This window comes from Corvus kubaryi, unplaced genomic scaffold (genome assembly GCF_017639235.1).
Source record: "Corvus kubaryi isolate FWS band 111438036 unplaced genomic scaffold, C.kubaryi_AGA036_p1.0 37308, whole genome shotgun sequence".
Classification (NCBI taxonomy): Eukaryota; Metazoa; Chordata; class Aves; order Passeriformes; family Corvidae; genus Corvus; species Corvus kubaryi.
Window position 1 is genome coordinate 13,092,778 of NW_024581096.1, and position 60,241 is coordinate 13,153,018.

Here is a 60,241-nt window from a genome sequence, read left to right on the forward strand (position 1 = left end):
GAGTCCTCGAGTACTGTCACATAGAACTTTGGAGTAAGGCTTTTCTTTTCTAATCTCTAGCAATTAAATATCTTGACCCAGTAGCCACTTTCTTTCCCAGAAAAGCACTTTGGGTAGAACCTAGCAGATTCCTTTTACTGTTGTGCTTGATTAGGATAAGAATGAACAGGAGGTACAGTAATATTCAGTTCCTATGCAAAATTAATAATATTGACAAACTAATTAGTTCAATGAATTGGCAAGGATGTTTGGCATCGGAAGTAGTTGTGCTTCATATGCAGCTGCAATAATGTTTTAGATGAGAGAGTACTTTCCTCTTCTCATTTTATGAACAATAATATCTTTGCAGTCTTACTGCCTATGATCACAGCTACTGTGGGATATGGGAACCCTCTGCCTTTGTGAGGACTGCAGGAGGACATCCCAAGCAGGGATGTTTTGAATAGGCTTGGCTTACAGTAAACAAATACTTCCGAAATGATACTTTTTACTTAATCCAGAAGTGTTTTATAAGCCTTCATTAGTTTAGGAATAATGCACACTGTAGCACAGACAAAATACATAAATGGGATTGAAGTATTTAAGCATTTAAGTTTTGCTTTGTTCAGAGTTTTGGGGGACATCTGATGCTCAGAGGGAAGGATTTGCCGGAAGGCGGGGCAGAGCCATGGGGAACGGACGCTCATTCAATGCCTTTGGTCGGGAGGTCACTGCACTGGCCGCAGTGTGCTGCCCAGCGCTCTACAGGAGTGATCTGACGGACTGCTGGCTTCTGGAAAAGTCACATGAATGGCCCTGTGTGGGTGAGGCTGCACCACTGTCGCATGTGCAATAACCACATAGGAGCTACGGCGGGATTCTACATGTCATATATACATATGTACGTCTGTATGTGTATGTATATTCTATAGGCTGCCCCGAGCGCGGCTCCCCATGGGCCGGCGAGCGGGACTACAGCTCTCAGCGGCCCCCGCGCACATCCCGCGCCTGCGCACGCGGATCCCCGCGGCGGATGCGGCTCCCAGTTCATCGGGCGGGAGCCGTGCCACGGCCGGACTACATCTCCTAGCGGCCTCCGCGCACATCCCGCGCCTGCGCAGGCGGAGCCGGCCCGGCCGCACTTCGCCGTTGTCGCCGTCGGTGGGTGGGTGGGGGAAGGGAGCGAGCGGGAGGAGGAGGGAGGGGGGGGAGAGTTGAGAGTTCACCCGCCGCCGTCGCTGCCAGGCCAGACTCATGATTCCCATATGCCCGGTAGTTTCGTTCACCTATGGTGAGTAGCGGTGCTCGGCGTGTCCGTGCTTGGGGAGAGGGCGGCGGGCGGGGGTCGCTCCTGAGGCGCCGAGTCTGACCCGGCGCTCCCGCGCTCTCTCTCCCTTGTCCCTCTGTGTGTCCCGTTCTTTCCCCACCGCCTCCTCCCGCCGGGCCTCCTGTCATGGCCCCGGCCGCCGCCGCCCCTCGGTCGCCGCCGCCGCAGTGCCCAGCCGGCTGGGGGAAGATGCCAAAATGGCCACCGGCAACTACTTTGGATTCACCCACAGCGGGGCTGCTGCCCAGTACAGGTAAGCACCGCCGCGACCCCCCCGTGCCCCCCCAGGGCCCCTCTCCCCGGCCGGGACCCCGGACAACTCCCGCCCCTTGCTCCCTGCCGTGGATTGTACCCGGACCCTCCTGCCGCGCCCGCGGGCGTGCGTTCTTATCTCCGTGTATGCCTGGGGGTGGGAGGTGGGGCTGGGCACCGCGGAGAAGGAGGGGGATGATCAGCCACAGCATGGGGTCCCCGGGCCCTTAGATTAAAATGGCCACTTGCAGTCAGTCAGCAGCACCGGCGAGTCACCGTGTGCCGCCCCCAGGCCCGTCTCCTGCCTCAGCTTCGGGGAACACAGGCCTCGCTCCCCAAGGCTTTGCTGTCACTGTGGGAGCACAGAATCCCTTCTAACATGGGTTGGAAACCAACCTAAGGCAGGCTGGTTGGATCAGGGAGAGATGGAGCACCGGAAAATACAGGGGACTTAATCCAATTGAAGTAATGTTATGATTAATGTGTCTGAGAAAAAGTCGAGAAGCTACTTTCAGGGACAGGTACCGTTTTAAAAAAGTGTTCTACTCCGATTTTTAAGACCAGGAGCAGTGTTCTAGTGGAACTTGAGGACCCATGATTGTGTGAACAGTATACATACCTGTGTCCTATCTGTCTGGATAGATCTATCACTACTGATCTTGTATAGACACAGTGCCACCACTCTTTGTATATTTGTCTTTTTTTTCATTTAAATTGTGGCCAGACTGTTAAAAAGTAATTGGTAGCATATATTACATTGCATTTTGTGACATCATGTTACTTAATTTGCTAAATACAGTCAGGAACATCTTTGCAATTGGCTCATGTTGGAGTGACACCTTAAAGTGCACATTTGAATCTTACATTGCTCATTCCATAAATCTCTCATAAAGACCTTCTTCAGTGCCTAAGTTGTGGTGAATAAGAAAAAAGCTAAAAGAATAAAGCAAGTATATCAGAGATTATTAACAAACAAATGTGGATGTGTGCTACTAGCTAATAAAAATTGCATACCTATTTTAGGAATGTACACTTCTGTGAAGGTGTTGGAATAACTCCGAGTCTGTTTTTCCTGTTGTTTTTTTCCTGAAAATGGATGTGAAGTACATTGAATTTAATTTATTCTGGTGTTTAATAGAGGATTAAATTTAGCTAATCTTCTAGTTCCTTTGAATGCTCACAGTGTGTGTATGTGTTTACATTTTACGTGACAGTTATAGTGAATATATAGGACATATATATATAACTTCTTTTTAGGTATAAAAATTAAGTGAATAGTAAACCAAGATATATGTCTGCAGTTTTGAAGGGCAGATGAATTTTTAAATTCATGTTTTATTGTGGAGCTGAGGTGATCCTTAGACTAAAGATCCTGAACAACTCATTTGAAGTTATATAGTTGGAATAACATTCAAGTTCAATAGTTGATCCTAAGTGGGTTTTTGAGAAAATGAAAAACAGATCAAAAGAACCTTCTTCCTTCACTGTCATAAATTCAAGATACTATTTAATTGCCTATCAGTTAAAGACTCTACATCCTATAAACCTTTTGTGTATTTACCACATCTGGAAGTGAAGAGACACGGCAGTCAGTGTTCAAGTACTCCTTTCATAAGAAGGAATTTAATATTTTGAGCTGAAAACACAAGAGTCACTTAAAATGTCTGAAGGGCAGCTTACTTTCACAAAGCAGATTTGGTAGGCTCGTACTAGTGTTTTTACAGAGTGCTACAAAACATTTATTCCCCTCCTGTATATTTGAGAAGGAGATGGTGGTGGCAGGGAAAGATGGTAAGATTTAATATTACAACAAGTCCTTTTAAGTTTTTTCCCAGTGTTTGAAGTGACAGTTCATAGAATAAAAAAAATCATTGTGTTCTTGGAAACCAGGGCAATAGATAAACAGATGTTTTTCTACATACTTAATACATAGGTGAGCCGCACAAATCTTAAAAAATGAAAGGTGTTTCTGGATGCTGAACTAATCTATGGATTTTTTTTAAAGTGGCTCAAAGTAACAAGTTGTTTTAGGAGAGCAAATCACACTTGCAGTTGAAGTCTTTAGTTCTTTATACATACCCCATTTAGAAGTCCTGCCACTGTAGTTTTTGTAGCAATAAACAGAAATTTTCATAATAAACACAATATCAGTCACATTTTTAAAGGTTCTCTCTTGCTAAAATGATTGTGAAAAATTCTGGTATGTTAGAAGAATATTAGTCTGCAACTTTAGATGATCTCAGTGCTCCCTAATGATAATAATCAGAATTTTATTGATTTCAGCATTTAGTTCAGCTAGGTGCAAAAAAATTGTGAAATTCTTTTTAGCGTACACACCTTCCTTGTAATATCTTAATGTATGAGTATCTCAAAATATATTAAGTCTTCATCTGGAAACGTGCTGAAAAAATAAAAAGCCTAAACTCTGCATCAGAAAGTAGAGAGTCTTAAGTAGATTCTGTTCAATTGCAAGGAATGGAATAGATTCTTCCAGTTGGAAGGGACCTACAGCCATTGTCCAGTCACCTGCCTGACCACTTCAGGGCTGGCCAAGTTCAAGCACATTGTTAAGGGCACTGTCCAAATGCCTTTGAGCACTGACAGACTGGGGCAGCGACCGCTTCTCTAGGAAGTCTGTTCCAGTGCTTGACCACCCTCTCTGTATAGAAATGCCTCCTAACAGCCAGTTGAAAGCTCTGCTGGTGCAGCTCTGAACCATTCCCTCATGTCCTGTCCCTGGATAGCAGGGAGGAGAGCTCAGCAGCTCCCAGTGCCCTTCCCCTGCTCAGGAAGCTGCAGAGAGCAGTGGGGTCACCCCTCAGCCTCCCTTTCTCCAAACCAGCCCAGCCCAAAGTCCTCAGCTGCTCCTCACAGGAAGTTCCTTCCAGCCTTCCCACCAGCTTCGTTTCTTCCTCAGGGCACATTCAAAGACCTTGCCATCCTTCTCCACCTGCAGGGCCCAGCAGAGCCCACGCTGAGGCCACCCCAAGGCTGAGCCCAGCGGGACCATCCCCTCTCTGTGCCGGCTGTGCTGTTCTTGGTGCTCCGGGATGGGGTTTGCCCTTGGGGCTGCCCAGGCACTGCTGACCCACACTGAGTCCAGCACCAGTCAGCTCCACATCTCCCTCTGTAGCTGTCCAGCCATTCCTCTCTCACTTCATACGTGTGCCTGGCATTACCCCATTCCAGGTGCAGAATCCAGCATTTGAACTTGTTAAATTTCACTGCATTAATGACTGTCCAGTGCTCCAGTCTGTCTAGATCCCTCTCCAAGGCATCTTGCCTCTCAAGAAGATCCACAGCACCTCTCAGTTTGAATCATCAGCCAAGTTGCTAATGATGCACTCAAGCTCTTTGTTGCCAGACAGATGTAGCACCGTTGAGTACAGCCCATTGAGTGCTGCCATCGAGCAGGTTCTTCACCCAGAGCACTGTGAACCTGCTTGTCCCACAGCTGGTCAACTTGTCAGAAAGATGCTGCGAGGGACAGTGTTAGCAGCTTTAGTCAAACCAGACCTGCATCCACTGCCTTCCCTTCATCCAGGAGGCAAGTGACCTTATGATAGAAGGATATGTTGGTTAATCAAGATTTTCCCTTTGTGAACTCGTGTTGACCGTGACAGATGATTGCATTGTTTTTTAAGAATTCTTTCACCTTCCAGTAGGGCTTAGTATCTCCATAATTTTTCCGGGAGCTGAGGTTACACTACTAAGTCTCTAGTTCCCTCTTTCTTCCCTCATGCCTTTGTGAATGGGAATAACACTGGCAAGCTTCCAGTTAGCAGTGACCTGCCCAGACTCCCAAGGCCTTTGGTAGATGTTTGAGAGGTACTGCTGTAATAGCTGCTGGCCCATTCAGTACTCTGGGGTGAATCCCATCAGGGCTCATGAAGATGTGGGAGCATTCTGTTTATAAGCTGGTCCCTTAGAATTTCGGTGTCCGCAGTTGTGGAGCTCCCACTCAGAAGACTCAAAGGAGAAAATCTGCTGTACTAAGTAATAGCTGAAAGGCACTTTTAAGGAAAGTTTCTGTATTTAATTCTAAACTTGTTGTAGACGGGTGTAAACCCTTCCGGAATTGCAAAAATGACAGTATTCTAATTTGCATTATTAGTAGTGAATCATAGGATCACAGAATATCCTGAATTAGAAAGGACCCACAGGGAAACATCAAAGTCCGGCTCCTGGCCCTGCACCCAACATCCCCAAGAATCTCATGATGTGCCTGAGAACATTTTCCAAACACTTCTGGAACTCTGTCAGGCTTGGTGCTGTGGTCACTTCCCTGGAGAACCTCTTCTAGTACCTGACCACCCTCTGGGTGAAAAACCTTTTGCTGATACCTAACCTAAACCTTCCCTGACACAACTTCAGGCCGTTCCCTTGGGTCCTGTCACTGTCACCACAGAGAAGAGATCAATGCCTGCCCCTTTGCTTCCCCTTGTGGGAGTGTTAAAGGCCACAATGAGGTTTCCCTCAGCCTCCCCCAGTCTGAACAGACCAAGTGACCTCAGCCACTCCTCACACAGCTTCCCCTTCTGACCCTTCACCATCTTTGTGGCCCTTCTTTGGACACTCTCTAACAAGTTAATGTCTTCCTTATACTGTGGCACCCAAAACTGCTGCCAGCACTCGAGGAGAGGCTGCCCCAGTGCAGAGTAGAGCTGGACAGTCACCTCCCTTGCCCAGCTGGCAATGCTGTCCTTAATGCTCCCCAGGACAGGGTTGGCTCCCCTGGCTGCCAGGGCACTGCTGACTCAATGTTCAACTTCTTATCATCTAGGGCTCCCAGGTCCCTTTCTGTGGCACAGCTTTCCAGCCTCCTGTTCCCCAGTCTGTCCACACCTCCAGGGCTGCCCTGTCCCAGGTGCAGAACTTAAATCAAAAACTGGAAGGATAGTGGAGCTATTATTGGCATAGAAGTCACTATGTCTTCCTGGAGTTACAGTTTATCTGTGGCCATGGTGGATCATTTAAATACTTTCTCATCCTTCATGTGAAGAAGAAATTAAAATTTGCCTAAGTCTTAACATTAAATACTGATATTTGAGGCAGTTATAAAGGCCAGATTGATAGATGCTCAGGTGGTAGACCTTGGATTTGGAAAATTCAGGAGTGTGGTGTTGTTGCTATTTAACCCCAGCCAGCAACTAAGTACTACACAGCCTCTTGCTTACCTCCCAGCCACCCTGATGGGGAGGAGAATCGAAAAAGTAAAACTCCTGGATTGAGATAGAACAGTTCATAGTTAAAAGAAAATAAATATAATAATATGAATTATAGCAGTAATACTAATAAAAGTAATAGTAGTAATGAAGGGAATAGGGGGAATAAAACCCAAGAGAAGAAAGCAATGCACAACACAACTGCTGATCCCCTGCTGACTTAATGTCCAGTGTGTTCTCCAGAAACAGTCAGTAGCTCCTCGCCAACTACCCCTAGTTTATACACTGGGCATATTTTATGGCATGGAATATCCCTTTGGCCAGTTTGGTCAGCTCTCCTGACCATGCTCCCACCCAGCTTCTTGTGCACCTGCTCACTGGCAGAACACAAGAAACTGAAAAGTTCTTGACTTGAAAGTGAGCCCTACTGAGGAGCAGCTAAACCGTCTGTGTGTTACCAGCATAATTCCCATACTAAATCCAAAACACAGCACTGAACCAGCTACTAAGGAGAAAATTAACTCTACCCCGGCCAAAACCAGGACAGGCACATAGAACTTGATAATATTTACTGTTGTAACAGTGTAATCAGTAAAGTTCCTTCAATTGACTAGATAAGGAGTAGGTTACTGTCTTTATTAGTTCATAAATACTAATTTTTATAAAACATACTTGAAATCTTGTTTTGTATTTAATCAAAGACAGCAAAAGAGCTAAGTGCCCCTTAAGCCTGTAAATAATGTATTAGAAACATTCTCGTTCCTTTCAGTGTTGTTGCTGCATAAAATTTCCTGCTATCCTACTCATTTAAAATTCTTCGTGTGCACTACCCAGTAATAATATCGTGATTTACTGAGAGAAGCATTAGATTATGCAAATACTGATGCAGGAAATTTCTCTGGATATTACAGGACCTTTACAATTTGTGCTTTCTGCTCGTGGTGGTTTTAGAGCCTAAGGTTATAAACCTGCATGCAATGCAAACCTCATTTGTTACTTACTTAAGTGATTGTACTAATCTGTCTGTTTAGGAGCCTGAAATAAATGTGGAATGTGGTGATACTAGTCGTCTTTTTGTGTGTGTGTGCATACTCTGTACCTCACCTGAGCCACTGTGTGTCTATTCAGTTTGAAATTAACACCCTAATATTGGCTTGTCTTTCACGTGTAAGGTAATGTTAGCATTCTTGGTTCAGTGCTGGAGAGAGGCATAGTTAAGTTTTTAATCTCAAATTGGCTGATTAAAATGCTGATGGAGAGATAGGGGCACTGAATAATGTTTGGACAGAGAAGCGTGCAAATGTGATAGTTTTGTTCAATTAACCTTGTATTATGGTTTTGGTTTCTGTTAAAAAGGTGGAGAATCTTTTAAGTATTGTGAGTTTTGTCTTGGTGATATTCATACTGTGTCTTGCTCTAATGAGACAGGACACGGATCAGAGATGCTTGGGTAGTTAGGAATGATTTGTTAACTTTAAATTGCCTTCAAGCAGCATGACTGAGTGTGGTGAGCTGTCACAGATAAAGGCAATTTTAGCAGTTCATGTTCAGAGCAGACCACAGTGCCTGTGAGTTCAGGTTAAGATGCAATCTTCTAGACAGCCATCTGGATGAACTCTTTCAGTTACAGCTGGTTTGGAATTCGAATGTAGTGCACCATGTTACAGCATATTCAGGTGGTGTAGAACAGCAAAAGAAAGTGAGTTGCTGTGCATGGATGAGTTGGCTGTTGAGGATTGATTGGGGATGGAGTGTTCTTTTCACATTTGCTGGTATTTCTAATTACTTTTGTCTTCAATATCTGCCCCAGTTAACTGTTCTTCATCTAGATACTGGTTTGAAAAGTACTGAGTCTTTCAGAGATGTTTGGGCTGTAATTCACACAGGCATAGCAGACTAAGTTTAAGGTATCACTAAACATAGTTCAGTCTTGTGTTGGTGAAAACAGGATGGTAAGGACAACGGTGGGTAGGACTTTCTTCTGAAGACGCTATGCACTACTAAACTTAAACTGATGTTAAGGATAACATTTATTCACCTAATAGTACATGCACCTTATCCTAAAATGCTTGGGCAGTGAAAGTAATCATAGTTTTACCACAGGATGAAGCTAAAAACTCAGAATGCTTGCTCTGAGTACTTCAGGCCCATGCTCTGTTGAGTTCCATCACAATCTTGATGCATACACATTCTCAGCAGAAGAGACTTCACTGAATATGACAGCTGTGGGAAGCTGATGGGCTACAATGGGGAGACAGAGAAGGTGATAATTGAGGAGGAAAGGTGCCTCGAGTCAGAGAAGTCTTTGTCATTTTAAGGAGGGAAGCCTGCCAACTAGTTGAAATTTGCAGCAGGTGCTTGTCTTTAGGAACTGAGCATTTGGAGAAGATTTTCTGTTAATGGTATAATTATGTCCTTTGTAGTTGTATCCTCAGAATGGATTGATGGTTACAGGCTTAAATCTAGGGTGTTAAATTATGTGTAAAATTTTGTCTGCTGCTAAAATACAACAATGATAGCTTAAAGTATAGTTACATTATTGGTACTAGAAAAGCAAAGTAGTAGCTTAAGGCAGGAAATACAGAATGTTTTAACAATTTAGTGCAGTTTTCCATACTAGCGAAGTTTCTTTCATTTTATGGAGAACTTGCCAATTTTAGCATTTTTTCTGTTTAGCATCTTCATTAATGGTCCAGATGTTAGGGCAGGGTGTACTCTCAGCAAGTTTGCTCATGATAGAAAATGATGAGAAGTGACTTATGTGCCAGAGGGTTACAGTGACATCCAGAGGGACTTCAAAGGTCTGGAGAAAAGGGCTGCCAAGAATCTCAGGAAGTTCAACAAGGGGGAGTGCAAAGTTCAGTATGAAAGAACAACCCCATGCACCAGTATATGCTGTGGGCCACCCAGCTGGAAAGCAAGAGGACCTGGGGGTCCTGGTGGACACCAGACTTGAACATGAGCCAGCAGTGGGTCCTTGCAGCCAAGAAGGGGAATGGCATCCTGGGATGCATTAGGCAAAGTATTACCAGGTGGGTGAGGGAGGTGATCATTCCCCTCTTACACAGTGCCAGTGAGGCCACACCTGGAATCCTGTGTCTGTTTCTGGGCTTCAGTACAGGAGAGATATGGACATACTGGAGAGAGCCCGAGAAGAGGCCCACCAAAGCTGCTGAAGAGTCTGCAGCATTTCTCTAATGAGAAAAGGCTGGGAGAGCTGAGACTGTTCAGCCTGGAGGAGGGTGAGTGGGATCTTCTTAATGAGTATAAATACATGAAGGAAGGGTGCAGAGAGGACAGAGTCAGGGTTTTTTGCAGTGGTGCCCAGTGCCAGGGCCAAAGGCAGTGGGCACAAACCGAAGCACAGGAGGTTCGCTCTGAAAGTGAAGAAGTGCTTTTTTCTTATGAGAATGACTGAGTCCTGGCACACGTGGCCTGGGTAAGTTGTGGAGTCTCCATCCTCAGAGATACTCAGAAGTTGTCTGGATATAGTCCTGGTTGTAGGTGACGCTGCCTAAGTGGGATTGAACCTCGGATGACCTCCAGAGGTCCCTTCCAATCTCAGCCATTCTTTGATTCTGTGATTTTGACAGGGATAATGTTAGTAGTTGCTCCTTTTTTAAGCAGATGTAACCTCTCAAGCTCAGTTCTTTTTGTTTTGCATGTTACCATTCAAGGCTGTTGAATAGACTTGAAAAAAATCAACTTTTTGAAGAAAGTAGTATAGGCAATGGGCTGTCTGTTGTGTGCAGCTGAGCAAAGAGAGGTCGATACAGAGCATATATTGCATCACTGATGCAGGCGCCTGCAGTATGTACAGTGAACAAAACATGGCAGAATTTGATTGGATTTAAATCGGGTTGTGTGACTAAATGTATAGATTATCAAAGAAGAAAGGGTGTTTTGAAAACATGAGGCTGCTCATCTTTGAGGTGATTTATTGGTAAGCGTATGGTTTAGCTATCTAGTGGCAATCACTGAATTGTAATGGCATGATGCAAAGAAATTTTTAGAACAAGGAAGAGGAAGGGAAAACTCTAAATGGCTACAAAACCCTGTCTTTTTAAGGCTTTATGTAGTTAAACCATAGAATGCATTACTGCTGAAATTTAGCAGAATTCAAGAGGGGATAACACATTTGCATGCCTTCAGGCCTCTCTGGATTCATAGTGAACTGCATTATGAGCAGTGTTTTGTTTTCAAAATTGTAAGAATAGGAAAAAATAATTTTCCTTAAAGTTCTAAGAAGATACATTCAAATACTGAAAATTTTATGCCTGTAGTGAGTGACAGGCTCTAGAAATACAGAGGCAAAGTCACTCCTAAAGTACAATGTATTGTAGACTGGTATTTCATTTCAGCATTTTATGCTGTTTATTGTCAAGTGTGTTTAGGAGAATAAAACTCACCTATTTTTTTTTTTTTCTGTTAATTCTAATTTTGTTTTTGCTTTTCTCTGTCCATGTTTCATTAGCACATCTGAAAGTTCATCTGACCAGTTATTCAAGAGTGCCTCTTCCTAGGTTAGGATCTGAAGCAGTAGCAGATTGCACTGCTGCCAACAGTTTTTATAGAATTAAATCACACTTGTTTCAATCATCATGTTCCTGAAATACAAAACTGTATTTTTTCCTATTCTGCTATTAATAGAATAATCTGTGAAACTTCGAGAAACCTGGCAGTTAGATGTCACCAAATATGGTTTCCTTAATGCTAAAATGTTCCAGTGTTCTTAAAAGGTACAAATCAAAAAATAGATCCTAATTAGTGGAATGTTTCATTTAAGATACCCGTATTTTAAGAGCTATTTTAAGACTTGCTTAAATGTTGTGCTAAGATAGCATGGAAATCACTTCTTTAAATGAAAAAAAAACCCTGCAAGAAATATGTTTAAGAAGTTGTAATTTCTGAGGAATATTGTCTTTTGGGTAGAGACATGTTTGGTTTTAAGCCAGATCCTAACTCTCTATCAAAACAACACTGTTCAGAAAACTGAAGCTGAAAAAGTGAAGGTGCTCTTTGCCTCTTGAAGGAAAATTTTCAGTGTTCACCAGCCTAAACAGAGCTGGAATAGTAGCAGCATTTTGTGTGCATGTGTTGGGTTGTTAGTACCGTAGTATGCTGAAGATGAGCAGGTTATATGCACATGAGTAACAGTTAATTTATTCTTTTTTTTTCAAATAAATGAATTAAGTGTGATGAAAGGCAAGGCTTATAGGGAACCTTTTATGAGCTTCCTGTGTACGTACCTTTTATGTGCTATCTATCTTACTTGGAAGTAGACTGCCTTTTCCTGAAAATGTATTATTCCTCTGACAGTAACTGCTACAGATGGATTATCACGTTTCTTAATGCATGACTGACTCAGCAAATATCTTAATGTGGAAAATGAAGTATCTTAAAATCTTCAGTTACCTGCCAAAATAGATAGCATTACATCAAAATGTTGTGTTTTCTTTATATTGCTAACATAAAAAAATAAATAATGCTTTCTACTTCCCATTTAGTTTTTAACAAAAATGCCTCCACACTTTTTTCTAGAAAAGGGCAGTAGCTGGAAATGAAAAAAGATGTGACATAAGTGTATTGCAGAAGAGAATTCAATATTTGTTTCAGAATTGCTCTTAATACTGTGTCATTCTTTGGTAATCGAGATCTTCTTTCAGTATTGCTGTCTGGAAGTAACTAACAAGCGTTCTCCTGTATTCCATCTAACAAGTTCTTATCTAAGCTTTTTTTGTGGAATAATGTTGCTTGTTTGCAAATCTACCTTATATGGCTATTAAGTTAGACAAGCACTTGGTTTTGGAGCTGAAGAACAATGTTTTGCCAAGTGGACACCTGTATGTCATTAATTGCTGTTGAAATTGAATTAATTGCAATTTCTGCTCTCCACAACCTCTGACTGTTTAAGTGCGCTGCCAGCTTTTTTTTTTTTTTTTTTTTTTTTCCCCCTGCTTTGAAAGTCTGTGTTTCTTTTCTTATGTCAGAAACACTGCTACAATTTCCTTGCTGAAGGTCTTTGGGCAGTTCAGAAAAAATTATTAATTGCTGCTTGAATGTTCTGCTTTTTGACAAGAGAGATAAAAGTTACCAAGAGAATTATGAAATTAATCTACTTATTTTAAAAAGAAATACAGAGTAGTGATTGCTAACACCTTCTCTTTTGAGAGTTTGTTCTCAGAGTGTGGACTTTTTGTTGCTGACATTTTAATACATCTTGGCCAAATGTTCAGGGTATAATTTTACTGGCTAAGTATCTACCTAGAATTACACTGGTTTTTGTACAGCTATGCTGTAGCTTATTTGATTTTGTAGTGTAGAATTGGGGAGGGAGATCTTTGTAACTATTTGGTGCCTCAGTGTTTGCAATGGAGATTTTGCAAACAAGAAAAATATTTTAACATACTACTCTGTTTCAGAATGGCAGTTCTGGGCCTACACAACAGGGTCCATTGTTGATACTATATAAACAGCTGCTGTATTACTCTTATATCCAACTTACAAAGTATCAGGGCAAAACATACACCTGCTTTGAGAAAAGGGACTTGCATTTGATGGAAGGAGTATCGTGCACATGACAGCAGTGTAGACAAGGCCAATTTTTGCTTTGGCCTTTGCTCTGGGATGAATTCTGCAAGATTGCGAGACAGGGTGGCTCCTCACCCCCACCCGTAGAAAATCAGGTTATCGTGGAATTAGGGATTACTGTGGAGAGAGATACATGGTCACAGTTCACTGCAGTCAGTCTTACCTAGGAGGTTTAGTATCACAGTGGCATTTCACGATATGTGGCACTTGTCTGATACTAATGCAACAGAAAGATTGGTATTTGCCATCTTTAGTGTCAGTAGAAATTATTGTAGATGTTATTCAAAGATTTGAGTTAAAGGTGTTTTACAAAAAATACTTATGCACAGTAATACAATATTGCTAATAAAGAGTTAACCTCTCATTTCCTTGAAGTTATTCGGTTAGAATGTGAAAGGTAAGGCAAGTTGAGTATACACTGGGGTGTAAAACTTCTGAATAGAGGGGACCTTGTTTGGGAAGAAAAAGTAAAGAGGATGAGGAAAATAGTATTATAGATGGGGAAGTTTAAAAACAGGTAAGGAGAGACAAAACACTCTGGGTAAGGTCCTGCAAATGACCTTCTATAGTTGTCTGAAATGTATACCTACAGAACCTGGAGTAGAACAATTGGCTGCAGTGTGTGCACTGTAAATGGCTCTGGATGGAATGCAGTGACAGAGACACCTGAACTGGAAGATGAGCGTGGAATATGTGTTGTTCCTAGAAAATAGAAATTAAGTCAGCTTTATGGGGAAGCACTGTTACTATTATGTTCATCTAGAGAAATAGGTCTCATATCAATAAAATAAATTCTTTTTGATTGAAAATTTCTGGTGGAAGATGTGGTATAACAGTAGTACAGCAGAGTAAAATTTGAAGCTACCCATAGCTTCCTAAATGAAAGAATGATTTATTCTGAAAGTGAATTTAAACACTGTAAGAATTGTTATATGGAGTTATGTTGAATTGAATGGTCAGAAACTGGGTCTGCCTTTGTAAGTGTTGGTCTAGAGCTCATTTGCTTTTGAAACTGGAGCTTTTATAAACTAAGGAAAAAATTCTTGACGTGGTACTCAAATGTCGTGTGCTAGTTTTGGCTGGGGTGGCGTTAATTTTCTTCATAGTAGCTGATATTAGGCTGTGTTTTGGATTTGTGCTGAAAACAGTGCTGATAATACAGAGATGTGTTCATTAGTGCTGAGCAGTGCTTCACACAGTCAAGGCCTTTTCTGCTCCTCAGCCCACCCACCAGTGAGGGGCCTGGTGTTGCACAAGAGGTTGGGAAGGGACGAAGCCAGGACAGCTGACCCCAACTGACCAAAGGGACATTCCATACTGTATAGCATCGTGCTCAGCAATAAAACTGGGGGGGAGAGAGAGGAAGGGGGTGGTGTTGAGAGTGATGGTGTCTGTCTTTCCAAGTAACTATTTTGTGTGATGAAACCTGGCTTTCCTGAGATGGCTGAACACCTTCTACTTTTCTGGACATACTGCTCCACCTCACTGTTTTGTGAGGGGCCCAGAACTGGACAAAGGATTCAAGGAATGGCCTCACCAGTGTCGAGTACAGGAGGGAAATCACTGTCCCAGTCCTGCTGGCCACACTATTGCTGATACAGGCCAGGATTCCATTTGCTTTCTTCACCATCTGGGCACACACTGATTTATGTTCACCCGCTGTGGACCAGCACCCCCAGGTCCTTTTCCACGGGGCAGCTTTCCAGCCATTCTTCCCCAATTGTGCAGTGTAGCCTGGGGTTGTTGTGACCCAAGGACAGGACCGAGCACTTGGCCCTGTTGCACCTCATATGATTGGCTTTGGCCCATCAATCCATCCTGTCTGGATCCTTGCTTTGTTATGCTTGTGTGTGTGGCTTTTGCCTTGCATATTAAACTGTCTATGTCAACCCACAGGCTTTCTCACTTATACTCTTCCAAGTTCCCCCCCTGCTTCCAGTGTGGGGGAATGAGCAAGTGGCTGCATTGGGCTGAGTTGCCAGCTGGGGTTAAACCGTGACACGCTGGAACAGGTTGTGCAGAGCAGCCTTGTAGTCTCCATTCTTGCAGATGATCAGAACCTGACTGGACGAAGCCCTGAGAACCTAACTTTGAAATAAGCTGTGTTTTGAGGACTGGGTAAAAACAGATGGCCTCCAAGTCTTTGTTTAAACCTAAGTTATTCTGTGAGTTTTAAGGTCCTCCTAGTTAACAAAGCAAATTGAACCGAGTGTCTTTGGAAGAGAGCTTGGACTCAAAAATGCTAATAAGGGATATTGGAATTTATTTTGGAGAAGAGAAGAATTGATCTACAAAGAAAAGTGGCTGCATCAATGAGTTAGCTTCTTTCTCTGCAGTCCTGCAGTACTCGTTGGTATATTATTAACTCACAGAACACACAGAGTAATTTGTGTAAAGTCACCTTTTCCCCACTGTGTTGAGGGATGTGGTGAAGAACATGCATGTGGTTTGTTACCATAGCTCAGCTGACGTACTCTATTTCATTGGTGCTCTAATAATTTGATGATGTGCCTAGATCTTTTGGAGTCTTATTTATCTAGACAAAGATTAAATACTTGATGCAGTGCAGTATGAAAAATTACTGCTTAAGGTAGAGATTAGTAAAAGAATTGTAGAGAAGGAGCTGGTAGAGGTGATAGTAGAACTAGAAGAACTGCTATAAAGTAGGAGTAACTGCAGTGGAGTTCACGAGGGATTGGTTGTGATTTAGTATTTATATTAGTGTGGCATGTTGTGTGCTATTTGATGTGAGGAAAGCAGTCAGTACACAGGTAACTTCACAAGAATCTGGTCTGAGGAAGCTAGACTGCTGGGAAGGAAAGCAGTTGTCTGGAGCAGAGTGGGTGGAACAGCTGAAACTTCGTATGAAATGATGCATGAGGTTCTTGCCATCTGTAGTTAACGAAAAACTGATAATACTAAGATAGGTGCACAGATGAAGGAAGAGTGGAATAGTGAGTTTGGCAAAATAGTCTGGGAGGAGCTAAGTTCATCTCAGGAAACGTGATGAAGCGCTAATCAGCAAACACAGATAAGAGCTCTTATAAGTTAATTGAAGAAGTTGGCACAAGGATATTTTTATGTAAATTAATTACATGAAAATGTCTGCTCATCCTACTGTTAAAGGTTTTCAGTAAGACCATGGAGAGAAGAATGTCACAAATTTAGGGGAGATGTCACCATTAATTTCTGTTATATAATATAACACAACTTTTAGAAATGAAGAAGCAGTCAGTTCTTTTTTCAGACTTTACTTGCAGTCTTGCAAACTCGATCACTAGCTCTGCATGATGTTGCAGAAGCAAGGGGAACAGGTTTGCTAAAACAAACATGGTCACAGAACTGTATTAGCCTTAGAAATCTTAATTATTTGGGCTGTTAATTCTATGCCATTATAGGAATTTTGCTTCACAGTTGCACAAGAAATGCAATTGTCTATACCATAATCTTGGTAATAGTTCTGCTAGTAATGTTCATGATCTCTTCACAATTTTAAATACTGAAAACTATCAAGTATCTTTTTTCATACATATTCTGAGAACAAAAGCATTTTCTTTGATAAACTGACTGGTATTGTTACTTTGCAGTCGGTTGTGAGCCCTGTATCTGATTTTGTAACAGTAACAAATACAGTTTCATTAAATTGGAAAAGCCAAGCTAGTGCTTCTGCGCAAGTCTTCTGTGCTCCCTTTTCCCCCCCCATTTCCCTGTATATATGTAATTTGTATGGGTTCTGACACTCAGCAGACTTATTTTGTAAGCTGCCGTATTTCTTAACATTTCTGCTATGCTATAGTATGACCCCAACAGAAAATCCTCACATTGTTTTCTGCTAGATTAATAAATTAAGTTAGTGCACTGAATGGCTTGACAAGTACCAGAATTAGCACCAAGGATGTAATAAGATGGCTTAGCCAGGATTGGTATAGGGGTGAAGGGAAGACTAAGAGTGGGAATAGTGTGAAACAAGGCTTACTTTGTAGGCAGTATTAGACTGTTGGTGTGTTCAGCTGCAGTCAGTTGTACAGTCTGCTGTCTGTTTACTCAGTTTGATGTCATTTTAGTAGGTATATATTATGATAGTTACCTCAGATTTTGTGAATGTTTTACACTTCTATGCTCTTAGTTATATGCATAATGAGGCCTAATTTTATAGTCTGTCATTCACATTTACCATCATAAAACAGTCTTCCTGAATTTTGTGATAGAGTCCAATTTCTCCTGTTATGTAAACAGAGAATTTTCCTGTGAACAATAGGGAGGAGGAGTTGTTGCAAGCAGTGATGGGAGGTACATCAAAGTGGTTTAGGTCTTCACATTTTGCTCTTAGGCTAGTAATTGAAAATAACATCAAACATTATTGTAAGTACAACTCAGAACTGAATTAAAATTGGATAGAATGCAAGTAGTCTTTTCAGCAGCCAGGTACATATGATGGGAAGAAGGTGGAGTGCAGGCATATAAATCCATCAGTAGTAAAATTTTCTATGTTTCTGCTGTTAGAATGTTTTGAGGGGGGATTTTGTGTGTTTGTGAGTGTTTTAATTTATTAAAGTAAGTGGGTTCTGCTGTAATTGAGTAACAAAACCAGGTTTTCTAAAAATAAGTAATAAAAAATTACTGAACAAAAGGGAGTGGTGGAAATGTCTTTTGTAAAATTAAAAGTATGTAGATATAGCTATTATTGGACAGCAGTGAAGGAAATGTACAAGAAAATCAGAATTATCACTGAATCCCTACTTGCTGTCATTGTTCCAGATAGTGCTATTTCGCCTGCTTCACTTTATTTGCTTAAAAGTCAGAATAACTATTCTAAGCTTCTAATCATAATCCACAGTTCTACATCATAATAGGACAACATCATGCAGAGTTACACTTCAGTACAGGACAATAATTCTAGTTTCTGTTCAAGTAATTAAACCTTTGAAGCAATCATTTCTTATTTCTGCTGTCAATATCTGCAGATTTTTAGTAAATTGCCTCATATTAGCATCCTACCTGCAAATTTTAGAGAGGCAGATTAGTCTCAGCATGTGCCTGGAAAATTGCCAGGGCAGTTTTCTTGCTCGATATGATTGTCTGCACTTTTGATGCTTTGTATTGTGTCAGTGGACTTCTGCTCAAGCAAGTGAGGCCAGCTCCTCTAATTCTAACCATCTGTTGGAGAAGTCCCAGATCAGATATGTGTATCTTAAGTAAATACAACAGTTCCAAGCTAATTTTCATGAAAGTCTTTAAAATTTCATTGCTTGAATATGATGTAATGAAAAGCTTCATGCTAGTATAGGTAAATAATAAGCTCTCACAGAAAAGTAGCATTTTTCTTAATTCGACAGGTGCGTCAATTTGTTGAAGAACGACTAAAGCATTTTACCGCTTGCCAGTCTGGAGAATGTAACAGCTTGAGAATACTGCGTTATTTTGAATGAAAGAAGGACTTGTGTTCCACTGCTTAGAGAAAACTGAGCACAAATGCCCCCCCCCCCTTATGAAGTAAATCATCATCTGCATGAAATGTCAGGAACTGTAGAGATAGAACATGGATTAGTGGGTACAAATTGAAAGAGGGGACATGTAGGTTAGATGTTGGGAAGACATTCATTACTCTGAGAGTGGCAAGATGATGAAACAGGTTGCCCAGGGAGGCTGTGGGTGTCCCAACCCTGGCAGCCTTGGCCTTGAGCAATCTGGTCTAGTGGGAGCTGGCATGGAGGCTGGGACTAGATGATCTTTAATGTCCCTTCCCATGCCTTAACATTCTGTGATTCTGTTCCATGTGTCCATCCACAGAAATTTAAGAATGATACGGCCTTTTTCATGGAGATGGAAGATGGTTAATAAAAGCCATTAAATAAGAGTGTGCAGACATAGAAGGCTGCTCCAGATCTGTCTGTAGAACAGGCAAAGTATTAATCAAATGTGGGATTTTGAAATGTGTAGGCATCAGCTTTGTAGATTGGATTAATTACTTACTGTCTTCTCCCATACAGCCAGCAGCCAGCTTCGGGTGTAGCCTATTCCCATCCAACCACAGTTGCCAGCTACACTGTCCACCAGGCCCCAGTGGCGGCACACACGGTCACTGCAGCCTATGCCCCAGCTGCAGCCACGGTGGCGGTGGCCAGGCCTGCCCCAGTGGCCGTGGCAGCTGCTGCCACAGCTGCTGCCTATGGCGGGTATCCCACGGCACACACAGCTACGGACTATGGCTACACACAGCGGCAACAAGAAGCTCCACCACCACCACCTCCTGTCACCACGCAGAATTACCAGGTAGGTTCCTGCTGTGTGATTTTTAAATGGTACTTCAAGAGGAGGAAGCCTGTTTGGAAAGAAAAAAAAAAAAGTGATTTTCTGGAACTACTGCTGTAAAGAAAAGCACTGTCTTGTGTTAGCTTAGATGTTGGCTTGGTGTGCAGTAAACTGGGTCATGGAGCTGATGTAGCTGAAAAGACTGTTCCAGTAAAAATTTTCAGTAGAGGTAGAAACAGTTCCTTTGTCAGATTCCTTGGTGCCACTGGAGTCTAGTACCAAGCCTGTGAGGATAGAAGATTGCCCTAGGAGATAAACTACCCTGTAGGTAGTTTTTGGATATCCTCTTCTGAGGTCCCTACCTAACCTTCTGTGGATACAGGCTTTTGCAAAAGGGCTTTTGCTCTCTGTCCCCTTTAATCTTGAAATACTTTGTTTCTTGCAATAATTTTTCAATTTTTTAGTCCTGAACTTATCAAGACATTATCTAGATTCTAATTAGCATTTTGGTTTGTTTAAAAGGACAATATTATTGCTGCATGTTCTCAATTCTTTTGTACATCTTCTGCAATTTGTTATATATTATGAGGTCAGTTGTTAGATACATTTGGAAAAAAAGAGAGTCCCCTAAACTAAGTAAAATAACTCCTGTTTACACAGGTTGGATGAAAAAAGATTTTGTTGTTGTATTTCTTGGAATTAAAAAGAATTTTAATACATTAGTATATTTCAGGTCTAGTAGTTCATGCTTTGCTTCCCCTCAGTCAATCAATTCTTTGTTCTTTACCATAAACTTGGTGAGGATGAGAGAACACATGTACATGCAGAAAGCGGCTTCCAGGTCATCCCCTTCTAAGCTTATTAGAGATCTACTGAGTTTTAAAGGTGTCAAATGAGCTACTTGCTTTGCCTTTATAGACTAGTTATGGTTCCCTAATGAACTAGTTGATACACCAAAAAGTAAAGATAGCTTTAAAAGTACCACTTTTATACTCTAAAAAATATAACCAAGAAAAATGTTGTTAATGATGAGATTTTTAAAGCCAATATAGATTCATGTTTCTACCCGTGAGAACTGGGCCTTTACTGGGCCTTGTAGAAATTCATGTTTTGTAGAGATATCTGGTGGGTTTTTTCTTAATATTTTACAGAAATAGAATGTGATACAGTCATTAAAAACTATTGAGAGTAGATGCTTTTCAAAAATAATTTGGTAGAGAAAGTGATTAATCATGAGGATAGTTTGTATATTAAGTCTGTAAAAGACCACTAGGGCTGTTTCAGTCTTGAAGTACCTGTAAAAGAACATTTAATTCCTGGAATGCATTTATTTGTATATACTGTACATGTAGATGGGGAGTTTTTATTCTGTTAAGAGTACACCAGAAGACAATACTTCCTTAATTCGACTCTGCGGATGACTTCTGTTACCCTAGCTGTATACCTACAGGTGGTTTCTCTGTTCTGAATCCTTAGGATTCCTACTCTTACGTTCGATCTACCGCCCCAGCTGTGGCTTATGACAGCAAACAATATTATCAGCAGCCAACTGCGACCGCAGCGGCCGTGGCTGCTGCTGCCCAGCCGCAGCCGTCAGTGGCTGAGTCCTACTACCAGACAGGTGGGTGGCATGATTCAAGCTGCTCTTGTTATTCACAATCTGTTGACTACTTTAAGCCTTAAAAATAGTTGTTTGACTATTTCACGTTATCTTTTTTTTTGTTGTTTTTGTTAAGTTTTGTCATGTAATCTCTGTCACTATGTAGAAAGGTCTTCTGTGCCTAGAACTTCATCACTTGTGACATTGCCATAAGTAGCTGCCTCTGCAGTTTGGACTGCCGCTAAATACACTCAAAACATACTTCTAGGCAAAGTTCCTACTGATTTGTCTACAAACCTTGCTGAAGTAGGTTGAGATAATCAATGTTGTGTTCAGACGATAACTTGGTTAGAAATGCTCTTTTAATTCTCTAGTTACTTCATGTATATAATTTTTTAATTATTCATATAATGATTGCTACAAAGCATGAATCCTGCCTAGTTTTTTTTTTACTTCACTTAGAAATAAGAGGAACATTTAGCTGTGCTTTGGTTTACAGTATTCTGGTAAAAGTGTTGGATAAGAAGGTTCTTTAAAACTTGTTTACAATCATGTTAAAAACATGGTAGCACAGTTAAAAATAAATAAATAAATTTGAGGCTTACTACTGTGAGCTGTGGTGTGATTAAATCATTGTGTGGTACATGGTATACAGTGCATACCCATGACAGGAAAGCAACCCAATGTACAACACTGAAAAGCAAAACAAATGAAACAAAAATCCCGAAACAAACACCCACTTTTTACACATTTGTTCACCAGCATATTGTTAATTTTCCCTTAATTTGGTTTGCACTTTGCTCAGCTAAAACATGTCAATGTTTGTTCACTTGTATTTTCTATCCTTACTAGCTCCTAAAGCAGGATATAGCCAAGGAGCAACTCAGTACACCCAAGCCCAGCAAACACGGCAAGTGACAGCTATAAAACCTGCAACCCCAAGTCCAGCAACAACAACATTTTCCATATATCCGGTGTCCTCGACTGTGCAGCCAGTGGCAGCTGCAGCCACTGTTGTTCCATCCTATACTCAGAGTGCAACGTACAGCACAACAGCAGTAACTTACTCTGGTAAGAATTCTGCATGTTTTGTTGCTGGGATCTTTGCAGTTGCTGCAGAACAGGCTTTCGAGGCTCAGAATTTTAGCAGTTCATGCTCGATTACATCATAGTCTGCTGAGAAGTATCAACCTGTTCAGTCATTACAATGGCAGAATGTTTTGTTGTATCTTTAAAAGAGGTTTGATGTCTTATGTGTTTGTTCTGTTACATGTGAGAGTATACAGAGTGCTGGCATTGCTACATGAACCATGACTTATTTTAAGGTCAAAAGGAATAAACAGGGGATATAAAACATAAGGAAATGCAGCCACACAGATGTTACTCTAGGAAAACAGGAAGGGTTACAGTTGTGTCTCTGTGCAGTTACAGAGACAGGAGAGAACAGTTCAGTATAAATCTTTTAAGTTTGGGTTGTTCTGACCCAAAATGGAATGAGAATGTGTGCTGAAAAGACTCTTGTTCAACCATTAGGAATCCAAAACATAGTTAAAGACGAAAATATGGTAACTTCATAGCCATAGATGGTAATTAACTGGTATGTTATAGCTACCCTGAACATTTTGTTTTCTTTTGTTTCCTGCTTAAAAAGGGCTTTTAATACTTCTTTGAGAGAGAGCCTAAGTTCCTTGATTTATTCAACTACAAATCAAGGACTGTGTAGCCAGGTGTTAGTGACCAAAGCATCTTCTCTGTACCAAAACAACTTAAATCACCGAAATAGGATGTAATAGCACTAGACAGTCTGTCTTTTATCTTCATTTTTTTACTCTTCCTCTGCATATTGTCAGTCCTTGCCATTAGGAAACTTGAACAGCAAATCTGGTTCTGGAAGATTGCTTGGTTCATGGGGCCTTTGCTAAATCTTCCGTTGAAATTCTTGTTCCATCGTACCCAATCTTTCCAGATGTACCAGGAAATTTCATATGTTCTTTAGGGATGCTTTGATGTATCTAACATAACTGTGTATCTGCAAAGATGTGTCTAAAATTGAATATATTCCAACATGATTGGTGGCTGTATATTTGTCTACTGTGAAACATGAAGCCAAATTCAAGACTGCCTGACAAGATCTCAGTAAATTACTTATATCTTGCCTTGCCCCTTGACGGTTATGCAACATGATTTGAATTAGTGTGTTATGTAATTGATACATTATATATGGTGATGTAACATTTGTTTTTATTTTAATTTTTCAGGTACCTCCTATTCTGGCTATGAAGCTGCAGTGTATTCAGCTGCATCGTCCTATTACCAACAGCAGCAGCAGCAGCAACAGAAACAGGCAGCAGCAGCAGCTGCTGCTGCTGCTGCAACAGCTGCATGGACAGGGACCACCTTTACTAAAAAGGCACCATTCCAAAATAAGCAACTGAAACCAAAACAGCCTCCCAAACCGCCCCAGATCCACTACTGTGACGTTTGCAAGATCAGCTGTGCTGGACCACAGGTATCTGTATTATGTATTCTTTTACTATACTTTATTCTACTGTACTTGATTAATAATTTCTTCAGCTAAAAAACCTGACCCTCTTAAGAGTCACAGGATTGTAGAATGGTCTGGGTTGGAAAGGACCTTGAAGATCATCTAGTTCCAAGCTGTGTGCTGTAGGCAGGGAGACCTTCCAACAGACCAGGTTGCTCAGAGCCCCATCCAGCCTGACCTTGAGCGCTTCCAGGGATGGGGCGTCCACAGCTTCTGTGGGCAGCCTGTGCCAGTGCCTCACCACCCTCACAGTAAAGAATTTCTTCTTAATACCTAAACCTACTCTTCTAGTTCAAGCCCATTCCCTCTTGTCCTGTCACCGCAGGCTTTTATAAAAAGTCTCTCTCCATCTTTCTTGTAGCCTTCCTTTAGGTACTAGAAGGTCCCAGTTAGGTCACCCCAAAGCCTTTTCTCTTCCAGGCTGAACCAACAAAACTGTCGTAGCCTTTCCTCATAGGAGGGGTGCTCCAACCCTCTAATCAAGAGTATGTGTTAATTTTTAAAGACCTGAGTCTATACTTCTACTAAAGGCATAATTAAATGAAAAGGTGTACTATCATAGAGAGGTCCTTTTGGAAGGCATAAAGATGCATCCCCTGAGCTTGTACAGAGAAGCTTCATGTGACTTCAGAATTATTTGAACCTTGGAATTGTATTTGTTTCTTTAACATAGGAAACTTCTTAGAAAATACTGTTTTGAAAGCTGTGGAAGTACATAAATTTTGTGAATGGTAAACCTGAAAATGTATTCTTCGTTGTGTTCGAACTTCCCCGTTTAGTGTCACAGTGGGTACAAGTGGCTAGAAAGTAGATACAAAGTCATGCAGAGTGTTTATTTGTCAGTCTGGCAAAACAGTTCTTTTTCTTTAGGTAAACTTGTCATTATTTCCTACCCTGTCTGCTCTAGATTGCCAGTATTAATATAGAAGCTTATATCAACAACTGCATTTCTTTTTCAGTACAGCTTTATTTGTGCACTACCTTCTTTTAAGTTGATTTTTCTGTTTATCTTGATACACTTACAGTTTGAAGGAAGCTCAAAATCAAGAATAAGTGCAATGCAAGAAACTGCAATTTTCTGATCATATCAAGTTTTCAGTGGTGATATCTGTTGACCACTACTTGATTGGGGAATTGAGAAGCTAGAGGAGAAAAACCTATATTATTTTACCTAAGTGTGGAATCCAGGTGCTGGAGAAGAAAATTTTCTGGTCTTAGATGTGGCCTATTAATCCCTTAGAGCATCTCATACAGCAGAAATGTTCAGTGTAGGAGGTATTTCTTAGGTAAAATGCGTGTTTTATGCTATGTTCTATATTACATGTATTCACGTGAATGATGAACCAGCAGTACAAAGCTTACTCTGTCTGTTTTGTTTATTTAAACAGACTTACAAAGAACACTTAGAAGGCCAGAAACACAAAAAGAAAGAAGCAGCATTAAAAGCTTCCCAGAACACCAATAACAACAGTACTTCTGCTCGTGGAACTCAGAATCAGTTGCGCTGTGAGCTTTGTGATGTGTCTTGTACTGGGGCAGATGCTTATGCTGCCCATATCCGTGGAGCCAAGCATCAGAAAGTAAGAGTTTTCTTTTGTTCTTAGCATGCAAGTCAGTATATACACTTCTCCACATGATTTTTTCTCATTTTAAGGAAGGAGAAAATATTCAGGAACAACATAATTTAAATTGTTTTATTTGAAGATGTTTAGTTCTTCTTTTCCTTTCAATCTTGTTTTTAGGCTCGCTATTAGAAAGGCCTTGTTGAAAGAAAGGGGGGGAATCTTGCTATGGCATCAGTGAAAAGAGGATATATTGGGATATCATGCAAATCATAGGAAGAAGGTGTGGAGTAAGATGAGGAAATGGTACCACTGAGGACATGTGGTACCATGCTTGTGCCCCCCTAACTTCTTTCAAGACTTTTCTTGAGATTCATCTTCCTTGTCTGGCTGGAACAGAAAATATTTCAGTGCACTCTGAAATGCTGTAAGCTGAGCCAGTGCAAAGAATAGGAGTGTTAGGCGTCGTTCCTTGGTAGTTCTTGCAAAGAAAACTGTCCTGTGGAAGGAAGGAACAATGTCCTGTAGTAGACTTTATAATGAGTATGTTTGGAAGACTTATGGTACACATGTTTTTATTACTGTGTGGGTGCTCTTATGTGGGCATTCTGAAAAAAAAACTCTGAAATGCTGTGACCTGTGGTTAAAATTTTACCATACAATAGTAAATACAGTGATAGGTAGAATATGTGTTTAGATATTACAGATTTTCCTCATAACGCTGGAAAGATTAATATCATTAACAAATACAGTATTAATACTCTGCTTTTATAGCTCTTTGCATCTCAGAACATAGGCATCAGTAACATTGTTCCTATTAAAATAAATAAATCTGACAACATACTTAAAATAATTTTCCCCCAAGAGCAAAAATTAAAATTTAGACAGACTTGTCTAGTGTTCTTCCTTAAATAAATTGAGCCATTACTGTTTTGGGTTGTGCCGAATAACTCTATAGGTATATGGAGTACAGTATATGTTACCCTTTTATATTTGGATATAGCTTTTTCTTTGTGATAGTCACAAACCACTGCTGTTTCAGCTTCTTACCGGTGTGAGAACGAGATCTCGAAGGACTCTCTTTATTGCTGTGGTAACTAAAGAACTGTGCATTCTACTGAAAAAAAGTAACTTTGAAGAGTTGCTTGAGCTTCAGTTTATAGTATTGTGTGACATTAATATGTCTGTATTCTGATAGGGAGCATAAAAAATAAGAACAAAAGCCTAAGAAATTAATTTGGACAGGTGTATGCATATCATGATTGTGTACATATTCACGTTTAAGGCATGTCTCACAGATTTGTATGGGGTTTTTTACTGCTATTTTCAAAACTCAGGCTTTAGGTTTGATTTTGTGTATTTTTTTCCTGTGGGCTACTTGCATTGCTTTTTTCAGGTGGTGGTCAGCAGTCACCAAAAAGAAGTGTTATTCTATGACAGACATGTTGTGGAAAGGCCTCTGCTTATTACTTCTAAGAATAAGCATGTACCTCTTTACTTTCTATGAAATGCCTCTTGAATCCTCCTTCACTCTTTCTGTACATTAGAAAAAAGGAAAATTTTTGCCTGAGGAATCCGTTCACCTTGGCTAAGTAACTTCGAAGTTCTTTCAATATGAAGACTCTTCAAATGTAGCAATCAAAAGACACAGTGTTGTTGAATCTGAATTAAATAACTCGTAGTTACATATATTGTTTGGACCAAAATAGTTCAGTGTACTGGGCTTTCATATGGAGACTAAAATGTGACTGGGCAACAAAACAGACACATTGAAACAGTGGGAGCAAACTCTTTCCTTGAATTATCCTGGTTTACAAGCTTTACTGTGTTTCTGTTCTTATCTAAACAGCTGTGGGAGTAAATGCCTGAATTTCTAATGGAAGTAAGCAATGTGAGATAACTATTAACTATTTCCTTGTTACAGATGACAATAGTTTTTACATGTCTATCTTATCTATCTTTTTTCTTCCCCAAGACCACTTTTGTAAAAAAAAAAAGCTAACTTTTAATTTGTGTTGCGTTTTTTCAGTTATATTTATGTTAGCAATAGGTTATTTTTATCGTTAACCCCAGGGAGATCATGTTACAAATTTGTCTTCCTACTTACAGGTAGTAAAGTTGCACACAAAACTTGGCAAACCCATTCCTTCGACTGAACCAAATGTGGTTACCCAAGCTACTTCCTCAACATCCACATCTGCTTCCAAACCAACTGCCTCTGCTTCAAATATAGCAACCAGCAGCAGTACAGTGAACTCCTCTGTTGCATCCTCTGCAGTGAAAATTCTTACTCCCACGGCAAACACACCACTTAACACTGCGTCCAACAACAAAACATCTTCAACTGCTGCTAATATAGCTGTAAAGAAAATATCTACACCGAAAATAAACTTTGTTGGCAAGTACAGAAGTCAGTCTTTATTTTGAAACCTAACCTCTTCCATAAATTCTTCTTAAGAATTAGTGCAGCAGATACAAAATGTATTTAGTTAACTCTGTGCATGATTAACTCCACTGTGTTTAAGGGAATTACTGATAGGTGGTAATGTCTATTAAAGTTTTGCTTCAGAATTTATGGTGTTTTCTACCCAGTTGTTTCCATCACCTGGCCTCTCTTGAATGCTTTTCCCACCTTCATAAGAAGCCTCCTACCTTTGGTTTCTTATGTAGTAGCTGCTGGAGTATTGCAGTTTTTAGTCCTAATTTCAGTTCATGGCCGGGGCTGTTAATGCACCTGCAATAGATTGGCAGTTGGTGGTGGGCATCTGAAACATCCTTTTTACAGTGGAAAACTAACCATGGAAACTTGAACTGAACAGAGCAGAGATGGGAAACAGCTGTTCCACAGTAAGCTATCCTCTCCTCAAGGAGAGACCTATACAGTTGCAACACTAAGGGTATACTGCCTTGACCAGTACAAACATTAAAAGGTTTTGAAGTACTTTTTTTGGATGCATTTACAAAATGACAAAAAAGGAGATTACTAAAATACATATTCTGAGTTGTTCCCATTCAGTCCTGTGTCTTGAAAAAGCAGGAAAACAAGTAACCAAAACAGTAATTTTATAAAGTGAAAGTTTTTCTTGTTAGAATAAAACACTTCAGTGTTTAAGTAACTTGAATGTTGTTAAACTTACTATTGAAATATTTAGTTGTATTGAAAATATATTTAAGTTTCAGTTGATTTTAAAAGACCAATAATGCTGTGGCCAGACCACAGATACTGGCAAATAAAATCCTCGGTTTGCACATCATGTTTAATCGCATTCTCATTTTATGAAGGGTAATAATTTAACTTTTTTTGATTTCTAGGTGGCAATAAGCTTCAGACAACAGGAAGTAAAATGGAAGAAATGAAATCAGCTGAAAGTGTTAAAACACCTCCTGCTGCTGCAGTACAAACACAGGAAGTAAAACCTGACACAGCAGCTGAACCAGTGACTCCCACAACTCTTGCTGCCTTGCAAAGTGATGTCCAGCCAGTGGGCCATGACTATGTGGAGGAGGTATTAATATGAAAATGTGTATTATTTTTTATCTGTTTTAGTGAAACACAGTCACAGAGTGGTTGAGGTTGGTAGCGACCTCTTTAGCTCATCTGGTTCAACCACCCTGCTTGAGAAGGACCACCAACAGCCCATCACTCAGGACCATGTCCAGATGGTTTTTGAGAATGTCAAAGGATAGAGACTCCGTAACTTGCCCTGAGCAGCTGTGCCAGGGCACAGTCACTCACAATAAAAAAGAGTTTTCTGATGTTCAGCTATGTTTCAGTTGGTCCTCATTGTCTCTGGTCCTGGCACTGGGCACCATTGAAAAAAGTCTTTCTCTGTCCTCTTTGCACCCTTCCACCAGGTATTTATATGCACTGATATGATTCCCCTCAGCCTCCTCTTCCCCACATGAGACAGCTGAGGTCCCTCTGGATGTCAATGCCATCCTTTGGCATATCAGCCACTCTTCTTAGTTTTGTGTCATCAGCAAACTAGCTGAGGGTACATTCCGCCCCATTGCCCAGAGCATTACTGAAGATGTTACAGGATGGTGTTGATCCTGGGGGTGCACTGCTGGCTCCTCGCCTCCAGCTGGCCTTCATTCTGCTGATCACCACCCTTGGCCAGGCTGTTCAGACAGCTTTCAGTCCACCTCACTGTATGCTTATCCAGCCTATGCATTAACAGCTTGTGTAGGAGGATATTGTGGTAAGACTGTGTCCAAGGCTTTACTGAAATCCCAGTAGACAGTCTTGACTGCTCTGTCTGCATCTACCAGCCCTTCACCTTGGTGAAGTCGTGCTGACTGCTCCTGATGGTTTTCTTGCTCTCATTATACCTGGCAATGGTTTCCAGGATTAGCTGCTCCATCACCTTCCCAGAGATCAAGATGAGGTTGACTATCTGTAATTCTCTGGGTTCTCACTGAAGATAAGAGTGACAAGGCAACCTGCAAAGGCTTGTGCATATGTTTCCATTTTTGTATTGTGCATGTTTCTTTTTTGCTCAGTGGGGCATTCTTCATGTGGTTGGTATGAGACAGGTGGATTAAGTGTGATGTAAATTTTGCATGATATACAGGTTTATAATTTATTACCTCAGTATGTTCAGATTTGACTTTACAGCTGTGCACTCTTTGAAATGGAAGGCCCTTGTTCCTTGCTCGTTACCAAGCACAGTGGTGTGTCTGTCAGAACTGAAGGTTCTACTTTTCTACTTTGCCTTCTTTCACTTATTGTGTGAACTTCTTAATATGTCTTGAGACAGGTAGACATTATCAAGTGTCACTGGAGAATTAGATTAATGGATAATTAAATTTTATATCCCCTTTATTACAAAAAAAAAAAGGCCAAAGGTGTTATAACTTTATTTTTCAGGTAAGGAATGATGAAGGAAAGGTGATCCGCTTTCACTGTAAACTCTGTGAATGCAGTTTTAATGATCCTAATGCCAAGGAGATGCACTTGAAAGGGCGGCGGCACAGACTTCAGTACAAGGTAGAAATGCTAATGCTTCTCTCTGAAAATTGACCAGATATCAGCTGACTGGTTGCCCGTTCTTAGGTTTAAAGACTAGACAAAAGGAGGCATTCTGTGTAAATAGCATGTTAAAAAAGAGAAATATATTTCTTAGGCAATATAGTCTTTAAAGAATAATGCAAACTGTGAAACTGTTACTTTGGTTGGGTTTTTTAAAATGTTTTGAATATTGCTTGTAGTACAACCTATGCAAGCAACAATAGGTTCTTTATGTTGCTTACCATTGAGTTTTAAGAGAGTAAAATAGTATTGCTCAGTGGTTTTGGTAGGATAAGCAACACACACTCTTTGTGTTGCAGATTTTTTAGTGATAAGTGCATTTGTGCAGTTCTAAAACTGCATTTTACTCTCCTTGATTTTCTTGTAGATGACTAGTGTATGTTAAATATGTCAGAACAGCTCTGTAACCTTGAGATGAGGACAGGAAAGCAACATTTAATTCATTATTTTTCTGATCTAGAAAAAAGTAAACCCAGATTTACAAGTAGAAGTAAAGCCCAGTATTCGAGCAAGAAAAATTCAAGAGGAGAAGATGAGGAAACAGATGCAGAAAGAAGAATACTGGAGAAGGCGAGAAGAGGAGGAACGCTGGAGGATGGAAATGAGGTAATGCATTCTGTTTCTTGAATGAATGTGACAAAGCTGCTGTCAGATTGTCTGAAACTAAACTCTATATTTACTTATTTTAAATACTCAGGGAACTCTGTACTGTCTTGTTTTAAATCGTCATTCTCTCTCTGCAGTTTTTGCTTGTTACTGTTCAATCCTTCTGAGGAATGCAGAGTTAGTAGAATTACTTTGCTATAAATCCAGACCTACTTTTACAACAATAATTCATGTTAGTTACCCTCTGTTCATTGGTATTTGCTTATGGCTGCTAAAAGTTGTTGAGGATAGAGAAGAATCTCTCTAGAGCAATGGCAAGTATTAACTGCTGTGTAAAGAGAACACTTTGATGCACTTCAGGCGATATGAAGAGGACATGTACTGGAGGAGAATGGAGGAAGAGCAACATCACTGGGATGACCGTCGCAGAATACCAGATGGAGGATATCCTCATGGCCCTCCAGGACCTCTAGGCCTGCTGGGAGTTAGACCTGGAATGCCTCCTCAACCCCAAGGACCAGCTGTGAGTTTCTTAACTTGAGAAAAAAATTAAACTATTCTTACCAGCAGGCACAGTTAAGAATTATAAATTATTCAGTGCTGCTTCACTTGTCTCCAGTGTTTCTTAATAAAGGATTTGGAAAAGTGAAGAGGAAATTATATGCTAATGAAATGGTGTAGGTGGACTAGTCTTCCAAAGTAAGTCCAGTGAAATGAAAAGAGGATGCTTCAAATACTGCTGCTTCTGAAATACAAGTCGTACTGGATTTTTGTACTTTTTACTTTATTTGATTGCATTATACAACCTTATTTAACTAATTGTGGACAAATGTATGGATAAAAAGTGGCTGGATCATCAGTCTTGGAGAGTAATGCTTAGTGGTGCATCATACTCTAGCTGTGTGGCGTGCAGTACCACATGGGTTGGTCCTGGGATTAGTCTGATAAGCACTTTATCAGTGATCTGAAAGGTGATGGAGTGAGTGTACACTCCTGAGGTTTGCAACTGGCATGAACCTCAATCATCTTGGGTGGGGAGAATACCTGATACCTTTGAGGGCAAGGCCACCATACAGAGGAACCTAGGCAGGCTGTAGGAATGGAACATTATGGAATTCTGCAGGAAAAATGCCTAATGCTGAATTCAGAAAGGAACAACCCCTTGAATTGATAGAGTCTGGGTAGCAGTCCTGGTGAAAGGGATGCAGGGGTCCTGGCAAACAGCAATCTAGGTATGAGTCAGCAGTGTGCCCTGGCAGCAGGGCCAGCAGCAACCTGGGCTTTAGTAACAGGAGCATAATTAATAGATGAAGGGAAGTGATCAGCTTTCGTTAGACCCTAACTGCAGTGCTACATTTAATTTTGGGCTTTCCAATAGAAGATATATAAACCATAATAGGCTCAGTGTGGGGCTACCAGGATGGTCAGGGGTCTGGTGATGCCTTATCCCCTAGTCCTAGAATTAAGTCAGACATGGTTAAGGGATAAAAGGGTTTTTACTTCGGTATTTAATAGGGATCTTTATGGTGCAACAGTTTGTCAAGATGGAACACGCCAAAATGCACGCACCCCATATATCACATATACAATTTTATAGACCTTGCAAATTAGCATATCTGACAAAGATTCCCCAATGAGAGGCTTAAATGAATGGTGTGACATCTCCCTATTCGAAAGTATTCCCCCCCCAGATGGGCCTAATCTTAGTTTACAGAATACGTTCTAGAGAGGGCCTTGGCTTTTCAAGATAGCACAAGGCTTTCTGGCCTCCAGATGTGAGGCCTTCAGGATGTGTGGTGTTCTGGCCTAGCAGAATTCCAGGACTATGCTAAGATATCAGGCTTAAAGATTGCAAGTATGTGTGCTAAGGACACTGAGAATACATAAAAGGTGTGTAAAAGAAAAAGGCAAGAAATCATCATGGCATCACTGGAACACGTGCCCTGTGAGGAGAGACAGGCATCTGGGCTTGTTCAGCCTGGAGAAGAGCTTCAGTGGGATGTAATAGCCTTCTAATAGCTGTGCATTATAAAGGATATGGAGCTAGGCTTTTTACAGTCCTGAGAGGGTGAGATAACACCGAGTTTAAGCCAAGGCAAAAGAGGTTGGGACTGAATACAGGAAATCATCTTTTTTTTATACAGCTGTTGTGCAACCTCCATCTTCAAAGGTTTTCAAAAACCAACAGGCTAAAACCCTGAACAACATGATGTGGTCTTCAAGCTGACCATGTTTTGCACAGGAGGTTGGTCTCGATGACCTTCTGAGGGTCCATCTTGTGATTGTATGAAAGCAGTCGTGGATGCTTTATTTTGCAGCAATATGCAAATATTTCCCAGTTGACAGAAAGACAAGAAGTACTAATGTTGAGGAGGTACCTCTGATCTTGGGATTTTGTTTTTGTTTAATTTTGATACATTTCATGTCTTTTCAGACATGATTGATTGTGACCAGCGTAGGCTGTTGAGGAGATTTCATGTTTTGTTACATTTCAGTGATGTGAGGTTTGAATATTCTGTTCTTTATCCACATGTTTGGGTTTTCCTCGTTTTGTCTCATTTGTGACCTTGGAAGTGCACCCAAGTCTCAGAAATACACTTTTTTGTCTGTTCAGCCTCTGCGCCGCCCTGACTCCTCTGATGACCGCTATGTGATGACCAAGCATGCTGCTATATATCCAACTGAGGAGGAACTTCAGGCAGTCCAAAAAATTGTTTCTATTACTGAGCGTGCTTTGAAACTGGTTTCTGACAGCATGACTGATCATGAAAAAAGCAAGAACAAAGAGGGAGATGACAAAAAGGATGGAAGTAAAGACAGGTATTTTACTTTATTACTTTTTAAGAATTTTATTGTTTTTCTTTCCCGTTATCCATGCTTCCAGGATCTCATCTCTTTGGGGTTTTTTACAGTATTTTGAAGTCTCAGAAGCATGTGGAATACTGTTTTATTTCACTTTTTTATCTTAAGGATTATTTTTATTATTTTTACATTATTATTTTAAATGCAACTTTTAACTATAATTCACAGAGCTTTGAAAGGCGTTTTACGGGTGGGCGTTTTGGCTAAAGGTTTGCTACTCCGTGGAGACCGAAACGTCAATCTTGTTTTGTTGTGTGCTGAGAAGCCCTCCAAGACGTTACTCAGTCGTATTGCTGAAAGTCTCCCTAAGCAACTTGCAGTAAGTAGAATTTAGATTTTTAGATTTGAATTTTTGTAAGAGTACTGTAAAAATCTGTCCTCAAGTTAAATGTCTGCAGGGCTCACTGTGCTGCTGCGTGACATAGCCAAGGTTCAGTTTCTTTCCGTATTCTGAGTGTTTCTGTCTGAATTCAGAGACTGCTGCGTGTTCTGCATTCTCTATATTGTGTCCATACAAGCGTGTGCTCTAGCAGTGTAGTATCAATCACCATTTAATAGACTTCATTTATGTGGGAAATAGAAATGAGCATGAGGAAGGCCATTAATCAGTTACCAGTAGCAATAGAGGTAATTGCGCAGTGTTACAGCACGCCTGCTGCCTCAAGGTCAAAGTTCTCCATTAATGCCTGTCTTTTGTGCTTACATATTGGCTCCTATTCATATGTGTCAGTGCTTTATAGTTCAGAATTAGTTAGCTAAGTCTTATGTGGGATTTTTTTTATAATTTGGACCTTTAGAAAAGCAAACATGCAATCTTAGAGCATTCAGTGAAATTAATACAAACCCTTTACAGAATTTCCACAAGAAAGTATAAAACCTCTGGTCTCTGATGAACAAAGCCTGTCACTATAGAGTGCTTGTCGCAGCATTAGTATGTCGGTGCAGTCTAGTAAAATGCTTGACAGAATCACTGGCATGGTAGAAGCTTTAGCAGGATCAGATTAATTAGAAAATAATCTCAAATTTGCTCATTTGAAGTAACAGAACAAAAGTAAATTTTAAAAATGGGCATCTTGGTATGTCTTTGTGGAAATGTTCACTTGTCCGTGTGTGTGGAAGAAGGTCACGGAGGTGCCTACAGCTTCCTTTTGGGGCTATTTAGAATTATTAAATAAAGTTGCAGAAGGCAATTCAAAATAACCACTTTGTTAGTTACTCTTACTTTTTTTTTTTTCTGGTACTTATCTTGCCCTTTGTTTAACATTTTGTGATACCCAAGCATAGGATGTACCTAGCAATACCCATCTGTAACTGCGAGCTTGAAAAATAACCCCTGCATCTTTGCTTTTTAAAGGCTTCTATGTTCCAGTGAGAAACACCCTGCTAATTAATTGGCACTGAGGCTTTTCTTTATCTCAAACCCCATCAAGATTCTCGTTATGTAATTGTAATTATGTTATGTAATTGTATATTAATTTCCTTTCTGGGCATCTGACTTCTTGGTTATGTATTTTCATTAATAATTTGGAAACAACATGCAAGTCCACATATATCTTTACACTGTGTAGTGTGGTTTCTATGACTACACAGGTATCTGTTTCATATAATTGTGGTTCTATCTTTTTCTTAAAAAATGACTATGTTGGAATCCTTTTTCTTCCTCATACTTTTATTGGCCACATGCTAATAGAAATTTCTGTTTCTCAATATTTAGGTAATCAGTCCAGAGAAATACGATATCAAGTGTGCAGTCCCAGAAGCAGCAATAATTTTAAATTCGTGTGTGGAACCCAAAATGCAAGTTACAATCACACTGACATCTCCAGTCATTCGGGAAGAGAACATGAGGGATGGAGGTTGGGAAGTTGTTAAAGACGTTACTTCTTTCTCATCTGTTTTTTTATGTTTATCTATTCTGCTTAAGATGGCACTAAGGTCCTGGAAGGCAACATGCTGGCACATGTATTTGATCGAAACCTTGTTTTTCAACAACCCGTCTCAGTAGAGAACAGTTGGTTAAAAGAAATGTGTATATGATGCTTTTATTTAATTTTTTAAATTTCTAACTTTATATCCAACCTCAGCTTTCTGGAAAAGGTACAAGCTTGACTTTTTTCCCCCTCTTTTAAAATTATGTGGAAAACAAAGTATTTTATAGCAAGTGGCTATAAACTGGCTTTCTAGAGCAGACTTGCCTTAAGAGAAAGATTATATGGATTTAGAAAATCGAATCCCATGTTTTTGGGTTTGAACTGGGTCAGTATTACCATCACTTGGACATTCTGAATAGCGCCACTTAAAATGCACTTTTACAGTACTTTTGACAGTAACAGTGCTTCTAACTTTAAAAGATGATGCGATTTTTTCCAGCTCTCTGAGGTTGTTTTTTGGTCTGGAGTGCTTTTTGAGTATATTTAGGCTCCTGGTATTACAATCAGTCTTCTATCCAACTGGCAAACCCAACTAGTACAATAAGAAATGGCTTTGTTGTTGAGCTGAAGCAGAAGGTGGAGCTTGGGAATCAATTTACGTTTCCAAAGTCCGCAGTTTTTCTGGTGCCAGCAGTGTTGCTTTAGGGTCTGTTCTGTAACACTTTCAAAGCTCCAAAAGCTTTTAAGCCAACAAGCATGATTAATGTCTGCAGTACATTGGTTCTTTTTATTTATGGGTCAGATAAAATTAACTTTGTTTCCTTTTAATCCTGTATTTTCATAGTTGAAAGAGATCATAGCAAACAGGGTTCTGGTGTTTGACAGTGAACCTACAAATAGGAAATCTGAGGCTGTTTTAACACTTCTCATATGCAGGTTGAAAGAAATTGTATGTGTGTATGTATACATGTGCTTGTGTATATACGTATTTATATAAGCCACGGAGGTTTTTTTTATATTTCATCTCATCATTACATGTCCTCTAAAATACTTGAGGTTTTTATATTGCATTAGTAAGTGTCCTGTAGCTGTGACTAGTGCATTTATAAGCGAGCTATGTTAACAAAGTCATCCTACATAATCAGAAAGAAAAATTTCAAGATGCATTCTGTGGTTTGGATGACTTCCAAAGAGTCTTAGAGTGTTTTGTACATGATTTTTAAACTGTGCATAATATTCCTAGCTATAAAGGGTTTGTATGTGTACTGTCACACCCAACCAGTTTTACTTGGTTTTTGACAATCTGAGTGTAACATGACTTTGGGCTGAATCCAACTTTCCATATTATTTAACTTTATAAAGAATGCATTTTATTATTAAATTAGACTAACCATTCAACTAAATTAACCCTTAATGCCATGTTTATTTCTTGATCTACTGTGCAAAAGTGCAGTATTGATTCCTGCTACAATACTCCATTTCAACTAAGTGGTTTCTGGCCCAACATTCTATGATGTGGACTAAAAATAAAACAAATTTAAAATTGCTATCATCAGTCCCCTAAGTTATGCCACCAAAAGGAAACAAATCTGTATTTTTGTCTGACCCACACTTGAGTTAAATTATCTTTGTGAGTTTATTCACTGCCGAATGCAGTACTGCCTCTAGGCAAACGAAGTCAATTTAGACTTCTCTTCAAGACACTGAGCAGTATAAAATGGATGTGTAGAAAAGTTTACTTTTGAAACTGGAGCAAATAGAAGACTGAATTGCCAATTATTGCAGGAAAGAAGTTCCTTATTCCGAAGACTGCTGCTTATTTGCTGCAGAGTAACAGTATGTGTTTGTGTTTTCCTTCCTGCAGCTTCTCATGCTCTGTGTCTTACACTGGTTTAAAGTTTTCATTTTCCCTAGCCCACTTGGGGAGCTAGTTAAGGAAGGCTTTACCGGAAGAACCAGTCTGAGTAAAGATGCAACTTGAGTCTTGCATGTGGAGTAGAATCATGTTTGATGTATTATTACATGATAAAAGTCTGAAAAATTAAACAGTGAAATGAAATTGTTAACCGCATAGCTACTGTTCCTTACAGTGTTGTGCGTTTGACAGTTGACCGAATCTAATACATTCGAAGAGCTCTAACCCAGCTGTGGAGTCTTCCTTCATCAAACAAAGTGTACATACCTACAAACACATCTGTGTGTGCGCGTGTGTCTTTTTTATCCTTAGCTAACAGCCCCGGTCCAAAGCCTTCTAGCAGAGGGACTTGATTCCTGTCAGGGGTTGCTGCCAAGACATCGGAAGGATTTTTGACCAAGGTTTTCTAAAGCTCAGTGTCACACCTGCCATGCTTTACAAAGGAGGGGTTTGGATGCATAGTCCTAGCATCTGCTGTTACTTCGTGTTTGTTTCTTTTTTTTTTTTTCTTTTCGTCTTTGTCTCTCTCCTAGAATGAAGCAGTGTTCACACTAGTCTTATAATAGTTGACTGGACAAAATGTATTTTACATAATAAAACTTACCTAAATTGACATACCTGTTAACTTTTAATGAAGAGGTAGTGTGGACACAGCACGTCTAACTGAAGATTAACCCCTTATGTTTAGGCTAGTAATAAGTTATACAGGGTAAGAATTCATGCCCGTATTCTGTAAATTAATTCAGTTTTGTCTCAGTTTAGTAGGGTGGTAGGTTAGGCATCTGATTTTAGTTAAATAGTCTTTAAGGGGTTAATCCTGAAATGTGAAACATATGCAAAAATCCACAGAATAAATATTACAGGAGTTCCTTGATATATTTTTTCAGTCAATGTTTTCTCAGTGTAGTACGTGCCTCAGCAACTTCTGACTTTGAGAGTCTTTTTAAGTTCCATGGGTATTCTTATGATAGCTATTAGTAACCCATATTAGATCAACATTTCCAGCACTAAGTAAGATTCTTTTCTGTACATTTTAATTGCAATTCTTCTTAGTAAAATTATTTTACAAATTGAAGGTTTTCAGAGGTAGAAGTAAAGTTTCAAATTATTCAATGACTTATTGTGCTAAAGGTTTGCACAGTGTCACCTATTTACATATTAGTTTAGAAGAAAGTAAATAATTGACTGATTAGGCTATTGACCCCACAGCACCTATTTTCATTTTTTAATTTCTCAACCTTACTTTGCCACTTTTTCCTGTGGTAGGTTTTCTCAGGATGTACTCCTTGTCTCATATATCTGGGTTGTACCCCTTTCATCACTTAGCTTTAGCTGGCACCCCTTTTGTATAGGTTTGGAGGGGATTCTTATTGTTGTTTCTTTTTGGGATTTTTAAAATTGGTTTTGTTTTAAAAGAAACATCACTTTAAACATTTTCATTTGCTCTGTAATTGCCTTGTTAGTGAAGATTGTCATCTTTCCACTTCAATATATAGCCTGTAAGCTGGAATATCTGTGTGAGAAGTTACCTATGTTCTTCTCAACTTTGCTCTTATGAAGTCTTCGCATTTTTATCTCTGTGCAGAGCAATAGAATTATCCTATCAAAATGCTCAAATCTGAATACTAGTAGTAGTACTTCACATTAAATTTAGTTACTGTATTGCAAAGTTATGCCACCATGTTAATTCATGGCCTCTTAGCTCTGTATTGTAAAGAATCCTACTATACATTTGTGATTTCAGAGCACAATTTCTGCAACATTCCTAAAAGCTTCTCGTTGCAGGAATGTTTCACGAGTCTCATTATTTTTTATTTTATTTTATTCCCTGGCTTACCTAAATTTAGGTCTTGGAGAAGTAAACTGTACTGTTCCAAACAGCCAGCTCCTGTGAAATGTGTGCCATTGAGTGATGGCTTTTTGTTTCATCTTATCTGGTGTATCGCCAGTTATGCTACCACATATGTTGTGACTAGTCACGATAGCCATTTTCATAATGAGCAAAAAAATAACTTCTAACGGTGATCACTGATCTGATTATATCCATACAGTTTTCAAGTAACCTGAGGATACCATTTCACATTGTTTAGTGGTTCCAGTTTCATTGATTAAACCACTTCTGTGGTCTCTTCATTTTTGGTAGCAAACCAGTCAGCTTGGTAATTAAGTTTTTTTTGAACATTTAAATATGCAAGGTCTGCTATGTTTTCTGCATCTTTCAGAAATTTTGCTTTGTTTTTTTGACTATTCCTTGCTTCTCTTTATCTTGTTGACTCTGTGTAAAGTAGTCCCTTTTTAGATCCTTTCTTGCATCCTAAGTGTTGCTGGAACATATATATTATGGGCTGAGGAATTTTATTTATATGGCTAAGAGAGAAGGTACTAGAAAACAAGGAACTCTGTAATATTGAAGAACATGTCACATTCCTTTAGTCAGGTTTTTACAGCAAAATAATTTCAAGTTTAAGGCATGATAAAAATAACATCATTACTAAACATTTAGTGCTTTTAAGATTTGTTATACTTAGCTTTTCTTTCAAGAATAGGTCCCAAATAACACGTGACAATTAAAATTTAAAAGAAACTAAGTTTGAATGTTTCTACTTGGTTAAAGTGGATTTTTGTGTTCCTTCTGTCTTGTGTTCTCTGTGCTGGTGCGCTGTGTCCAACCATCCTTCCTTCGGTATTTAATTTTAGGGGATATGTGTTTTTCCAGTGTTAGCTGAAATAAAGAAGTACTACGCATTGCATAATCAGCAATGCAGTTGAAAATAACCTCAGAGCTGAAGTGCAATATGCTCTTGATCTTCATACTGGGTCAATGCTCTAATCCTAATTGAGCGACTTTTGCTGAACATTTACATTTCTCGTTCAAGGGTTTAAACTTTAAATGGCATGTGTGACATTGAAGCTATTTAAGGAAGTGTCTTTCTCACCTGGTCAAACACCCATTCCTCACTGCATTTTGCCAATTCAATCCATTTTAGATGTAACCTCGGGTATGGTGAAAGACCCACCGGACGTCTTGGACAGGCAAAAATGCCTTGACGCTCTGGCTGCTCTACGCCACGCTAAGTGGTTCCAGGTTCGGAACATCATTTTACTTTCTTCTTGTAGCCTTATGAGAGATTAGTTCAGTTGCAATATAAATGTTTAACTGTGTGAAAACACTCAGCGTTGTTCATGCTAATAATATTTAATATTTCTCTGGTCCCTAAATTTAACTGTAGAAGGTTGAGTATGGAGGAGCTGCTTTATGCAGTTATTGCTCATTTGACGTCATTTTTTTTTCTGGTCATTGAGAAGGCGATGTTGAAAGCTTGACTCGCTTGGGGTGATCATATGTTGTATATTTGTTATATATTCCATAAGGCTGCAGAGTAACTTCGCTTTAAATAATGGAATATGTGTTTAAAGCTTTGTGTTTAGATTTAAGACTTTTTTTCCTATTTCTTTAAGTGCATTAAGTGTAGGGAATGAAAGGTGAGAAGCAACTGTTTGGTTTAGTGACTTTGCATTCTGGCAAAGGCACAATAAAGAAACCAAACAGATTCCCTTGACCTTTCAGTCTCTATACCTATTTCTTAGATCTTTACTTTATCCTTTTTATTTCTAATATAGAAAGATGCTGTATTTATTGTTACAAATGAACATAGGTCAAAGTGTATAGGGGATCAAGAAATGTTATTCTTGTATAACCTGTGCACTTTGACTTCTACCACCTTAAATTACTAACCCTGTATAAAATACTGCTGTAAATGGCAGCTCACGGAATAAAGTTGTAGAACGATTTGTTTCAATCTTGTATCTGAGCTTCCATTGAACAGTGGTGTTTTAGTGTTTCAACATTTCCTGTTGGCTGTAGGTGCAGGGGTTAATTAATTTGATTTTGTATTGCTCTCAAGGCTAGAGCTAATGGTCTGCAGTCCTGTGTGATTATCATACGTATTCTTCGTGACCTCTGTCAGCGGGTTCCTACTTGGTCTGATTTTCCAAGCTGGGTAAGTAATGTGTTTTTTTAATGAGTCATCTTAATAAATATGTTACTACAAGGAAATTATAGGGAAGTGTTAATACAATTTTTAAATTCGGACTGTTTCAACAAGTAATGCAGAGTTTTGTTTGGGAATTTTTGAGGTTTTTTTGCTAACAAATTCTCCAGATTCCCTCTTAAAAATACAGTTTTCTGAGATTTTGTCATTTAAAGCTGGAAGGGTTTGGTTTTTTTTTTCCCCAAAAGGAATTTTCTTGTTTCTTTTTATTCTTTGTGAATAGATTCCTATTCTAGGTTTTAGCATTTTTTTTCCTTTATACAAAAAAACCTACTTTTTTCTAACTACCTACTTCGAATTGCTTGGAGTTTGCTGAGGCTTATTTAAAATAATGTTGGCTGTGCCCAGATAGTTCTGTGATAACAGAAAGAACTTGAAAGAAAAAACCACAGTAATTCTTATGATTGTTAATATATCCCTTTCTCAAGGTAAAATACCACAGTACTTAAGTACAGCCTGTGGTTGTGTCATCATCATATTTTAGTCAGTGTCACTTAAATCTCTGGATTTTATCAGGTCACCTCTCTTAATTCTTGCAGTTAAGTCTTGGAGCATTGCTTTTGCATTGACTATCTTACATTATCTCTCCAGGAGTGCAACATGTGCTCCAAATACTAAGAGATGTAGGATCTGTAGATTGCACAAAGTTAGTCTGGAACAAATACCTGAAGTATGTTTTCTGTGGAAGTAAATTAGCTCTGACTGTTGTATTTTGCAGACCAAATCCAGTTTGCACTGTGCTGCTTCCTTCTCAGTTTTGGCAGGAAGAGTGCTAATATTGTCAAAAAAGTTTGAGCAGTTGACTTCATTTCAATGAGAAGTTTTACAACTCTACTAAGTTTGCAGACAGTTTTATTAAATTACTTCTAATAATATTTATTGCTTCTGGAAAGGAAGAGTGGAGCAGTAATGTCTGCTTTTTTAAATATTTAAAGGGAAAAAAACTAGTGCCAGTTTCAGTATTGCATTTCATGAAAAGTACACTAAAAAAATACAGCTTAAAAGATGCTAAAAAGTAAGTACTCTGTTAATATCACTATGATACTGAGTTACCAGAGAATGAACCCTGGCATACTTTCAGAAAAGTATCCTTACAACTATTGCAACACAGAGCAGACACATGGGGGAAGAATAAGAAATGTGGTTTCTTAATTCCCACATTATCTGTTCCAAGGCACATCCAGAAGGGAAGAGATGTATGAAGCAGTGTGTCAGACCTTGCTGTATCTCAGCCCTCTCCAAAAGGGCTGATTCCTGATTTGCTCCTGGTACCTGATGCATTCTCAGTGACATGGATCAGCAATGAACTGTAGTCAGCTGTTCTTTTGGCCTGTAGGAAAAGTCTTACTTATAAAAACAATGACAAAATGAAAGTGATGATTTCTGCCAGTTCAGATGGAATTTCATAGATTGGAGTAATACAGTTTTCTGGATACAGACCTTCTCCTACCATCTATACTAGAAACCTTTTACAAACCAGATGACAGAGCTTTTTAAAAAAAAAAACATAAGTAGTTGTAAAAATAGAAGATACTAGGAAGTCTGAATGTTCACAGTAGTAGCACTTCATGTGCCTGAAAGTAAAACCTAAATTAGAAGAACTTTGTCAGGTTCCTACGCATTGTTCAAATTTGAAATCCAGCCTTTTGTGCACATGAACACCAGCACATCATAATACACATTTTCCTAGGATTGAGTTAGAGACATCAGTGTATTGTATGAGGATCCAAAAGAACTAGATTCTAAAAAATTTAAATCCAAGATCTGCTTTTTTTTCTTTACTGATGCACTTTGCTTTCTACTTGAAAACGACTAAATTTCTGTTGCCAAATCCTGACTGATACAGTAGGGCATGGAAATAATGTGCTCAGTAATTGAAATCTGTCAGTTAAATGGAGCTAAAATAGAAAGGAATGGGCACCCTTAGTGAAGGATTGTGATCAGTGCTGCCTGTAGTTACTTGCATACATCAGAATAAATATTAACACCTGGAAAGGAAAAACAAAAGGTAGCATTTGAACAACGTAAATGTGGTGAGGAGGACAAGGCCCAAACAACAAGTGCCTCCAAAAAATTTATCAAAAACCAAGAGAGACACATTGCTTGGGAATTAAAATTGCCAAAGAGGTAGTAGTGAAACATCCACAGGCTGGGAAAGAAAACTAGGGGAAGCTAGTCTTTACTTTCACAAATATTTCTATAGGTTCTTCTGGAAAAAAAATAAAATAATAAAAGTAAACAATAGAAATATTCACAGAAAAAATCACCAGTATTTAAAATAGAGCAAATTTTTAAACCATTTTAACTAACATCAAGTAATGCATACATTTCAGTAAACATGTTTATCCTAGAGGTTTTTTTACACTTGTTTAACATCTGAGTTAGTGTTGGTCAATAACCAGGAGAAAAATTGCTGTGAGCTTTAGTTTTGCTAAACTGAAAGACTAGTGAGGATATTTTTAAGAACATTAAATTTTTGATGTTCTAAGTTTCTGTACTCTTGCAGAAAAAAAAAAAATTTCTGAAGCATCCTGTTTCATTAGGTATACTGTGTACTGAATTCTTTGGCTGACAGAATCAAGGGTCCCACAATGTTTCATACTCCAAAAAAATGGCTCAACAAGTTGTCTACCTACATATGTAGGCTACTACTGTATAAATTTCTACAAAATTATTGTACAGCTTGTGATGGGAAGAAGCCCATCATAGAATCACTGAATTGTTCAGGTTGGAAAAGACCTTGAAGATCATCAAGTCCAGTTGTTAACCCAGCACCACTAAACCGTGTCCTTAATTGCCATATTCACATGTTTTGTGAACACTTCCAGGAATAGTAGCTCCATCAGCTCCCTGGGCAGCCTGTTTCAATGCTTTACAACCCTTTCAGTCAAAATCTCTTTTCCTAATATCCAATCTAAACCTTGCCTGGTGCAACTTGAGGCCGTTTTCTCTTGTCCTATTACCGGTTACACGGGAGAAGACACCAACCCCCACCTCGCTATGCCCTCCTTTCAGGTAACGGTTGTACAGAACAATAAGGTCACCCCTGAGCCTCCTTTTCTCCAGGATAAACACCACTAGCTCCTTCAGGAGTTCCTAACAGAACTTGTGTTCCAGATCCTTCCCCAGCTCTGTTCCCCTTCTCTGGACACGCTCCAGCACCTCAGTGTCTTTCTTGTAGTGAGGGGCCCAAAATTGAACCCAGGATTTGGGGTGTGGCCTCACCAGTGCCCAGCACAGGGGGACAGTCCTGGTCCTGCATGCCACACTGTTGCTGACACAGGCCAGGATGCCTTTGGTCTTCTTGGCCACCTGGGCACGCTCCATCTAATGTTGAGCCACTGCTGACCAGCACCCCCAGGTCCTTTCCCCCTGGGCAGCTTTCCAGCCACTCTGTCCCAGCCTGGAGCTGCAGGAGGTTGTGACCAAGGGCAGGACCTGGAACTTGGCCTGGTTGAACCTCACACAATTTGGCCTCAACCCATGGATCCAGCCTGTGCAGATCCCTCTGCAGAGCCTTCCTGCCCTCCAGCAGATCAACACTCCCACCCAGCTTCCATTTGCAAACTGACTGAGGGTGTTCTTGATTCCCTCATCCAGATCATCAGTAAAGATACTAAACAGGACTGGGCCCAACACTGAGCCCAGTGACCAGCTGCATGTATCAGTATTCAGTGTTAATCTTGCACCACTTTTCTTTTTATTCGTCTTTATAAAATAACTGGAGGTTCTTTCCATTTTAGCTGAAAGTATTCTATGATGTGTAATGTTCTACAAAATTCTGGATTCAAAATTCTCTACTGAGGAACAATAGCAGCTTTTTTCTGTCTTAATCCATCTTCTAATTTGGCTGAATCCTCCTGTTGTTGGTCTAGGCTATGGAGTTGCTTGTGGAAAAAGCAATTAGCAGCGCAACTGGGCCACAGAGTCCTGGAGATGCACTGAGAAGAGTTTTTGAGTGTATATCTTCAGGAATCATCCTTAAAGGCAAGTTGCATTTGACCCCTGTATGTATACTTACGCTTAGCTAATCTGTAATCTTGCATGAAATAAGGTAAAAGTGTGCTGCTAATTAGCCTGATTATTGTAGGTGGTCCTGGCCTTCTGGACCCCTGTGAAAAAGATCCTTTTGATACGCTTGCTGTAATGACAGATCAGCAACGAGAGGATATTACTTCAAGTGCACAGGTAAGGGAATGTAGGTGTGAAGTAATTAAATTTGGTGGATGGTTTGTTCTTTTTTTTTTTTTTAATGGAGCTTTATATTGGACGTGAATTTTCTTTTCTTAGAATGTAGTCAGATCTTACCAGTCTTAATCTAGGCATTGAACGTGTCATAGGAGAGGATGTATAGTAGTGTACATTTTTGCAGTAAAATAAATGTATTATCCTGAAAAATTTGTAGCATTCTCATCTATATCTATATATCTAGATCTAGCTATATGTAAACAGGCTCACTCTACAGCAGTATGTTAGTAGATTGGAAATTACTTTGACATCTAATATTTTATAAATACATCTCTGCGAGTTTCACATGACAATATTGACCATTCATGCTTGCAGTTTAAGAGGTTACTGCCTCTACCTCTTCGTTTGATCCTTTTGCTAATGATTCCTAATGCCTAATGTGATGCGTGACAAGCCTTTGCTGCTTCAGTGCAAGCCCAGGAGCTCAAACACACGTACATTATTTTTAAGCTAAGATGCTGCACTTACAAAAGCAGCAAACGTGACAGACACGTTTCATTGTGTTGACTTTGTTGGGGGAAAGAAAGACGGGATAGTTAGAGCTAAGGGTAATATCGTACATCACTGATGCGCTTCCTTAATTGAGGAATTCCTCAAAATGGACATTGGTATGTAATACAAGTAACTTTTTTTTACTGTTTTTCTAGTTTGCGCTGAGACTCCTTGCATTCCGTCAGATACACAAAGTTCTAGGAATGGATCCATTACCACAGATGAATCAACGCTTCAACATCCATAATAATCGTAAAAGGAGAAGGGACAGTGATGGGGTTGATGGGTTTGAAGCAGAGGGAAAGAAGGACAAAAAAGATTATGATAACTTTTAAAAATGTTTGTTATCATTGCTAAGATTGATGGTAATGAAAAGTCCATTTGTTGCCTTGCTTTTACTTCATTCATAATGATGTCTGTTTAAAACATCCAAAACCAGCTTGTGAATTAGATTTGGAAGAGAAAAACCCAGCTCTTCTGTGAGATTCCGAATATTTTAATTGGATGTACTGTACCAGACAAATTATGGATGGAAAGACTGCAAATGGAAACTGTTGTCATAGGAAAAAATAGTTTTCCCTCACTGCATTTTCTTTAAACGTGTTGCTGACTTCAGTATATTTTCTTCTTTTTTTTGTCTTTTTTATTAACAAGTGCATTGTCTTCCTATCTTGACTGTATTTAATGCAGCATTTGTGCTTCTGTTGCTATGTGTATTTTGACTTTTTATTTAGAAGTATTTTTGTTTGCCTTTGACACTAGTTGTATGAGTTACTTTGTGTTAGGTAGTAAAACTGTTCCCCTCCCAATTAATATTTTACAGAATTTTTTTTTTTCTTTTTTTGTAAAGTGAGACTGCAGGATCATGTTTTTTTCTAAATGTGAAGGGGTTACAACACATAATTGTCCTGCCATTTGAGTGCTCAGAATTAAATGTTTTTGCCAATCTTGTGGCATTTGTCTCCTTAGTGTGATATAACGGTGTAATTAAGACAAATTTGTGTTAATCTAATCGAGTTTGCTGTTAGTTGTGCATTAGCAGTATGAAAGCTAATATATACAGTACAGTCTTGCAACAGTTTTAAAGCCGCTGCATAATTGATCAAAGATTTGCATGATGGTTTTTTGGTTTTTTTTATAGAAGGGCTTTTAAAACTATTATCTTAGGTTAAATGCGTAGGTCTTTGTATGATTGACTTTGTGACATAGCAAGGCCAAAAAATAACTTTCTGAATTTCTTTTCTCAACAAGCAAAGGTGGGCATTTTCCGTTTAGACAAAGTTAGTCATTCTTTTCAGTCAACTTTGTCGACATGGTATTAATGCCTCTCAGCCCTTAAAATAAATGTTTGTCATATCAGTGCCTGTGAGGTTATTCCTTATATCTGTTCCTGTATAAACTTTCTGTGATTTTTTCAATAATTCAAATTTTAAAAGTGAAGTATTATTGAAAAAGTGAAGGTTATCAAAGAAAAAAATGCAGAAAATTATTTGCTGTGGCCATAGTGTATGCTTATGTCTCTTTCAAAAATCTAAATATAGCAGTGGTGTAAGTAAAGTTACATCATACTGTTGATGTATGCTCTGGTACACAGGTGTGATTTGTTGTCACAGCACTACAGTGGAATACACAAATAAAAGTTAAAATTTATTAAATGACTAAAGTTCATTACACACTGGAAACTGAAGTTTCACTTACTCTGTTAAATGTGTATTATGCTTTGTTGCAAACCCATAAAACAGAGATTAACATAGACTAACATTCCGGTAGCTACTTTATATCGATGGCTGTAGGAGAGTATCACATGTGACAAAAATAATTTGTTATTTCTGATACCATTTATTAAGAAAAACCCAACTTCTGTTCCATTTCAAGGTCGAATTTCTCTTTGACCTTTTTAATAAGCAGCTATTGGAGCAGGGGGGATGTTTCTGTTCCCAGCATCTACTGCTAACCAGCATGGGCCTATGGAATAAAAAATACAATATTTTAGAAAAACAGAGAGAATCTAAAGACTTAAAAGAAAAACATTTAATAATAGTGTTCTGTAAGCATCAGAGTGCAATTTTCAAGGGAGTGATTATTAGGGGTTAGCATATAAAAGTAAAGCTTTCTCACTGTATGAAAGCTTTCTAAATAATTAGAAATATGAAAAGCAGAAATGCTTTGAAGTTACTTAAAAAAATTACACTCATTTCATTGTCCAGCCTTCGTGCATAACTCCAAGCATATGCTTGTTCTAGGGGATATCTTGTTGCCATCGTGTCTAGTTAGCCATTACTATTTATTTTGAAAGCTACAGGTGCTATTCATGTAGCTAGTTTCACTCCATACCAAAGTTTCTTTCCTCATATGGCAAACTTGTCTATTCAGGAATGTGACCCTAAAATATAGGATTAAAAAGGTCAAAGATGTACTTTAGACTTTCTGTATTTTTGTTCTACTGGCTTTTAGCTCCTAACCAGTTTCTGGATCTTTTGAAATATTGTATACTTAAAGTGATTCCACATTAAATATGAAGCTGTGACCATGATTTTTGTGCTGTGTGGTGAAGGGTGAATTTGTAGTTTGTTTCTGGTGTTCCTGCCCATTTTAATGGATAACTTCTGACTCGACTCCTGTTAACAAATCTAAGAAGAATGTAAAAACAAGGTTTTCAAAAGTACAGAGCTAGCTTTGACTTTAAATACTACACTGTGCACTTAGGAAGGCAAAATAAGCATTTTAATAACCTGTTTTGGTAATGCTACCAGTTTACTAATAAGCACTGTTTGCATTTTTTATTCAGCAGTGCTGTGTGTTAAATCCCTCAATCACAAACACTGCAGTCCTCATACACAAAAGAGAAATGTACACAGGAAGGATATTCCCCTCCGTGCTCACCTTAGAAGAACAGTTTGTGAAAATGTGAGCTGTTCTGTTTTGAAGCTTTTTTGAACTTTGACTTGACTTCCTAGTTCATGAGTGTGTCCTGTCTGTGAGCAGTGTGATTTCGCATGGATTCTTGCATAAAGGCACTGCTAAAAATTAAAGTCTGTTAGACACAGTCCATTGACTTCTTGACCTTCTGTGAAATTCTAGATGAAGAGTTACATTTCTAGAGCTATTGAATATGATGGGTTCATTTGCAGCTTCTACTTTTAGACCTTTTAGTACTTAAAATTGTTCTGCCTAGAAAATTTTCAACAGTTGGAATCAACTTTGAATATTCCTGCAACAATTTGTATGCATATTTAAGATTCTTGTTGCTGGTTGAATATCTGCTGGTCATTAGTCTGTTAAGTAGTCACCCAGTGCCAAATTCATTTCTTTGTTAAGCAATTAAACTTGTTTGGACTACCCAAACAGATTTGACTAGCATAGTCTTAATAATGGGGGGAAGGAGACACAGTCAGCAATGTTTTTTTCCACTTATATTTTAGTTTTACAAAGTACAGTGATGGATTGATTCAACAAAAACATCTGTTTTCTTTCCATTTTTTGGGGTTTTTTTAATGACAGCTGTAAGCCAAAGAGCCTTCTAGCCAGAAAGGCTAGCAAATTAAATTTCTTTTGAGAGATTCTTTTATAGATCTTCTCAGATTATCTTTTTCTCCTTCAGTGTTGTGTTTCTCAGAGTTTCAAAAATGAAACAGCTGGTCTTTTAGGGCAAGAAAAAAATCCAAGGAGTGTTGTTTATAGACTTACTGCAGCAGTTTTGATTTATATCTAAATAACAATCAGGCTTCATTCTGTAAATATCTGTTAATCTGTATTCTTACATTTTGCTCCACTTTTTCATTTGCATTACAAAAGTCTGAGAGAAGCTTGCCATTGTTTATTGAACTTTCTGATTGTTTGCAGTTTGCATTTTAAGAAACACTGCCCTAATAATATTCAACAAGTGTTCAGGTGCTACCAGGATAGAAGTCACTGTTTTTCAGGGACTGGCAGCTCTTGCTGGGGATGTTGACCCTGCACAGTGCACACTTTCCCACATGTCATGGTCTTTACATACCTGTGTTGGTAAGGGTTATCATTTAGAGACATCTTCAATATTTGTGTTTTCTTAAACTGTTCTGCAAAGCCATTGCCACCAGTATTTATTGGAGGGTAGTTTAAACCCTATCAGTTTGTAGAGGCTCAGCCACTAGCTTAAATACTTTTACATCCATTCTGCATCAGCCCTGTTAAAAGGTTGATACCCTAAATCAAAATAAACATAGAATGGCATCAAGAAACCTTTGTGGATTTTTTAAGTTTCCTGTACTTAAAAGTCTAAGACTGCAGAATTGAGTAGCTGACCAAGAGAAAATAAATGGCTTTTTCTACAGTAAAAGGGTTACTTTAAAAGTGAGACAAAAAGGCTCTTGTTTCTACACAGCAATCACAAACCTTGCTTCTTATATAACCTCTTTCCTTTTCTGCATGCTGCATCGTGGTTGTACTAATAGTATGCATATTTGATCAGACCACGTAAGACAGCCTTATCACAGCCTTCACTTTGGCACACATTAAGTTTGCCAGTAATTTTCTGGTTAAACAAGTTAATGAACAAATGGGAGTGATGAAGGTGCCTGAATACATGAGTTTACTGTCATGTTTTACATGTTCCTGGGGTGTGTGCTCCTCCAAAAGGGGATGGGTCTCTCAGAGGTGCAGGCCCACAGCTGCCAGTCCCATGTGGCTATCTCAGCATGGCTTAGAATGTCAATACTTAGGTAACTACTTCATATTTTCATGCATAAGAGAAAAGCATGGTACATTTAAGAACTGGAGCCAGAGTGATCCAGGATGTTGCCAATATAGTCATGTGAAACAGCTGCTTCAGGAAGGTAGGATAATCATTGTGGTATCAGCAACAGAGTGTGCTTGTCACAGGAAAAGTGTCTGTATTAATTAAATGCCATCCCAGTTTCTACCAATAACTTCAATAATTTATTTTAGTGTGTTTTGTAAGTGGAATAAAATACAATAGAACAGACTCTTCCAGTTGGAAGGGACCTACAGCCATTGTCCAGTCACCTGCCTGACCACGTCAGGGCTGGCCAAGTTCAAGCACATTGTTAAGGGCACTGTCCAAATGCCTTTGAGCACTGACAGACTGGGGCAGCGACCGCTTCTCTAGGAAGTCTGTTCCAGTGCTTGACCACCCTCTCTGTATAGAAATGCCTCCTAACAGCCAGTTGAAAGCTCTGCTGGTGCAGCTCTGAACCATTCCCTCATGTCCTGTCCCTGGATAGCAGGGAGGAGAGCTCAGCAGCTCCCAGTGCCCTTCCCCTGCTCAGGAAGCTGCAGAGAGCAGTGGGGTCACCCCTCAGCCTCCCTTTCTCCAAACCAGCCCAGCCCAAAGTCCTCAGCTGCTCCTCACAGGAAGTTCCTTCCAGCCTTCCCACCAGCTTCGTTTCTTCCTCAGGGCACATTCAAAGACCTTGCCATCCTTCTCCACCTGCAGGGCCCAGCAGAGCCCACGCTGAGGCCACCCCAAGGCTGAGCCCAGCGGGACCATCCCCTCTCTGTGCCGGCTGTGCTGTTCTTGGTGCTCCGGGATGGGGTTTGCCCTTGGGGCTGCCCAGGCACTGCTGACCCACACTGAGTCCAGCACCAGTCAGCTCCACATCTCCCTCTGTAGCTGTCCAGCCATTCCTCTCTCACTTCGTACGTGTGCCTGGCATTACCCCATTCCAGGTGCAGAATCCAGCATTTGAACTTGTTAAATTTTACTCAAAAGAAAAAAACAACAGCAACAACAAAAAAAACCCAAAACAAAAAAACACACAAGAAAAACTGTAACAGAAAGAACAGAATTAATTAAATGCATCCAACTCAAGAAATAAGATGGGGAAGGCCATTAGAGAGCTACAAATAAAAGGTAGATTTAAAAGGAAAATTGTTACATCAAATAGTCAACAACAATCAGCTCTGAAAATAGCGTAGGAAATCAAAGAGAAAGGCTCAGTTTCAGCAGAGAGAAGACCAGTGCATGATTGGCCGCTCATGCAGCAACTGCAGTGCTCCACGAAAACATAGAATAAAAAAGTTCCAGGTGATTGAGGAGGTTGAGACCAAAATGGTTCAGGCCAGTTGATCTGAGGTGTTAAAAAATGTTACATGCTATGTACTCCAAGTGTGCTGTGGGAAAAGGTGAAGGAAAAGCTGAAGAGAAGGGACTGGAATACTGACCTTTCATGCATCTCTCCTGCTTCACAGACAGAACTACATCTGGAGCCCATGCCTTGCTCCCTTACACGTGAATGGAGAGTGTTAACGAGTGTGTGAGGACACCTCTCCAAACACTTGGAAACCTAAATGAATGTGCCGCAGCCAAAAACGGAAGTGCGGGGTTTTATGCAGCAAATCCACAGGGCTGTGTTTGAAGTGTCCCTGTGTGCTTCCAGCAGCAGAGAGCGCTGTGTCCTCAGCAGCAGCTCCCATTGGAAAGGCAGAGTTCATTCTCACCTTTGTGTGACAAGCACGAAGGGAAAACTGTGATGTTTCAGCTATTACAGCGTTCCTCTCTATTGCCAAAGAATGCATTTAAAAATAATTTTAAAATAATTTTTTAACGATGCACTAAAATAGTCATGGTAGCAAAACCCCAAATAAAATCTGCTAGTGAATTAGAAGACAGCACTAGTTAGAAACACAGCCAGGACCATCTCGTGAATAAATTAGAAGTAAATACTTTAGGGGTGTAAAGAAATTATACAAATCAGAGTAGGCATAGCAGAAGGAAGAAGAGAGATTCAATTTTGAGTCACTGAGGGCTGCAAAGAAGAAATTCTGCAAGGTAAGGATTCCCACTGAGGAAGGCAGATACATGTTAAGATAAAATGTGTGTCAAAAGGCTGTATCTGACAAACCATTGAGAACAGGAGGAGAGGGGTATTTCAGATAAAAATCTTGTGTGAGGAGGTAGTGTGTGGTTTTGCTTTCTTGTATCTATTTCTTAAGAAATTTCTTGCAGCTTCTGCCAAGGGTGATTTCAGGGCAATAGATTCAGGATGAGCATTCCTTATATGACAATGGTAAATCATAAATCAGGATTCTGGATGCTTTAACTAACATTCCCAGCATGTTCTCCAGCATATCCAAAGGCATAAGATGTGCCAATTTACAAGCTATGGGACCAGTTCAGAGCTCCTGTTACAGGAATAGCCAGGGCTGAAGTGTTTCCCAAGAAGCAGTGATGCTTCACAGATCTGAAACCCAAGGGTTTGGGACAAAGTCCATGCAATAAAATTCTGTCAGTCCTCTGCTGGTTTATATATTCTCACTGAGGAAAATCCCTCTGCAAATGTCACCCACACATCAGAAAAAAAAGGAGATTTAAAATTACTTATTTCCTTGGAAAAACCTGGAGTTCTGGAAGTGCAGATGACTTCTGGAATCCTCAAAAAAAATGTTTCCAAATACCCATCTGACACTCAGGCGTGCCAGATTCCCATACAGACATCAGCATAAATATTTTAATTCTAGCATGAACGCATTTTCATTCTAGAAAGTTTGGTCAAGAAACTTTCCAAGGGCCTGAAGATAGAAACCACAGCAATTCCAGAGAAAAATATTCTAGTAAATCAAAAACATTTGCTAACAGGGACAAATACATGGATTTATGAGATTTCTTTTACAAGATTTGCTGCTTCTATAAAGTTTTCTGCTTCAAAGACTCATTTGTCTTAGCCAAATAAAAGTGTGCCCTGCTTAGACAAAGGCCTTTTTGAAGTCAGGGACAGTAAAGGGAAGCTAAAGCCAGCCTCAAGACTCATGTTTTTGTTTTGCCATGAGTTTCTGCTAAAGAGCATGTAGCTTTCCTGAAGGGGTAGGTTTGTGCCTGTTCCTCAGATTATCTGGGCTAGATTTTTTAGTTGCAGCAGTTGTATGGGAGGTGGGGACGAGAGCACGAGCTGGATGGCTTCTCTCATGACCTGACATCCATGACTACTGACACACACACATGCATTTTGCATTAGGAAATTAAAGCCAAGAGAATGTAAAGGGCCTGGTGGGCAAAGTAAAACAAGCACATTTTTTACTGCAGTCATGCACTAGATACAACTTTCACTGCTAAAGGAAAGAACAGAACAGCCAGGACAGAGCCAGCAAAATTTTCAAGTGTGTGTATATCTTTCCCAAAGAGGAGAGGTTACTGTGTAGGCCTCATAATGAGTATTTCTCCCCATGGAGATGTTGGAACTGACATGTCCTGTACCCTGTAACTTGGACACTGGATGGCTCTCACTAGCTTTACTTTGCTTCTCCTCATGCCCAGCAGGAAGAGTCCTTGACAGGAGCAACCATTTAACTAGATGGACCAGATTCCTAGCTAGTGACAGAGAGCTGGACATCTTTCCCAAGGACTTTTCATCCACATTGCATTTGGAGAAGTGACTTGGGAAGAAAGAATCAGGGCTGGCCAAGGACACCCTGGCAGATTTTTTTCACCACACAGCTTAACTACTAGCATCAAATTGGGAGCTGAATGGTGCTTTTTTCTTTCATAGGGTTCATTCCAAGACAGAAGGGTCATCTCACACCCTTTGATATCAGGAGGGCCACATTTAGATTTATCAATGTATGAGCTCATGATCCTTAGGACCTCCCTTTGGACTTAGAGGAAACAAGGGTGAGAGGAGAGCACTGACTTAACTTTGCCTCACATCCAGCCATGGTGTAGGCTTTTTCCTGATACAGATGGGGTTTGACGCACCCTTTGTATACTGCTAAGGATAAGAAATACCCAATCTGAAGTAATTTCTGTTCACAGCCTTTTGGAGAATAAAATAAAGAAGTTCACCACACGACGAAGAAGTCTGTGTCCACCCACAAACGAGTAATTGTGTTTGCTTCAAAATAGCTAAAAAAAGGTGGGGATCTTCCCTAGCCTTTGTATTCTTGTTTGTGACACCCATGCTTTCCTGGGTGACTAGAGTTATTAGTTACTCACTTCCTCTTCTCCCACTTGTAGCTATTAAGAGAAGGTGATTTTGCTATTCGATGTGAGGTGCTGTGTTCCCTGAGTTTTCACAACTCTCACAGCAGTATTTTGTTTTCCATCCTCAAGTTTAAGACATGTAATTCCCAGCTGCGTCTCCATGACTACAGTAAACACTCCGGTCCCACTCTTCATGGCACAGTTGTTAATTTGGTCTTGCACTCTCCTGTGTGCATGTTTTGGCACTATACACCCCAAATGGCAGATGAACCTTCCTGGCTAGGCAGGTTAGGAAGGTTATCTCCAGAAGGCCTTGGTAGAACAAAAATATTCAGCAACTAATGCATGAACACAAAATGGAACGGGTGTGTATTGCTGAAGGATTCCCTGAAGGAACTGCTGTTTGCCATCTGAGTCATGATGTGTGACCATGTGGGACATCCCAGATGGCTCTACTTAAGAAAAAAAAATGCATCTCTTCAACCACCTTCAGGGAGGAACTGGGCACATACTGTCTCAGGACTGAGACATGGGATGGAACAGGAATCAGAGCCACAGATTTCAGTTGAGGAAAGCTAGAGTAGATCTGCTTTCCCTTTACCCAGAGAGATCCACCCAAAATCTCCCCAGAGATTAGGTTCTCACAGAAGGAGTAGAAAACTGCTTCAAAAATTGAAAGACGCAACACAGTCAGTAGAGAAAGGCCACTGCTACAAAAATGAAACATAAAGAGTTCATATAAGACAGCATTACACAGTCTCTGGCCATATACCTCAAAAATGAGTTCACCTCAAAGGTGACAGACTGCAATCTGAATCAAGTTTGGAAACTAATTCCTGAAGGACACTGAAAGTACGGGCAAATGAAAATGTCAGTGTCAATCCAGTATTAGAAGTAATATCTTAGAGCAGAGTCCTTTTATGGGTTATTTTGTTGTTGTTGTCGTTTTGGGTTTTTTTTTTCCTTTTTATTAGTATTGTCTTAATTTGCAGAAAGCTAACATTCATGACTTTTCACAGAAAATTATCTTAGCCTGTATAAAGCAGAGATAGCTGCTGGCTGTCTATAGACTGATTTGCTAACCTTTTCCCACAGGACATCACAGTATATTCCTCCTTTCTGATTTTTTTCCCTGGTAGCTCCCAGTCATCTGACTTCCAGCTTCATCTTAAGTCTTCTAAATTTCTTTCATACTTGTTTCAGACACTTTAATGTGTTCTCTTATTGTTTAAAATACTAAGCCATAAACTGGGTTACTTAACTGAACAGTAGAAATAGGGAGTATCAGACCCAGCATGCACGGCAGATGTCTGTATACTCAGGGTAAATCCAACACTTTTGGGACAGCTCCTCCATTCTGAGTTACACACAAGCATATGTGATGCTCTGTGAAATGTCAGGGTAACTGTACAGCTACAATGGAAATACCCAGGTTCGCACACCTATGTGCAGTTCTGATAATGCCCAGACAAGTGTGAAAAAAAGAAAATCCAGATTCTACACCCAAATTCTACCTTTTCTGAAGAGACAGATCATGGACCCTTGACAAATGGTAACTTTTTGAAATCCTCTTTCCAGCTGCTACTTCAAAACCTTTATCTGTGTCACCACTGAAGGTGCATTTACTAAAAGTAGTGTCCAGACCTGGATCCAGCCATGATGAGAGATCAAAGGGGCGCACAGCTGCAGATTCCTGCCTCTTATTTACCACTCTGGAATGGGAGTTATGCATACCTGTGACTTTGCAGGTCTACAGCATGGCAAAGACTCCCCCTATTTTCTTCAAAGAGAGGAAATGGGGAGTAGAAATTAGATGTAGTCATGCAAGTCATGCATGAGTCAACACTCATGAATGGCTTTAAAAATTTATTCTATCAGTCCAACCCATACCAAAGCACCCACAACACACAGTGACCTGCACCCCCTGCATATCCAATCACCCTTTGCACTCCCCAAGACATCGAGATTTACTAAGGCCCAGGCTCAGAAAAGCTGAAATGTGACACAAAGAGCTGTGTTCAGCAATCTTCACCAAGTGTGCTCCAGCTACTGCCTAGGATAATGCCTTGTCCAGGCGACTTGCTTCCCATAGCCAAGGAAATGCTGACAAGGAGGACTGCCACAAAGGAAAATATGAGATACAACTTGTAGTAGAAGGTCCCTGAAAGAAAACTGATAGAGAAGCTGCAAACAGCTCCTTTTGTGTCTCCCTTCCATCAGCTGTTACCACCGAGCCTCGGCACAGCTGAGAATTCAGCCCAAAGAATTATTCCAATTAATAGCATGTACATTTTTTAAACAAAGTAATCTCTGTTTATGGGAAGAGCAGAGCTGGTCTGTGAGATTCCCTCCTGCAGACAGCTTTAAAGGTAAATACTGTGATTATACTTTCAGAAACAGGAAAGTATCGGGATGAAATGGTGACAGTCAAATGCTATACATTCTTCACCCATTACAGACAAACTAGAACTCGGCTTTTAAAAAGTTTTACTTTTCTACATTTGCATGATTTTCATTGATATACATGTAAAATTGCACAAAATTGAATTACATTACTTGATACGCTCTTCTTTTCTTTAATGGATTGAAAGTCATTGGCAGCACAGACCAACACTTCCCATTTAGAAGAAACATGGGAAGACAGATCCTATTAATACACCATTCCAGGAACTTCAATTTGGTGCAGAAATTTTCTTTCAGAAGTTTTTATTAGTGAAGAGAACAATCCCAAATGATTGAACAGCACTGAACTGTCTTATTTCTTCATCGGGATGGGGCAATTTGGAACAACACTACTGAGTGACAATGCTGAAGAGAGGGGGCACATTAAAATGACAAAAAAGTAAATATGTAAATGCAAAAGTGAGAGGCAGTAGATGAAAATGGGGGGAGTGTAAAGACAAGGTGGGGAAGGAAGGCACCTGGAAAGGCCAGCTTCAGCCTGGCCAAGCTGATTTCCCGAGGTGCTCTAAGCACTGGGCAGCCTCTTGAGACTGTTTCTGAAAAAGGAATTTTTTTGCTGCCCCCTTTGCCTTCAGAAGGAGCCTGTTTCCCTCCACTGTCTGCACTGGGAAACTGTGGAGATAAGGTGGCTGGGCTGAAGACAACTTTTGCGAGTACTCCCCACAGACAATCCAGGTTTTAGAAGAGAAAGTGAGAATTCATCGTTCCTCCTGGGGAAAGGGAAGAACATGGAAGCCCTCAGTGCTTGGTAATCTGCTGGGCACAGAGTCAGGGTTGCAGCTGGCCCTTTCAGATGCTAATGTTCTTCTCTGAAGTAAGTTAACTTGCTTGTGATAGCTTTATTTCATCCATTCCAAAAAAGATGAACACGCTGACTAAGGGGGAATCCAAATCCAGCCCTCAAATTCTAGCAAAAAGGCTTCAAATCCCTTCTGCAATGGGTTCAGCCCCACGCATTTTGCAGCCTGGAGAGCAAACCTCAGGAAGAAGCACTCCCTGTTCATCACCATGTGGATATTTTGCTGATGGAGAATAGCAGCTACATTCAGATTTTTTTTTTTTTTTTTTTTTTGACAAGACGAGGAATGAATTCCCATGTGCTATGTGGGAATTAAGGCTCCTTTTGCACTTCCCATCAGAGTTAAGACTCTGGCCTGGTGTCAAAACATCCCTTCCTCTTTGAAAAATGCTATGTCAGTAAGCAGCTGATTTTTGCCTTAGTGTGCTGTAAACCTCATGGCATGCTGAGGTATTCACGTTATTCCCACTCTAAATTCAGGTACTTTAAAAGATTTTTTTATAGTGCTATTCTCTTTTTTTGAGTACTTTAATACACTAGAGAGCAGAGAGATGGTGTCCCACACTTCCCCTCACCCTGGATTTCCACCAGTTTAATCCCATGGGGTGTACTTTTGACCTATGCAGCTGAGGTCAGCTGCAATGTAAGGAATGATGTGGAAGCAGCTGTGGAGTGAAACATGAGAGCTCTTCAGCGTGGGATCCCATACCAGAATAGCTTTTGTTGTAAAAATAATGAAGGCTAATCTCTGAGTTGATTTGGGTTTTTTTTTTTTTTCCCAGAGAGAAGGTGATTAAATCCAAAAGACTTCTCATTCCATGAGTTTGAAAACAGGGAAATTGTTTTATTTTGGAATTGAAACAGTCGCTCCATCTTACTTTTATAAATGTGTTCTTATAACTCCATGTAACCCTTTTTTTTCCTCCTATAGTTTTCCTAGGTCTGGGTTTGGGACAAGGTGAATAAAGTGAAGTACTAAAACAAAAAGGGTGGGGGGGAATATGAAGAGTATTTATCATTACTATTTGAATGAGCTGTTGATATTCACGTCCTATGGTCTACTGATGTTTGTAAAATATATTTTGTTTTTATAAAAATATTTCCATAAAATCTACTCTGTGCACAAATTGTCGCCTGGGTTACCATTCACCATTCGAATTGCTGGGTAGTCTTGCTGCATTGCCACAGGCAGTTTACAATATTTGCATTGTTCTGTATTCATGTAAAAATGAGGCTTTAAAAAGTAACCTACATACCAGTTAAGCCTGGTGTTTATTTACAGCTCTGATTATACAGTGTCCAAAGATGACATTCCAGGGAGGCTGTGGCTGTAACACATTAAAAAGACATTGGGCAGAGGACTTCTCAGTGTGTATCAGCAGTCAGGTTTTAGAGGGTTTAGAGGATTATTTCATGGAAAGCACACTTTTTGTCATTTTTCTTGCACTTCTCCTGCCATAAGTAAAACTCTGCATCTCAATGCCTTGTTTAGATTTTCTTTAATGCTGAGCTGTCTTCTAAGGGTGCACATATACAACACAGGCATTTTGCAGCTGAGTAAGAAACAGTGCAATACATGAGTTAAACAAAGTTTAGATGCGATATTAGGAAGACATTCTTTACTGTGAGAGTGGTGATGCACTGGCACAGGTTGCCCAGAGAAGCTGTGCATGCCGCATCCCTGGAAGTGCTCAAGGCCAGGTTGCATGGAGCT

At 39.8% G+C, this 60,241-nt stretch overlaps 1 protein-coding gene and 1 non-coding gene across 4 annotated transcripts; both read left to right on the forward strand.

Moving 5' to 3' along the window:
* Window positions 1–1,162: 1,162 nt before the first annotated feature.
* ZFR (zinc finger RNA binding protein) lies at window positions 1,163–48,884 on the forward strand. 3 transcript variants are annotated; one of them, XM_042028558.1, is made up of 20 exons: window positions 1,163–1,270; window positions 1,475–1,559; window positions 19,305–19,587; window positions 21,043–21,187; window positions 22,019–22,237; window positions 23,425–23,675; window positions 25,100–25,291; window positions 27,383–27,683; window positions 28,586–28,779; window positions 30,144–30,263; window positions 30,766–30,911; window positions 31,272–31,434; window positions 33,526–33,731; window positions 33,942–34,092; window positions 35,488–35,629; window positions 40,547–40,644; window positions 41,465–41,560; window positions 45,487–45,598; window positions 45,702–45,799; window positions 46,507–48,884. In XM_042028558.1, the coding sequence occupies exons 1-20, from the start codon at window positions 1,234–1,236 to the stop codon at window positions 46,684–46,686; spliced, it is 3,219 nt and encodes a 1,072-aa protein (XP_041884492.1). In that variant the 5' UTR covers window positions 1,163–1,233; the 3' UTR covers window positions 46,687–48,884. The 3 variants fall into 3 exon arrangements, with proteins under 3 accessions (XP_041884492.1, XP_041884493.1, XP_041884494.1); XM_042028559.1 differs by having other exon boundaries at window positions 27,383–27,671; XM_042028560.1 differs by lacking the exons at window positions 40,547–40,644; window positions 45,487–45,598; window positions 45,702–45,799; window positions 46,507–48,884 and having other exon boundaries at window positions 41,465–41,551.
* LOC121665059 lies at window positions 16,577–16,714 on the forward strand. Its single transcript, XR_006016214.1, has one exon. It is a non-coding gene; the product is annotated as a small nucleolar RNA SNORA66 (small nucleolar RNA).
* Window positions 48,885–60,241: the final 11,357 nt, after the last annotated feature.

Bases quoted from the DNA above. Each gene is read 5' to 3' on its own strand.
- ZFR (XM_042028558.1), top strand. From the start codon at position 1,234: ATGATTCCCATATGCCCGGTAGTTTCGTTCACCTATG. The intron at 25,292-27,382 runs GTAAGAGTTTTC...TCCTACTTACAG, and splicing joins GTGGAGCCAAGCATCAGAAA to GTAGTAAAGTTGCACACAAA. The intron at 35,630-40,546 runs GTTGGGAAGTTG...AATCCATTTTAG, and splicing joins AGAGAACATGAGGGATGGAG to ATGTAACCTCGGGTATGGTG.